This window comes from Lolium perenne, chromosome 5 (genome assembly GCF_019359855.2).
Source record: "Lolium perenne isolate Kyuss_39 chromosome 5, Kyuss_2.0, whole genome shotgun sequence".
Taxonomy (NCBI): domain Eukaryota; kingdom Viridiplantae; phylum Streptophyta; class Magnoliopsida; order Poales; family Poaceae; genus Lolium; species Lolium perenne.
In genome coordinates this window covers 56,561,900-56,633,988 of record NC_067248.2, presented here as the reverse complement: position 1 = coordinate 56,633,988, position 72,089 = coordinate 56,561,900, and the positions used below count along the sequence as shown (strand labels likewise).

Sequence of the window (72,089 nt, the reverse complement as noted above, 5' to 3'; positions counted from 1 at the left end):
TGAGTTTGTGCATGTCAATGAACTGCCGACAGTCCCTGAGCAGGTGACTCGATTTCGTTTTTCCGTCCTTAGAATCGACATACGAGTGCAGGTAACAGGGGGCGTTGATCTGCTCAGCGTAGGGCAGTTCGGGAGTCCTTTGCTGCCGCGGTTTATAATTGCCACGGTTCCCAGAGTCGTTCCGATTACCGTCCTGTCGATCGTCTCTTCTATCGTCATATCGATCGTCCTGCCGATCAGAGTACCCTGCGGCTACCAGGTTGTTGTCATCATAGTTGCGGTTCTTCCTTCTCTTGTGATGATCCCTTCGGCCACCCGAGTCGTGCTTCGGCTGGTCATCGTCTTCGTCGTCACTGCTCTGTTGTGGCCTTCGCACGTTGTCCTCACCATCAGCCCAGCTGTTGGCGATTTCCATGAACTTGGTTATGGTTTTTGGCTTTTTGCGTCCGAGTTCTTCTATGTAGCTCTCACGCCGGACGCCATCGCTGAAAGCGTCGGTTGCTCTATCGAAAGATACATCTTTGATAGCGTTTAGGAGTTTGGTGAATCTCCCGATGTATGAGCGCATCGACTCCTTCTGCTTTTGCTGGCAATTCCGTAGCTCTTCAATCCCGACGGGTCTCTTGTATGTTGCTTGGAAATTGGCAACGAAGGCGTCTACTAGATCGTCCCATGATTTAATGGAACCCTTCGGCAGCCCCCTTAGCCAGGCTCGCGCTGAATCTTTGAGGTAGAGCTGCAAGCACTGCATTGCTGCTAGCTGGTTCCCCTTATGCAGAATCACAGTCTGCAGGTAGTCGTCTATCCAAGATCTTGGCTCCTGCTGCCCATCGTATTTGGCAGCATCGGTAGGAGTGGGCTTGAACTTTTTGGGTGGCATTGCCTCGCGGATTTTGTAGCTTAGACAGTCGGCTCCCCTTCGTACTCCTGATCCTCTTTCGAAGAATCACTGTCATTCTCCTTCCTAGCGGCGCGTCATCGCCTTGCTTTGTCGATCCTGCTCTGGGTGATTTCATCCCGAGCATCTCTCGCATGATGCTTTGAGCCACTAACCTGCAGCGTGGTCTTTTCCTTTTGTGGAACTAGATTATTTCCCAGTATCGCGAGACTTTTCAGGGCGCCTCGATGAGCTTGAGCCATGGATCCTTCAGGGCGCTGGTTGATGAGGTATGCAGCGAGGTTGGCAGTTGCTCCTGCAACGGTTTTCGGCCGTGGCATGCCTGCGGTGTCCGTAGTCATAAAGGACTTGGTCAGGTTCGACGTGATTTCTCTGGCGTCATCTTCCGAAAGCATGGATAGCCTCGACCGGTGCTTGCCTACTCCTTGAGTATTTCGAGAGGCGCTCCCTTGCGAGCCTCTTCGTCGCTCGCTAGATCGATCTGCCGCAGATAGGCGCCTCTCGAGGGTGGCTTGCTCTTTCGATAGGTACTCTCGGTTTTTCTCTAGTATAGAGCGATAGGCATTGAGGGTTCCAACCGAGGTTCCTGCAGGGAGCGGTGTGTTGTTTAGTACTGCTGCCTTGGCTGCTGCCCACTCCTCGTCCGCGATGGTGTAGTCGCTATTGTGGTTGTTGGCGCTGTTTTCGAAACTGGTTCGTCTACTGGAACGAGGAGTATGATCTCCGTCTCCTCTGTGCCTTGTGTTTCCCGTGTTATTGGCGACGTAAACCTGATGGTGTGCCGTTCTTCGGATGGTTCCTTGGGCGATGCTGTCGATACTGTCCTCTCCCGATGAATACTGGGCATTGCAGATGAACGGCGTGTCACTCGACCCTAGCCCGTGCCTGGTGTCGCAGTTCAAGCAGTAGTACGAAGTTAACTCCGAAGATGTGGGATCGTCGGATCCTACCGACATGGAAGACGCCGAACGGGGAGTCGAGGGCGCGGGTGAACTCGTCGAGCCTGTCAGACCAGCCAAAAGGTCGAGTGACGATGACGCGCTCGGACTCATTGAACCGGAAACGGGCGATTCCAGCAGCCGAAGGATTCCTTCCGCGTTGACGTTGTAGTGGAAGCTGCCGAAGGTCATCTCCATGTTTCCTTGTAGATCTGAGAAGGTTGAGCGGGAAGAATCGCTGTGCGGGGTGAATTCGTAGGAACCGAATCGAATCGGGCTTCCCAGGTTTGGCGATGACGGTGTTGATGAAGTTGCTGGTGACATGACTGGATCTACCGATGACCGATCTTGTGCCGACAGGGTTCCCACAGACGGCGCCAATTGTCGAGGGTGCTCCTCGGCAATGCCCTCCGATAGGGGCTTAGGGTTGATTGAATCCTGCAAGCTGACACGAGACATCGGTTCACAGACAAGCGGGGAGAGCGATTTACCCAGGTTCGGGGCCCTCGATGAGGTAAAACCCTTACGTCCTGCCTGTCTGTTCTTGATTATGATGATAATGGGTTACAATGGGGTGCCGAATAAATCGGCTGAGATCTCGTCGAGATGGCTAAGTGCTAAAGTGACCTAGCTATGAGTTTTTGGTGGCCAAGATTGCTAAGATTGATTGTCCCTCGGCAGCCCCTCTCCTGGCCTTTATATAGGAGGCCAGGTCTCAAGAGGTCCAACCGAGTACGACTAGGTTTACAGTAATTCTAGATCTAATCTTTCCTTGTTCGGCTGCTTCTTTGCCTTGCCCGCCAAGGAATCTTCTGGTGTGCCATCCGGTTGGGCCGCCTTGCCTCCAAGTGCTTTCATGGGCCTCCAACTAGGAAATACAGGATATGGCAACATCGGTTACCCGAAGGGTAATGCCCACGTCAGCAGTTCCCAGCCATGGCGGCGGCGTGGGGGTCGGCCATTCCTGCTTTCATGGTGGTGGTCCTAGGGTTATCCTTTCGCGAAGATGAAGACATTCCGGATGCCGATCTTTCTTCATCTAGCTGGAGTGATGAGTTCCGGAAGGCTCCGACAGCAAATGAAACAGTGCATCTTTTGCCTGGAGTTCACATGATTGGGTGTATTCGGTCGCGCGCACCCATGCTTTTATTTCGACAGTTTGGTTTCGGAGGGAGCGGTGTGAATCACTGTTCTGTTTTGACATCAAGAGACTTTTGGTCCATGGTGAAGTCAGAAGCAGAGAATTTCATGAAGGCGGGATTGGTGGATTAGCTAAAGAAGGTTCAAGTCTCCGCGATGTTGAGAAACTTGCTTAGTGTTCCAGGATTCGCAACAGTGGTATGAAAGTGGGGGCGACAGCACATGTGAAGTTCAGAGTCCTACCTTTCAGGGTGAAAACCCAAGGTCTGGCCTTAACTGGTTGTGCCTGGCAATAACCTTGTTGGAGGCATTGTTTTGAGAGCGGGGACTATCTTCAGGGTGAAAATCTAAGATCTTTGATCGGGCGACGATGGCGCTGGTGCACTGTTCCTTCTTGGAGGCGTCGCTTTTGGAGAGTTTGTATTTCAGGTGTTGTCTAGGGGGTGGATGTATTACTACTAGGCTTGGGATACTATAGCGGGACTTTTCTTTCTTAGTTTTATTTTATCTTTTTTGGATGTGTGCAGTCGTACTGCCATTAGGGTGTTGCATTGTTGCAGAGGGGGTGTAATTGGCATCTTTTGATATTAATATATTTCCTTTATTGAAAAATATATTTGCAGTAGGTGGACCTGGACCGAACCAATGGTTATGGGTCGCTCGCACGATCCTCCCACCTCTCCCCCAAGAAAAACATAGGCTGAGCATCTTGCTGGCCGCCGCCAGCGGTGATGCCTGATGTCTACGCACGCTTCTATTCCTGTAGACAATGTTGGGCCTCCAAGAGCAGAGGTTTGTAGAACAGCAGCAAGTTTCCCTTAAGTGAATCACCCAAGGTTTATCGAACTCAGGGAGGTAGAGGTCAAAGATATCCCTCTCAAGCAACCCTGCAATTACGATACAAGAAGTCTCTTGTGTCCCCAACACACCTATTACACTTGTCAGATGTATAGGCGCACTAGTTCGGCGAAGAGATAGTGAAATACAAGTAATATGGATGTATATGAGCGGTAATAACAATCTGAATAAAATATGGCAGCGAGTAAACATGCAGTAGAAGAGTAAATAAACGGAGTTTCGATGCTTAGAAACAAATTCTAGGGATCATACTTTCACTAGTGGACACTCTCAACATTGCAATCATAAAGGAATATAAATAAGCACTTCACTATGCTATTCTGAATTACTCTCTGGCAAGATAACGAACACTAATTCATCATGTAGGCAAACCTTAAAGATGTATTCCCAAGTACTAATAAACACCCCACGCTGTCACTGTGAGCATTCATAGGAGGTACTAACACACCACAATTTCATAGAGACATCCAACTCAAATCATAACTCAGTGAATAAGTATTCTGTGAAATATAGCCTAAGAGACCCACACGGTGCACACACTGTCACCTTTACACACGTGGGACAAGGAGTCTCCGGAGATCACATAAGCAAAATCCACTTGAATAGCATAACGACATCTAGATTAGAAAGCTCATCATATGGATCTCAATCATGCAAAGCAACTCATGAGATCATTGTATTGAAGTACATGGGAGAGAGATTATCCACATAGCTACCGGTACAGCCCTTAGCCTCGGGGGAGAACTACTCCCTCCTCATCATAGGAGTCAGCAGCGTCGATGAAGATGGCGGTGGTGTCGATGGAGATGACTCCGGGGGCAATTCCCCGTCCCGGCGGCGTGCCGGAACAGAGACTTCTGTCCCCCGAATTGGAGTTTCGCGATAGCGGCGGCTCTGGAAGGTTTTCTGGTGTTTCGTCAATCCGTGTCGAGGGTTTAGGTCAGGACGGCTTAAATAGGCGAAGATTCGGAGCCGGAAGGGCCACGGGGCCCCCTCACAGTAGGGGGCACCCCCCTAGGCCACGCCGCCACCATGTGTGGGCCCCCCAGGGCTCCCCTCTGGTCCCACTCTGGCTCTCTGGAAGCTTCCGGGAAAAATAAGGTTCTGGGCGTTGATTTCGTCCAATTCCGAGAATATTTCCTTACTAGGATTTCTGAAACCAAAAACAGCAGAAAACAGGAACTGGCACTTCGGCATCTCGTCAATAGGTTAGTTCCGGAAAATGCGTAAATATGACATAAAGTGTGTATAAAACATGTGAGTATCATCATAAAAGTAGCATGGAACATAAGAAATTATAGATACGTTTGAGACGTATCAAGCATCCCCAAGCTTAGTTCCTACTCGCCCTCGAGTAGGTAAACGATAACAAAGATAATTTCTTAAGTGACATGCTATCATAATCTTGATCAATACTATTGTAAAGCATATGAGATGAATGCAGCGATTCGAAGCAATGGTGAAGACAATGAGTAAACAAATGAATCATATAGCAAAGACTTTTCATGAATAGTACTTTCAAGACAAGCATCAATAAGACTTGCATAAGAGTTACTCATAAAGCAATAAATTCTTAGTAGAAAGCTTTGAAACAACACAAAGAAAGATATAAGTTTCAGCAGTTGCTTTCAACTTCAACATGTTTATCTCATGGATAATTGTCAACACAAAGTAATATAACAAGTGCAATAGGTAAACATGTAAGAATCAATGCACACAGTTGATACAAGTGTTTGCTTCTAAGATAGAAGGAATGGGTAAACTGACTCAACAATAAAGTAGAAGATAGGCCCTTCGCAGAGGGAAGCATGGATTACTGTATTTGTGCTAGAGCTTTTCATTTTGAAAACAAGAAACAATTTTGTCAACGGTAGTAATAAATCATATGTGTTATGTATAAGACATCCTATAAGTTGCAAGCCTCATGCATAGTATACCAATAGTGCTCGCACCTTGTCCTAATTAGCTTGGATTAACATGGATTATCATTGCATAGCATATGTTTCAACCAAGTGTCACAAATGGGTACCTCTATGCCGCCTGTACAAAGGTCTAAGGAGAAAGTTCGCATTGGATTTCTCGCTTTTTGGTTATTCTCAACTTAGACATCTATACCGGGACAACATAGACAACAGATAATGGACTCCTCTTTAATGCATAAGCATTCAACAACAGATAATATTCTCATAAGAGATTGAGGATTAATGTCCAAACTGAAACTTCCACCATGATTCATGGCTTTAGTTAGCGGCCCAATGTTCTTCTCTAACAATATGCATACTCAAACCATTTGATCATGATAAATCACCCTTACTTCAGACAAGACGAACATGCATAGCAACTCACATGATATTCAACAAAGGTGAAATAGTTGATGGCATCCCCAGGAACATGGTTATCGCTCAACAAGCAACTTATAAGAAATAAGACACATAGCTACATATTCTTCACCACAATAGTTTTTAAGGCTATTTTCCCATGAGCTATATATTGCAAAGACAAAGAATAGAATTTTAAAGGTAGCACTCAAGTAATTTACTTTGGAATGGCAGATAAATACCATGTAGTAGGTAGGTATGGTGGACACAAATGGCATAGTTTTTGGCTCAAGGATTTGGATGCAGAGAAGAATTCCTCTCAATACAAGGCTAGGCTAGAAAGGTTGTTTGAAGCAAACTCAAGTATAAAACGGTGCAGAAAAGCTTACATAAGAACATATTGCAAGCACTATAAGACTTTACATCGTCTTCCTTATTGTTCAAACACCTTAACCAGAAAATATCTAGACTCTAGAGACCAATCATGCAAACCAAATTTTAACAAGCTTTGTGTAGTTCTTCATTAATAGGTGCAAAGTACATGATGCAAGAGCTTAAACATGATCTATTTGAGCACAACAATTGCCAAGTATCAAATATTCAAGATATTATACCAATTACCACATGCAGCATTTTCTGTTTCCAACCATATAACAATGACCGAAGCAGTTTCAACCTTCGCCATGAACATTAAAAGTAATGCTAAGAACACATGTGTTCATATGCAACAGTGGAGCGTGTCTCTCTCCCACACAAAGAATGCTAGGATCCAATTTTATTCAAACACAAACAAAAATAAAAACATACAGACGCTCCACGTAAAGCACATAAGATGTGACCGAATAAAAATATAGTTTCAATAGAAGAAACCTGATAAGTTGTTGATGAAGAAGGGGATGCCTTGGGCATCCCCAAGCTTAGACGCTTGAGTATTCTTGAAATATGAAGGGATGAACCACGGGGGCATCCCCAAGCTTAGACTTTTCACTCTTATTGATCATATATCATCCTCCTCTCTTGACCCTTGAAAACTTCCTTCACACCAAACTTCTCATAAACTTCATTAGAGGGGTTAGTACTCAAAAAAACTTTAATCCACTTTAGCCCTGTAGTGACACATTGCAAGAACTCAATAAAACATTAGCTACACCTCTCCATGTCTAGAAAGCCTCACTTAAAGTCCACAAGAGACAATGCAAAAAACGGAGACAGAATCTGTCAAAATAGAACAGCCAGTAAACACGAATTTTTAAGAGGTACTTCCGTTTCTCAAATTAGAAAACTCAAAACTAATGAAAGTTGCGTACATATCTGAGGATCACTCACGTAAATTGGCAGATTTTTCTGAGTTACCTACAAAAAATCCTACCTAAATTCGTTACAGCAAGAAATCTGTTTCTACGCAGAAATCCAAATCTAGCATCAACCTTCTATTAGAGACTTCACTTGGCACAACATTGCAATAAAATAAATATAAGGAGAGGTTGCTACAGTAGTAACAACTTCCAAAACACAACAAAACAGTAGCAAAATAAAAGCATGGGTTATCTCCCAAGAAGTGCTTTCTTTATAGCCATTAAGATGGGCTCAGCAATTTTAATGATGCACTCGCAAGAAACAAGAGTTGAAGTAAAAGAGAGCATCAAAGGAAAGTATGAAACAAATTTAAGCCTAACCCACTTCCTATGGGAAGGAATCTTGTACACAAATAAATTCATGAGGAGCAAACTGACAAGCATAGGAAGATAAAACACGAGTAACTTCAAGATTCTCAACATAGAGAGGGGAAACTTAATATTATTAAGACGCATATAACCATGTTTCTCTCTCTCATAATAACTTTCAGTAGCATCATGAACAAACTCAACAATATAACGATCACATAAAGCATTCTTATCATGAGTCTCATGCACAAAATAATTACTACTCCCAACATAAGCATAGTCATTCTTATTAATTGTAGTGGGAGCAAATTCAACAAAGTAGCTATCATTATCACCATAATCATCAAATATAGGAGGCATTGTATAATCATAATTAATTTTCTCCTCAATAGTAGGTGGATGATAGTCATCATTGTAATCATCATATATAGGAGGTAAAGTATCATCAAAGTAAATTTTCTCCTCCATGCTTGGGGGACTAAAAATATCATGCTCATCAAAACCAGCTTCCCCAAGCTTAAATTCTTCCATAGCATTAGCAATAATAGTGTTTAAAGAGTTCATGCTAATAACATTGCTACAACTATTTTGCAAACAAAGTTCCATGGGTTTTTTAATTTTCTCTTCAAACACCTCATGTCCTAACTCAAGATAAATACTATAAAGATCTCTAATATTTTTGTTGTTTTCCATTAAGCCTAACTAGTGAAAAAAAAGATGCAATTGCAGGATCTAAAGGAAATAGCTTCGAGCACTCACACACCGGCAACAATGCTAGGAAATAGCTTAGTAGTCGGAGGATGTGAATACCTTTTACCTTACCTCCCCGGCAACGGCGCCAGAAAATAGCTTGATGTCTACGCACGCTTCTATTCCTGTAGACAGTGTTGGGCCTCCAAGAGCAGAGGTTTGTAGAACAGCAGCAAGTTTTTCTTAAGTGAATCACCCAAGGTTTATCGAACTCAGGGAGGTAGAGGTCAAAGATATCCCTCTCAAGCAACCCTGCACAAGAAGTGTCTTGTGTCCCCAACACACCTAATACACTTGTTAGATGTATAGGCGCACTAGTTCGGTGAAGAGATAGTGAAATACAAGTAATATGGATGTATATGAGCGGTAATAACAATCTGAATAAAATATGGCAGCGAGTAAACATGCATTAGAAGAGTAAATAAACGGAGTTTCGATGCTTAGAAACAAGGCCTAGGGATCATACTTTCACTAGTGGACACTCTCAACATTGCAATCATAAAGGAATATAAATAAGCACTTCACTATGCTATTCTGAATTACTCTCTGGCAAGATAACGAACACTAATTCATCATGTAGGCAAACCTTAAAGATGTATTCCCAAGTACTAATAAACACCCCACGCTGTCACTGTGAGCATTCATAGGAGGTACTAACACACCACAATTTCATAGAGACATCCAACTCAAATCATAACTCAGTGAATAAGTATTCTGTGAAATATAGCCTAAGAGACCCACACGGTGCACACACTGTCACCTTTACACACGTGGGACAAGGAGTCTCCGGAGATCACATAAGTAAAATCCACTTGAATAGCATAACGACATCTAGATTACAAAGCTCATCATGTGGATCTCAATCATGCAAAGCAACTCATGAGATCATTGTATTGAAGTACATGGGAGAGAGATTAACCACATAGCTACCGGTACAGCCCTTAGCCTCGGGGGAGAACTACTCCCTCCTCATCATAGGAGTCAGCAGCGTCGATGAAGATGGAAGTGGTGTCGATGGAGATGACTCCGGGGGAAATTCCCCGTCCCGACGGCGTGCCGGAACAGAGACTTCTGTCCTCCGAATTGGAGTTTCGCGATGGCGGCGGCTCTGGAAGGTTTTCTGGTGTTTCATCAATCCGTGTCGAGGATTTAGGTCAGGACGGCTTAAATAGGCGAAGAGTCGGAGCCGAAAGGGCCACGGGGCCACCTCACAGTAGGGGGCGCCCCCCTAGGCCGCGCCGCCACCATGTTTGGGGCCCCCAGGGCTCCCCTCTGGTCCCACTCTGGCTCTCTGGAAGCTTCCGGGAAAAATAAGGTTCTGGGCGTTGATTTCATCCAATTCCGAGAATATTTCCTTACTAGGATTTCTGAAACCAAAAACAGCAGAAAACAGGAACTGGCACTTCGGCATCTCGTCAATAGGTTAGTTCCAGAAAATGCATAAATATGACATAAAGTGTGTATAAAACATGTGAGTATCATCATAAAAGTAGCATGGAACATAAGAAATTATAGATACGTTTGAGACGTATCAATGCCCCGTCCGTCGAAGGCGGCCGGTGGGGTGTGGTTGGCGCACCTTTGCTCCATCTCTTCGCGCGGAGAGGTGGTCTCGGCCGGTCACGCGCGGGCTGGCGCAGCGGCTGTTCTTGCGTGGTGACGGGATGCCCATGGTGGTGGAGTGGCGGGACATGGCGTCATCTTGGTTCGTCTTGGCTGGAGGACCGTGGCGGCTGCCTTACATCGATCGACACCCTCCCCTCCCAGTGAAGACCAGTAGTGCGGGGCTGCTGGCTTGGCTTCAAATAAAGATGGTTTGGTCCTAGGATCCCTTTCACGCCATCGCGAATATCTACTTGAGGCCTATCTTCATTGATTGGCCGGAGTGTCGAGTTCCGGAAGGCCTTGCCGGCGAACTCCAATGGACGACAAGCCGGAGATTGCCGGATCAGATGGTATTCGATAGCACGCAACCATGTTTTTTTTCTGACCGTTTGGTTTCAGAGTGAGTGATGTGAAACTCTACTGCCATCGTGGGACATGTCTTTAGTTCCATGGTGAAGTTAGTCGTGAAGAATGGCAAGAAAGTCAAAATCTGATGACTGATAATGGTGGTTCGAGTCCTAGTGATGATGAGGATTTGGTTTGGTGATTTATGACTTGGAGCAGCAACATTGGCAAGTGAGGGTGGCAACACAGGAGAAATTTCGAGGCTGAACTTACAGGGCGAAAACCTAAGGTCTAGCCTTAATTAGTTGTGTCTGGCAATGACTTTGTTGAAGGCATTATTTTGTGAGCGCGGACTTTCTCCTGCGTGAAAACCTATCATTTATGATCAGGACGATGACAACGCTTGTGCACTGTTCCCTTCTCGAAGGCGTTGCTTTTGGAGAAGATGAATTTCTTGTGCTGTCTTAGAGGTGTTTGGTTCGTTGTTACAAGGAATAGATTAGCAGGGCTTTTCTTTTCAGTAATTCTTCTTTCTTTCTTTTTAGTTATGTGCATTTGTATTGCCTTTAGGTCATTGCGTTGTTGTAGAGGCTGAATGTAATTGATATCTTCGCGATATTAATATATTCCTTTTGTTGAAAAAATATATTTGGAGTAGTTGGTAGCTACTCGCCTTCCCTCATTTCATTCGTATATATAGGCCGGCAGGGGGTAGTACATGCTCACACAATCATATACGCATAGATGGTATATATGCTGAAGCCAAGACCTAGCTAGCTAGCACATGATCTTGAGTGTTGCCGGGAGTTATAGATCGAAAGATTATTAGCATGACGAGGCGCAAGATTGTGATTAGGAGGATTGAGAACATGGGTAAGAGGCAGGCCACCTTCTGCAAGCGGCGTAGTGGCCTGCTAAAGAAAGCACAAGAGCTGGCCATCCTCTGTGATGTCCAGGTCGCCGTTATCGTCTTCTCCTCCACCGGACGCCTCTACGAGTATGCCAGCTCCACCACCACCACCACCACTTCCATGGCCATGGCTTCCATTCTTCAAAAGTATCGATCTGCACAGGAGCAGCAACAGCTGCTGAATCCAGTGTCACAACTCATGGTATGCATGCATTGAGTTTGCAACCCTAGCTTGCTAACTAATCAACCCCGATATTCTAGAACATATTCCAAAATACACGACGCCTTAGATATATAAAAAAATTGTTTCCAAGATACAACTTTGGCTGTCATTTTCCCATACAAAAAAGTAGAATAACAAAGACAAAATTCATGACAAATGTAAGGATACTACTATGATTCGACCAATCCCAACGATCTTTTTTGCATAATGTTATTTGAATTCAAGAAGTTTGTCTCACGCTTTCTAGGCAGAAGTAATACTCATTTACACCCATTTACTTATCTCATCGGCATTTACTCGATCTTGTGCATTTAGTATAGTATATAATTGTACTGCTAGCTACACCGTAGTCCGTAGGTCAGCTAATTAAGATATTCTTTTCTTATTTGGAAAATATCCATGCCAGTTTTAACCTTTTGTTATTTGACAAAAAATACATTAATTTAGACAGCAATTTTTGTAACGAAATTGTGACCATAGCAACTTAACAGTATTTTTCTACTGATAAAAACAAATTCCCTTTTTTGTTAGTTTTGGGAAGGTGAAGCACAGAAATTACAGGAAGAAATGCAGATGCTTCAAGAGCATCATCGGTATAAGTTCTTAATTTTACTTCCAAAACTATCTATCTACTAATATAAATCAGTTCGAGAAAAGACAGAAAAACATTAAAGTGACCACCCCCATTGCTTGGCTTCCAGGAAGCTTATGGGGGAGAGACTATCAAACTTAAGAGTCAAAGACTTGTGTTTGTTGGAACATCAGTTGGAGAAGATCTTACACCGTATTAAAGAGAATAAGGTAGCACAACTTCTTTCAGTCGATCTGTTCTTACTCTTAACGATTATACCTTCCCACCATAATTACTATGCTAATTAACTTTGTGTCTGCTAACTGCTGTAGGAACAACGTTTTGCCAGTCTAATTCTACAACTCAATCAAAAGGTTCGCCAATGTTTGTATCACAGGCCCATGCAAGTTCACTTAATTTCCTTCTCACATCCATAAATAAAGTGAATATATATGTAGGGATGCATCTTCCATCAAGAGAGTATTAAACTCACCGAGGAAATAAAGCTTACCCATGAGCACAACATGGAACTAAAGAACAAGGTAACTAACTGAGTTCATTCTGTACATTACATGATCTTTTGGTTTAGATTAATGGTGATGCTGGATACTGGTTTCAGCTTTCTGTGTTGAATGGCTCTACTAAGGGTGCAGCATGCTATCCTCCAAGGCAGAGGATGACAAGTACTATGGAGCTTTAATGCTTCCAATTATATGTCAAGTACTACTTAACCTGACATCCTCCTCTTGTACTAGGCGAATTAAACAGACTGGTTTGTGCATCTTAGATGCAGATGTAAGGAGTTAACTCTTATATAGTCGTATCGTATTGAAACGGTGCCTGTAATCGAAGTGTATAGCCGAATAATTAATGTGAATGTACATGTATTGATCATCTACAACTAGCCTATGATCTAAATATATATATGCTTTTCTTTAATGTTCCTGAAGAATCCGAAGTACTTTTCAAGTACTACCCAAGATGAAAAATAAATTAAAGAGGCTGTTGGCTGGAGAAGAAAATAAAGCGCGGCAAGGAGAATGAACGACTCTAGCTTTATCCATCCATCCCCAAAAGCCTGAAGGTACACCTGAGCTGATTCAGCAAGGAAGAAAAAATAAACCTAGTATTAGCGTTGGTTGCATCATTAAGGACCACTTTACTAAATTAAGTTCAAGTGGTGCCATGACCCGGAGCACCAAATCTGGAAGGAAATCATCTTTAATTTAATTAATCGAGTACTGGTTCGAATCGAGATCGAAACGCTGTCACTCACATGGGCTGCAACATTTTTGCATCGTTCTATATGCCCACTTTCCTTGGGCAACCTTAAACGTACTTTTTTAGATGAGGCAAGTGTACTCACCAATCCAACAACCTTAAACAACATGTTATTAGGAAGTTATTTACAACCTGGTCGCTACCCCGAATGGTAACGTTCCTGCAGTGCCTACGTACGTACTCCTGTAAGTACGGTTACAGACGATTATAGTATTAAAATCAGAAACAACGAATCATTTCAAAGTGTGTTGATCACGGGAGTGGTGTTTTGGAACATGAGAGCATATGCTCCCTATATTTTAAAATGCATCTTAGACATATTTTAAATTTTAAAAAAATTGAAACAAAAAATTCGCACGTACATCTTCACGTCTAAGCGCTCACAAAGTCGTTTCATAAAAAACAAACTTATCATGTGACGTGTGTAAAAAAGACAAAATTCAGTGCTAAAAACAATGTTTTTCACAAGATAAATTTTCTCTTTTTTACATAGGCTACAAAAAATATTATTTTTTCGTGAAACTTGACGCACACACATATATTATAGAGATGTACATGTATAATTTTTATTTAAAATTTTTCCACACTTCAAAATATGTTTTCTTGGTAGAGGGGGCATACGCACCCGGGAGCCGAATTGAATTTCCGGTTGATCACTTGAATTATAGAGTTTCATACACATTGTAAACTAACAAAAAGTTCTTAAGTGTGCTGATCACTTGAAATATAAAACCCATTGACATTATGTACCACCACAGGAAATATATTTCTTAAAAGGAATGTAAAAACCTGAAGCATTTGTTAGCAAAGAGACGATTTATTAACGTGGCCGAGTCGTATCAAAGAAGCCACAAGATTTATTGGTTTCTGGTGGATCTATTACTTTTCAGCCGCAAGATTTGGCATCTTAACTACCCACCATAATGTCAGAAGTACGATAGTGGCATGACAGGTCTTAGACTAGTCATAGTGGGGAGTAACTGTGGGGACCCCGGACTAGCTGTCCGAAATTCCCTGTTATGTATACAGTTCACGATCCCATGATCAGTGCATCGTGAACACATAACCGAACTGATATCAAATTTCACCATCCATTACAAAGCGGAATAAGAAAATTACAACATGGTCACACGACCGATAATTACATAATAGCCTCGAATGGCCTAACTAAACATCAGAGTAGCATCATCACTTCAGCAGCGCAGTACCCAAGTCATCTGCCATAACCCTACAGGCAACTGACTGGGAAGACGTTCCTAGCTCGCATAGACGTCGCCAACTCCTGCTTCATCCGTCGTGTTCCTCCAAGTCTGGCCAAGTAAATAGCCAGGGACAAAGCCGTGAGTACATTTGGAATTGTACTCGCAAACCATCAAGAAAGATGCTAACAGAGCTAACTAAAAGAGACAAGAGAGGAAGAATAGTTTCTCTTGTGGATATAGCATGCACAAGAGCGTCAGTTTCTCTTGTGGACATAGCGTGTGAAAGAGAATCAGTTTCTCTTGTGGATATAGCATGCCGGCATCGCAAGTGATGCGGACACTAAAGTGGTACTATGGCATGTCTATATCTTTATTGAAGAAGATACTTCAAAAGGTAGCTATGACATATCTATATCTTTATTGAAGAAGAGTTAGCATACCGCCATCTCAGGTGATGGGGATACTAGGGAAGTCCTATGACATCTCTATATCTTTGTTAAAGAAGAGTTCCTCTACATGAAACATTAGGAAAGATTTCCCCACTTGGTCTTATTTTCCCACGACCATCTCCATATGGTCGACACACGCCCTTTTTCCGTACCCTTCCGGTACATCCAACACAACACTTTCTTTGCAAAGCATTTATCAAAACAAAACTCAAGCCCCGGTAAAGGTAGACCTTTGCAACCCGTCCATGACCGCGGACGCGGCTATTCGAATAGATTTAACTCTGCAGAGTTTGCGCACTTTCCCCACAAGAACTGATAAATCCGCCGGGATCATCCCCGGATCGTCATACGAAAGTATGCGAGACTCGAATAATCAGTCATAGTCTTTCGCCCATCTCCCTTGGCACAAGTCCTTCCCTGCGGGCTTACCCCTTCCCGGCACCCCGGCAGCATACCTCCTTTTGAGCGTATCTCCGGCGCCACGACGGAAGACCCTCAGTAATCGTCCGGCTATCAGTTAAGACAGTGTATTGCCTCCTCCAGAGCGCAACCCGGCGTCGGAGGTCATCTTGACCCTCCCTAGAGAGTTGTGAAGGGTGCTTATGCCAATTTCAACAGACTACGGACTAAGCCCGTGCCCACTTTGGATAATGTGGTTGCGCGAATAAAAGTTGGGCTGGTGTACACATATACGCAGTGCCACTTTTTAGAAACCATCTGTTTTTCCCACAACACCCTGGTGTTCCACGAACAGCCATAAACCACTTTCCCAAACATCCTTATCAAGATCCTTTGTTTTTCTTAAACCATACACTTGGGCTAACACACCCAAGGTTTTCATAAACATTTACAACAAGGTAAACCTTGAGGGGTTCCCATCCTAAAATTTCATGAGTAGGAGCTACTAAATAACATGGCCGAGATGTAGATCATCATCTCAAGAGGGAATAGGTGGGTGACATAAAAAGGGGTTCTTACTTGCTTAAGGTAAGCATGTAAGATGATAACATAGGGGGTGGATCAAACTTTCAGATTTGTGGTGCTACTATTCTACTAGAGTGGGGTGGTTGTGATACCCAACCATTTTCAAGGGAGTACGCGGCATACTTCTCTCAATTTGAGAAACACACCAAGCATCATGACTTTGATACCTAATTAATTAACAAGGTAGGGGTGTGGTGCAATAATAATTATGGATGGTATATGCTCGGGTTGAGCACTTATGAAGACTCAAGGTAATAGCATGGCCGTGACACCATGCACCTCTCCCATGTGTGAACCAAGATGAAAAACCACCACAAGGAACTATTCCTATTACAACCATACATATATCACAAAAAGAGATCACCACATAAAGAGAGACAAGATGCGTAGGGATATCAACAAATGGCATCCAACACCACATCATTCAGAGTTCAAAGATGGCTTGCCTTGGCTTATTTGTCCCTGGACTTCTTCAACTTCATCAATATAAGAATCCCGTCAATATAAATAAAATCCTCGTCCGATTCCACTTCTTCTTCTTCTCCGGAATTGTTCGCATCTATCGCCGGAAAATATAAAAGGAACACAATCAATCACATTGCACCAACAAAACAAACATACAACAATCAACAACTAACCAATCAAATAAGGGCCACTATACAAAGGACTTATAGATACCACAAAACAACTTTAAGAGAACCCATTTTATTTACCTAGTAAAGGTATGAGAGTATCACAACTTAGCAATTGCCTCTCTCGGTTATCACCATGGTATAAACCAAACATCCCCTGGTAGATAACATCATAAAGAGGACAAGAGCATTAGTTTGACATCAGATGCATTCACAAAACATTTTCAAACATTTTTGGAAAAGTAGAAATCAGTTTTCCTAATTTAATTTGCTCACTTAACACTACACAAGATTAGGAAGCAAGCAAGATACCACACCATTTGAAAACTCAAGCAAAACAATAGAACTTGTTTAAGTTGCAAAGGTTTTGTTTTTCAATCATAAAACAAAGGTTGCCCATTTCTAATAAAAAGAGTTGGCCAAGGGTTTTAAATAAACCGAAAAGTTTTGCTTCAACAACTCATGCAGCACACACATGTTATTTTCGGTAACCAATAAGCATGAACAGAGACTAACAGTATTTTTCCTAGAAGGCCAGTACTAATACAAGACTAACCCAATTGGATTCACTCAAAAATATTAAACCTACAATTTTAGGAATTTCTTTGAATCTGACTGTACAGAAAACAAGATCTGTAAGCCATAAATCGTAGAAAAATCCTAAAAATATGAGGTCACTGGCATTTGAAAGATATTTAAACAGAGATTGACACACAATTGGATTTGGGTTCAAATTGTTTCTGAAACTCTCACAAATGGATTTACAAATTTACTGCATGTCTGTACCAATTTCTTTCTCTCTGGAGTTACACAACAGATAAATGTTTGAAACTTGTTTGAGATGATTAAGAAAACATTCAGCAATCCTACAGAATTGGAATCACTCAATTAGGTACAAAATTGGATTTTTGATGAATTAAAAGCTAACAGCCATGTCTGCAGAACACACAGAACAAGTTTAATTCACCACAAATCGTACATAAATCATAAAAATATGAGGTCAGCTGCATCTGAAAGGTATTGAATAGGTGGTTCTTACCCAGTTGGTTTCATTCAAAAATTTGTCCCCAAGCTCCTGGTTTAATTCGACAAAGTCAGATCTGACCAGATCTTGATCTGTGAACCATTTCAGTTTCAGGAGGTCAATCGAAGTGAAACCACCGCCAAAATGAAGGTACTGAAGAGGGCTTTCACCCACAGTTGAGTTTGCTCAAAAAGGTTTTGTAAAACGGGAGAAATCTAACAAACAGTGACTCTGCATGTTTTCAGGACTTTATTTACCATGCAAAATCCGTAACGAATTTGAGGATGAGACCAACGCCAAGTTGTAGATCATTTCAATACCTATCTGTAGAACTTTGAATCACTCGATTTGGATCTGCACACAAGATTTGGCGGATTTTACAAGTTCGTACCAGAATCTGAAACAGCAAGATACAGAAATTACAGCAAGATTTTGGACGAACTTTGCTCAAGAGTTTCAGATCTGAGGATAGCTCAACCTTCTCCATGCTTGGACCAACATGCACCTGCATCAAGATCCAATATGGTGAGAGGAGAAAGGAGAAATAGGGCTGGATTCATCAAAGATTAGGGGAGAAGAGAGTGAGAGGGAAGCTCTCATGGTGAGGGGAAGCTTGAGGGAGGAGGGGAGCTTCATCAAGGTGGATTTCCATGGCCATGGCCGGCCATGGAGCTTGGGAGGAGCAGCAGCTCGTGGGTAAGAGGTATGAGAGGAGTGTGAGGGAGTGGAGGAAGGAGTGGGGAGTGAAAAATGAGAGCAAAGAGAGGAGGGGGTGGCCGGCTATGAGGTTTTATAGAGGGAGAGGAGTTGGCTGCCTCTTTCTTGATTGGTGGAGGTGGGTGGCTGCTCATTTAGTGATTGGGCTAGGTGGGAGGCAAGGCTTGAGAGAGAAGGAAATGAGGAGGCATGGCTGGCCGAATATGTCATGCATACACCATTTGGCCGGCTCCATTCTTGTCAATAAAAAAAAATGAACAATGTGAGAGATATAGAGATGGAGGAAGATTGTGATGGTAAAATATACCATGATGGTATTTGTTGCATGATGGCCTTGTGCCAAGAAGATAATGGTGATGGTGGTTGAGACAATGGTAGAGCAAGAATAAGAGAGATGGTGAGTGAAATAACCATATACCCACAATGATGAATATGGTGACATAAATTATGAATTCAAGAGGTCAAGGTGATGATGGAAAAGAATATAAGTTGCTCTACAAATAAGAGGTCAATTGTGAGTGGTTTGAAAGTATCAAATGATCATCCATTTGATCAAGAATTGGAGGATGGGGGAAAATACAATGTGGTAGATCAGAGATGTGCAAAGGTTGCTATTTGAAATAGAGCTTGTTTGAAAAGTATTTGAAACACCCCAATTGTCTAGGGACAATTGGGAATGAACTCAAGTGGAATGAGATTTGAAGATGTTGAGAGAAAACTAGTTGGAGCATAGGAGTTCAAAATATTCTATTTACTTTCTCAAGTAAAGTAGAGTTTTTCTCAACTTTAAAGTAAACAAGAAATGGTATAGGTACCATAAACAAGCTTCTTGTTAAAAACAAAGCAAAATAGAGAGTAATGTTTTAGAAATCAGTGCTTGGTGGAATTGGGATGAAAAACAAAACCCATTTCAGTTCTTTGTTTTCCTTGAAGAAATATCTTGAAAAGATTTAATAAAACTAGCAGTAGTTTTGTGATCAAAACTAGAGAAGGAAAACAATAGGTTTTTTTTTGAGAGAGAAAACTAATTTAGGGAGAAGTGTTCTCAAGGGTAGATGGTGGCTACAAAATGTACCCATCATTCTCACTCTTGGTTTTGTGAAGATTAAACTTGAATAAAGACAAGAGGTAAATTGAAGGAAGTGATCTAGAGTTGAATCATTGGATAGGGTATAAGATCAAGTTGAATATATGTGATGCAAGGGTAGAATGAGACATGCAGGATGTGGAAATTGCAGAGGGAGATGCACAGATGAGATCCATGCATTGAGATCACCAAGTTGTGAATTAAGGATGATTGAGCTATCTTGTACTACAAAGAGAAAATCAAGATGGCACACTCAGGTTGTCATCAGGAGAGAGGTTTGATGTAGTAAGAAGGAAAACAATTTTTCCTAAGCCACACATGTGTTTTATTTGGTGAGTTGCTTGTTTAATCACTAGGGGTGTTGTTCTATGAGATAGCCCAGGACATAACTCAACAAGCAAAACAAGAAAATACATCTACCAACAGATCAAGGCAATTCATCATAACAGACAGATCAAGGAAATTCATCTTAATTAGTCTAAAGAAAAAGTTTTTGTTCCCCCTAATTTTTGCATTAAGGACAAATAAACAAGGTTGCAAAAGTGGGGCGTTACAGATCTTCCACCCTTAAAATAATCTCGTCCCGAGATTACTGAGCGCAGAACTAGAGGGGTTGTAATGCTTAACGAAAGTTAGACTCCATCCTTCTGTAGATGCACCATTGTAGAGAAGGTCGTTGCTTCATCTTCTAGCAGACATGATGGATTCCTGCCGATGGCGAGCTTCATGAAGAGGTTGACTACTCCCTGCAGATGTTAGACTTGTAGCTTCTTATCAATCCTAGCGGAAACCACGACTTTGGAAAAGTTAGTGCACTCCATTGGTGCCTTAGCAGGGTTGAAAACTTTTTAGAGTTAGCTTGAATTTAGTGGAAGACGAAGTCTTCCACCCTTAGGATTGTTCAGCGGGATTCCTGAAAATTAGAGCTTCAGCCATGGGTCTTGTCAGGCGCTTTTGGGGAGAAGTCATTGATCTCTCGTCTTGAGTCGAACATCTTCTGTGGGCGTTGTGTAGTCCACGGCTTCGAGGGGAGCTAGTGCAATCCCACGTTTCCATCGTTGTTTTAGAAATATTTAAAATTTTAGGGTCAGCTCCAATTTTTAGTGGAAGACAAAGTCTTCCACCCTTAAGATTTTTCATCGGGTTCTAGGAAAAACTCTGAGCTTCTGCCTTGTGGTTCTATCGGGCTTCTGAAGAAGTCATCGGTCTTCCTTGCTCAGCTGTAGAACCTTCGGGGGCGACGTGCAGACCACCACTTCAAGAGGCACTTGCGGTGTTAACTGAGCCATAGGACACGTGGTGAGTTAGTTAGTCGAGGAAACTCCTGGTTGGTATCCACATGAAGCAGCAACAAAGGTCGTCGGAGGCAATCTTCAGCTTGACGGTCAGTGCTGACTTATGCCAGTTGAGAAGTTAGTGGGTAAACTTCACTTAATCTTGAGTCTTGAGGTATCTTCAGGAGCTTCACTTGGTAAGGACCAGATGAACAAGGTGATGTAGCTTGGCTTTGACGCTATTGTTCACTCAACGGGTTAGAAGGTGTGTTAGGGGGGTATTTTGAAGAAGATATCCTAGAGGTTAGCACGACTATACTCCAAGGTTAGACCAAGTTAGTAAGGCTTCTCGCAGAGGTGCAGTCACTCTTGAAGGTAGGAGCTTCTGCTTTCTTGGCGTAGTGGAGATGCTTCAGATGACCTTGAAAGTAGTCGGCGTAGGTAGGGGTCTGAGTTAGTTTCCCTGATGGTTGAAAAACAACTGCTAACGGGTTTAGAGTTAGAGTCTTTCGTTAATCTACCCAACTAACTAGCAGTTAACAATACACTGGCGAGGCAAACTTTAATCCTATCATGGCATGCGACACCCATACAATCATAACCAGAGACAAAATACCACTAACAGGGGCTATTGGTATTTTTCCTAGATGCACAGAAACAAAACAAGATCAACACAATTGGAATCATTCAAAAATATTTATTTTTCAATTTTTGAGACTCAAAATACTAACCAGAAACAGTGATCAAGTTTTATTTATTAAAAATCGCACAAAAATCCTAAAAATACAAGGTCGGTGGCATCTGAAAGATAATTTCATGCTGGTTCTAGTGCAATTGGGATCACATCAATCGGAGCTACCAAACTATTTTTATTAGCAAAACAGTACGCTGGCAGATTTCCATTTTTAATTTCTGTTTTACAATTTTCAAACAATTAAAAAGGGCGGGAACGTCTAAATAGCAAGACATACATGCACACAACAAACAGATACAAACAATCTAGGCAGCACATTAGGGAACTACAAGCAATCATCAAACCAGACATGGTACTCTAAGTACCCAGAAATTCCTAATGCGCGGGTTTATCTCAATCAAAGCGATTGAGTTTGTCCTATCCATCCTATAGGTTTGGGGGCTGGTCACATATGTTGATGTCTTCACATTGTCGGCATCAGCTTCAAGTTGGATCCTTGTAGCAATTGGTAGTGAAGGGGCCGGGTGTTGAGTCATTGATGTTGAGGCGGAGGAGAAAACTGTGTAGAACTTCTTGTCTCGACATCCCGGAAACATGAGGTCTTCGAAGAGGTAGCTGTTGAGGTGCTCCCGAAGTCGGCAACTTCTGGTGGCTGGCCTAAAAATTACTAGTCAAGAAACTGAGGACTTGATCCCTGACGACTGCAAAAAGTGCAAGTCCACGGAGGAACAAGGTCAGCTCCTTAACAGACTTTGGTGATAACCAAAGACATGATCTTATTATTCTTTTATCTGCACACTAAGTCGGCCTCCAATCTTGAACAGCTGCTGTTGGACATACCCGAGTCTTCCCGAGGGATTGATCCATCTTGGAGTTAGAGTCTCCGGTCTGAGTTGGGGACATCGTCCAATATGTAGTTTTGAAATGGATGAGACAATAGAGTAAGAATTTTCGAACATTTATAAAGCAGAGAGATAAGAATTTAGAAGCTTTGATTAAATAAGAGGAGTAGAAGCTATGCTTCCTACTAAAGAAATAATGTGTTTCGTAAATAGTTTTTCCCAATTACTTGTTTTCCTAACTAACGTCCATGCTAACTAAGGTCTCCTACAGTCAGGATAGCTCTGATACCAGCTCTGTGGGGACCCCGGACTAGCTGTCCGAAATTCCCTGTTATGTATACAGTTCACGATCCCATGATCAGTGCATCGTGAACACATAACCGAACTGATATCAAATTTCACCATCCATTACAAAGCGGAATAAGAAAATTACAACATGGTCACACGACCGATAATTACATAATAGCCTCGAATGGCCTAACTAAACATCAGAGTAGCATCATCACTTCAGCAGCGCAGTACCCAAGTCATCTGCCATAACCCTACAGGCAACTGACTGGGAAGACGTTCCTAGCTCGCATAGACGTCGCCAACTCCTGCTTCATCCGTCGTGTTCCTCCAAGTCTGGCCAAGTAAATAGCCAGGGACAAAGCCGTGAGTACATTTGGAATTGTACTCGCAAACCATCAAGAAAGATGCTAACAGAGCTAACTAAAAGAGACAAGAGAGGAAGAATAGTTTCTCTTGTGGATATAGCATGCACAAGAGCGTCAGTTTCTCTTGTGGACATAGCGTGTGAAAGAGAATCAGTTTCTCTTGTGGATATAGCATGCCGGCATCGCAAGTGATGCGGACACTAAAGTGGTACTATGGCATGTCTATATCTTTATTGAAGAAGATACTTCAAAAGGTAGCTATGACATATCTATATCTTTATTGAAGAAGAGTTAGCATACCGCCATCTCAGGTGATGGGGATACTAGGGAAGTCCTATGACATCTCTATATCTTTGTTAAAGAAGAGTTCCTCTACATGAAACATTAGGAAAGATTTCCCCACTTGGTCTTATTTTCCCACGACCATCTCCATATGGTCGACACACGCCCTTTTTCCGTACCCTTCCGGTACATCCAACACAACACTTTCTTTGCAAAGCATTTATCAAAACAAAACTCAAGCCCCGGTAAAGGTAGACCTTTGCAACCCGTCCATGACCGCGGACGCGGCTATTCGAATAGATTTAACTCTGCAGAGTTTGCGCACTTTCCCCACAAGAACTGATAAATCCGCCGGGATCATCCCCGGATCGTCATACGAAAGTATGCGAGACTCGAATAATCAGTCATAGTCTTTCGCCCATCTCCCTTGGCACAAGTCCTTCCCTGCGGGCTTACCCCTTCCCGGCACCCCGGCAAAGATACCTCCTTTTGAGCGTATCTCCGGCGCCACGACGGAAGACCCTCAGTAATCGTCCGGCTATCAGTTAAGACAGTGTATTGCCTCCTCCAGAGCGCAACCCGGCGTCGGAGGTCATCTTGACCCTCCCTAGAGAGTTGTGAAGGGTGCTTATGCCAATTTCAACAGACTACGGACTAAGCCCGTGCCCACTTTGGATAATGTGGTTGCGCGAATAAAAGTTGGGCTGGTGTACACATATACGCAGTGCCACTTTTTAGAAACCATCTGTTTTTCCCACAACACCCTGGTGTTCCACGAACAGCCATAAACCACTTTCCCAAACATCCTTATCAAGATCCTTTGTTTTTCTTAAACCATACACTTGGGCTAACACACCCAAGGTTTTCATAAACATTTACAACAAGGTAAACCTTGAGGGGTTCCCATCCTAAAATTTCATGAGTAGGAGCTACTAAATAACATGGCCGAGATGTAGATCATCATCTCAAGAGGGAATAGGTGGGTGACATAAAAAGGGTTCTTACTTGCTTAAGGTAAGCATGTAAGATGATAACATAGGGGGTGGATCAAACTTTCAGATTTGTGGTGCTACTATTCTACTAGAGTGGGGTGGTTGTGATACCCAACCATTTTCAAGGGAGTACGCGGCATACTTCTCTCAATTTGAGAAACACACCAAGCATCATGACTTTGATACCTAATTAATTAACAAGGTAGGGGTGTGGTGCAATAATAATTATGGATGGTATATGCTCGGGTTGAGCACTTATGAAGACTCAAGGTAATAGCATGGCCGTGACACCATGCACCTCTCCCATGTGTGAACCAAGATGAAAAACCACCACAAGGAACTATTCCTATTACAACCATACATAGATCACAAAAAGAGATCACCACATAAAGAGAGACAAGATGCGTAGGGATATCAACAAATGGCATCCAACACCACATCATTCAGAGTTCAAAGATGGCTTGCCTTGGCTTATTTGTCCCTGGACTTCTTCAACTTCATCAATATAAGAATCCCGTCAATATAAATAAAATCCTCGTCCGATTCCACTTCTTCTTCTTCTCCGGAATTGTTCGCATCTATCGCCGGAAAATATAAAAGGAACACAATCAATCACATTGCACCAACAAAACAAACATACAACAATCAACAACTAACCAATCAAATAAGGGCCACTATACAAAGGACTTATAGATACCACAAAACAACTTTAAGAGAACCCATTTTATTTACCTAGTAAAGGTATGAGAGTATCACAACTTAGCAATTGCCTCTCTCGGTTATCACCATGGTATAAACCAAACATCCCCTGGTAGATAACATCATAAAGAGGACAAGAGCATTAGTTTGACATCAGATGCATTCACAAAACATTTTCAAACATTTTTGGAAAAGTAGAAATCAGTTTTCCTAATTTAATTTGCTCACTTAACACTACACAAGATTAGGAAGCAAGCAAGATACCACACCATTTGAAAACTCAAGCAAAACAATAGAACTTGTTTAAGTTGCAAAGGTTTTGTTTTTCAATCATAAAACAAAGGTTGCCCATTTCTAATAAAAAGAGTTGGCCAAGGGTTTTAAATAAACCGAAAAGTTTTGCTTCAACAACTCATGCAGCACACACATGTTATTTTCGGTAACCAATAAGCATGAACAGAGACTAACAGTATTTTTCCTAGAAGGCCAGTACTAATACAAGACTAACCCAATTGGATTCACTCAAAAATATTAAACCTACAATTTTAGGAATTTCTTTGAATCTGACTGTACAGAAAACAAGATCTGTAAGCCATAAATCGTAGAAAAATCCTAAAAATATGAGGTCACTGGCATTTGAAAGATATTTAAACAGAGATTGACACACAATTGGATTTGGGTTCAAATTGTTTCTGAAACTCTCACAAATGGATTTACAAATTTACTGCATGTCTGTACCAATTTCTTTCTCTCTGGAGTTACACAACAGATAAATGTTTGAAACTTGTTTGAGATGATTAAGAAAACATTCAGCAATCCTACAGAATTGGAATCACTCAATTAGGTACAAAATTGGATTTTTGATGAATTAAAAGCTAACAGCCATGTCTGCAGAACACACAGAACAAGTTTAATTCACCACAAATCGTACATAAATCATAAAAATATGAGGTCAGCTGCATCTGAAAGGTATTGAATAGGTGGTTCTTACCCAGTTGGTTTCATTCAAAAATTTGTCCCCAAGCTCCTGGTTTAATTCGACAAAGTCAGATCTGACCAGATCTTGATCTGTGAACCATTTCAGTTTCAGGAGGTCAATCGAAGTGAAACCACCGCCAAAATGAAGGTACTGAAGAGGGCTTTCACCCACAGTTGAGTTTGCTCAAAAAGGTTTTGTAAAACGGGAGAAATCTAACAAACAGTGACTCTGCATGTTTTCAGGACTTTATTTACCATGCAAAATCCGTAACGAATTTGAGGATGAGACCAACGCCAAGTTGTAGATCATTTCAATACCTATCTGTAGAACTTTGAATCACTCGATTTGGATCTGCACACAAGATTTGGCGGATTTTACAAGTTCGTACCAGAATCTGAAACAGCAAGATACAGAAATTACAGCAAGATTTTGGACGAACTTTGCTCAAGAGTTTCAGATCTGAGGATAGCTCAACCTTCTCCATGCTTGGACCAACATGCACCTGCATCAAGATCCAATATGGTGAGAGGAGAAAGGAGAAATAGGGCTGGATTCATCAAAGATTAGGGGAGAAGAGAGTGAGAGGGAAGCTCTCATGGTGAGGGGAAGCTTGAGGGAGGAGGGGAGCTTCATCAAGGTGGATTTCCATGGCCATGGCCGGCCATGGAGCTTGGGAGGAGCAGCAGCTCGTGGGTAAGAGGTATGAGAGGAGTGTGAGGGAGTGGAGGAAGGAGTGGGGAGTGAAAAATGAGAGCAAAGAGAGGAGGGGGTGGCCGGCTATGAGGTTTTATAGAGGGAGAGGAGTTGGCTGCCTCTTTCTTGATTGGTGGAGGTGGGTGGCTGCTCATTTAGTGATTGGGCTAGGTGGGAGGCAAGGCTTGAGAGAGAAGGAAATGAGGAGGCATGGCTGGCCGAATATGTCATGCATACACCATTTGGCCGGCTCCATTCTTGTCAATAAAAAAAAATGAACAATGTGAGAGATATAGAGATGGAGGAAGATTGTGATGGTAAAATATACCATGATGGTATTTGTTGCATGATGGCCTTGTGCCAAGAAGATAATGGTGATGGTGGTTGAGACAATGGTAGAGCAAGAATAAGAGAGATGGTGAGTGAAATAACCATATACCCACAATGATGAATATGGTGACATAAATTATGAATTCAAGAGGTCAAGGTGATGATGGAAAAGAATATAAGTTGCTCTACAAATAAGAGGTCAATTGTGAGTGGTTTGAAAGTATCAAATGATCATCCATTTGATCAAGAATTGGAGGATGGGGGAAAATACAATGTGGTAGATCAGAGATGTGCAAAGGTTGCTATTTGAAATAGAGCTTGTTTGAAAAGTATTTGAAACACCCCAATTGTCTAGGGACAATTGGGAATGAACTCAAGTGGAATGAGATTTGAAGATGTTGAGAGAAAACTAGTTGGAGCATAGGAGTTCAAAATATTCTATTTACTTTCTCAAGTAAAGTAGAGTTTTTCTCAACTTTAAAGTAAACAAGAAATGGTATAGGTACCATAAACAAGCTTCTTGTTAAAAACAAAGCAAAATAGAGAGTAATGTTTTAGAAATCAGTGCTTGGTGGAATTGGGATGAAAAACAAAACCCATTTCAGTTCTTTGTTTTCCTTGAAGAAATATCTTGAAAAGATTTAATAAAACTAGCAGTAGTTTTGTGATCAAAACTAGAGAAGGAAAACAATAGGTTTTTTTTTGAGAGAGAAAACTAATTTAGGGAGAAGTGTTCTCAAGGGTAGATGGTGGCTACAAAATGTACCCATCATTCTCACTCTTGGTTTTGTGAAGATTAAACTTGAATAAAGACAAGAGGTAAATTGAAGGAAGTGATCTAGAGTTGAATCATTGGATAGGGTATAAGATCAAGTTGAATATATGTGATGCAAGGGTAGAATGAGACATGCAGGATGTGGAAATTGCAGAGGGAGATGCACAGATGAGATCCATGCATTGAGATCACCAAGTTGTGAATTAAGGATGATTGAGCTATCTTGTACTACAAAGAGAAAATCAAGATGGCACACTCAGGTTGTCATCAGGAGAGAGGTTTGATGTAGTAAGAAGGAAAACAATTTTTCCTAAGCCACACATGTGTTTTATTTGGTGAGTTGCTTGTTTAATCACTAGGGGTGTTGTTCTATGAGATAGCCCAGGACATAACTCAACAAGCAAAACAAGAAAATACATCTACCAACAGATCAAGGCAATTCATCATAACAGACAGATCAAGGAAATTCATCTTAATTAGTCTAAAGAAAAAGTTTTTGTTCCCCCTAATTTTTGCATTAAGGACAAATAAACAAGGTTGCAAAAGTGGGGCGTTACAGTAACATAGAGTAGTAACATGCACCATGTTACTATCCTATGTTACTACCTCCATAGTGGATAGTTACTTATATGTGGTATCATACATGTTAGTATTTATTAGATTGTAGACTCATCTTGTCTTGAGAAGTGTGATGTTATGGTAACATAGCTAGTTACCACCTCAATCTCTTTCTTCATTTATTAGCATGCCATGTCATCAAAATGCATTGGGGTGTGTGATGTTACTAGCTATGTTACTCCCACTATGAGCAGTCTTACACAAATTCTCATTGAAAAAAACAGTGCAGTTTGTTGCCTTTATTATCACCCCAATACTTCAATTATACCATGTTGAGATATCATTGGACAACTCTACAAAGATATCATACATATTATTACATAGTTCCGACGAAAATCTACTACCCACATGTTACATATATATGATACATGTTGATGTACAATTGGAGAGCTGGATATGAGCACATAATTAATTTTTTTTCACTACCAACATGTTACATATATGGTAACGTGTCGAGATACAGTTGGCCAGTGACTCTACCAAGACATGATTGGATGGCTCTACCAGGATATCTGGATATGAGCATACCGTTCTAAATAAATTTCAAAACCTTAACCCTGGTTCTCCCTCCATCCTGGTTTATAGGTCATGCGCGTCTCTCTTGGTCGTAAATTTAGCCATCATAATAAAAGTAATATATTATAAAACATATATCATTATAAAGTTCATATTATGTTGGTAAAATTAACGATGTATGGATACGTGTGTTCTCTATAAACCGAGATGAAGTGAGTATCCATGTTACACCATTTGTTAGTAAAACAGGTTAAATGTTAGGTAGCTACCGCAATTATTGTTAGCTTGTTAACCAGGTGTAATATAAAGAAGTTGCTGACCACATATTATACGGAAGGTTAGCAACTTTTTATGAGATAGGAAGGTTAACTAGAGACTTGTCTGAAGTCAATACGCTATCCTCGTACTGCAGACTAGACTATAAGGAAATTAGTATATTATACATGGATGTCCTTGTTGCAAACGTCATGAACATAATATGTAGCAGGGCCATTAATTAACCTGGAGTACTATGATTAAAATTGGTATTTTAGTTATTTTATCGTAGCTTGTGTCGTCATCAGCACATGGGCACGATCTGGCCTTTAGTTTGCAAACCAAAACAAATAAAATATACAATGCAGTACAGTACAAAAAATAGCTGGATTGGCAAGGGGAAAGCTCTTCTAGCTAAATTAGACTTGTTGTCACCTACAGGAGGGAAGAAGCCATTAGCAGCCTAGCGTTCTATCAAACTCCATTCCGATTCTTATGTTTCCTTGATTCGGCTGGACGGCAAGAGGATATATAGAGCGGTCAATAGATCGAAGGTCTGGAGAAGAAGAATAAGAAGATGGGGAGAGGGAAGATTGCAATCGAGAGGATCGAGAATGCAACGAACCGTCAGGTGACCTTTTCCAAGAGGCGTGGCGGGCTGATGAAGAAGGCCCGGGAGCTCGCTATCCTGTGCGATGCCGATCTCGCACTCATCGTCTTCTCCAGCACAAGTCGCCTCTACGACTATGCAAGCTCGAGGTTTATTAGTTAACTTCAGCTCTTCCTTCTGTGCCTTCTAATTAATTAATTAGCACTTTCTCAGTTGATTAGGTTGATTGCTATTAGCACTCTTAACTTCTTAAGTAATGTAAAATCAGATATTCGTGTGATTTGTTATTATCAGCGGCATGAAGGCAATACTAGAGCGCTACCATGAGGCAAAAGAGGAGCACACTAGGGTTTTGAATCCAACATCAGAGGCAAAGGTATGTATACATTCAGAGTAGCATGCATAGGCTGGGGCTGCACCGAAAATATAAATTCACAGTAGCTGGCTAGCTTAATTTCTACACCAGACCTATCGACCAGAGAAGGAAGATGCATATTTCCAAGCTACGTATGTGTACATGCTGTCACTAATTATAGTTGTGTACAATTCGCAAAAAAAAAAAAGTGTACTAAAAGTCTAAAATGCTAATCATTAAGTTGCAAGTTAAGTGTCCGCATTTTTGCTAATTACTTGGTTGGACTCTATGAGAAGGATGATCGAGTGAGCTCTCATGGAACTTTGGTAGCATAATTACCAAGCAAGAGCCAGGAAATCATGGGCTGCCAATTTTTGGCATAAGACTACACAACTGATGATAGAAGCCTCATAGCATTAATTGAAATTACTTGGTTGGACTCTATGAGAAGGATGATCGAGTGAGCTCTCATGGAACTTTGGTAACATAATTACCAAGCAAGAGCCAGGAAATCATGGGCTGCCAATTTTTGGCATAAGACTACACAACTGATGATAGAAGCCTCATAGCATTAATTGAAATGAAATTTGCCAAAAGAAATTAGGATATAGTAGAATGGATATAGTGTAGAAATATATTATATTTTAGTGTGTTATCTATGAAAAATTGTGCTCGTGCGCATATAAAAAATGTAATGAATAAAATTATCAAGACAAAGTGTGACAAAAAGGTACGATCTAGTACAATGGAGATAACTGTTTTATGATTAACTTGAAGAGAATATCTCTTAGCTCTTATTTCTCTCTCTTCTACGCCACCAAACATCATATGTGGTATTTTAAAATAGCACAGTTTGTCTTAATGATCTCCTAATGTGGTGAGTGGTAATTATTATCCTATTTCAGTTTCTTTTTATTGTGCAGTTATGGCAGAGGGAGGTTGTAAACTTGAGGCGGCAAGTGCAAAACTTACAACACAGTAATAGGTAAATATTTTATATTCTTCAGTATTTTCTCCATTAAGGTTTGTATGACCCTTTCTAGTTTTGAGACTGACCTTTACCATTAAATTGAAATAACAAAATATATGTTATTTACCAAAAAATAATATACTATCGACAACTTATTTCAAATAAGAATTCGGTGGTGTACTTTTTTTTGCAACATATAACACATGTTTCATTAGTTAAATTCACGGTCAAAATTAACATCAAATTCGTGAAGGATTTACAAACCTGGACCGAGGGAGTATTACTTGCGCGTAGAATTAAAATGCTAATTGGTATAGCTATCGAAAACAATTCTTGTTTCGTCTTTTTCATATGCAAATTAATTGGAGGAGAAGAGTCTATGATGATGCATGTCAAGATCTCTCGCTTGGGATGTGATTGGTTGCTTGTGCCAATTTTTATTCACTCCTAGGGGCTAGGCCCTAGGGTGGCATGGCCATTGAGAAATGGCATCTCGTCCATGTTGTCCATTTTATTTGTCTTCCCACACTGACACTGGTTGCATGGGTTCGGCAACTATTCCCATTTGTTGGTATGTTGCACACATGCCTTTTGGACTTGGCTGCAAATGGAAGGTGCTTAGTTACCCACATGAGGTTGCATGTGGTTAACTGGTTCATTGCATGCCACATCCGATCATACACAACAATTAGAAAAATATGAACTTCACAACCACCACAAACATGATTATGATGACGAAGTGTTTGAGCATACACTGTCAAACTTGTTGTGTTCCTTCGGCTGCGTGTTGGTTGTTGTTCTCATCATCCAAGAACTTGGAGTAATCCTCCTCTGCATCCTGTCTAGTTTCATCCCCTTTGTATCCATTGTTGGAGAAATCGTCCACTTGATCTTGGCACCTGCGTCAGGACCGTCAGTCCTCGATGCATCCCTAACAGTTTATCTAACAAGACTCAAGAATGACATGTAGTGTACACCATCACAATATCATCATAACAAGCATCCTTGAAATTTTAACAAGCATCAAAAGTTTAAACCAAATCAGAAATTAACATGAGCATGCATGATCATTAGAAAAACATGACCACAAGTTCATCTTACAACTATGGTGTTAACCTACCACCACAAGAAAAGTGGACTCCATCTCCACAAGTTCACCATCAGATTAAAGATTTATTAGTATATACCAACTCATCAAAGTATACAGATTACTGAAAGTTTGCAAGACCTAGCTACCACCAAAATATACATCATCAACATCATCATCATCATCACCATCACTATCACCGTGCATCACCACCCCTAACCCCGCAAGGAACCCTAGACCTATAGATTATAGTAGTGCTTAGCCAGGTGGGTTCTAAGCCAGAGGGTTCTACGTTGCTCATGCATGCTATAAGACAAGGTCTTATTGGCTCCCTCTTTCATTAGACGATGCCAGAGTATAATCGTCGACAAGTGCATTTGAATATAAAGACATACGACAAAAGAGGTCAACCAACAAGACCAAGTTAAATGCGCAAACAATGCGCAAGATAAGTTCACAACACACAACTTATAGATCATTTAAAACTAAACCTACGCAAGTTCATCATACAAATTAACCAACAACATCGTCACTTTCGACTTGACCTCGGCGAGAACAGGCGGAGACCATCAAACGTCATGAAGTCCAGGTGGTCGCTGATGCGTGTAGTTGACACGTCCGTTGGGAACCCCAAGAGGAAGGTGTGATGCGCACAGCGGCAAGTTTCCCTCAGTTAGAAACCAAGGTTTAATCGAACCAGTAGGAGTCAAGAAGCACGTTGAAGGTTGATGGCGGCGGGATGTAGTGCGGCGCAACACCAGAGATTCCAGCGCCAACGTGGAACCTGCACAACACAACCAAAGTACTTTGCCCCAACGAAACAGTGAGGTTGTCAATCTCACCGGCTTGCTGTAACAAAGGATTAACCGTATTGTGTGGAAGATGATTGTTTGCAGAGAAAATAGTAAAACAAGTATTGCAGCAGATTTGTATTTCAGTATTAAAGAATGGACCGGGGTCCACAGTTCACTAGAGGTGTCTCTCCCATAAGATAAAAGCATGTTGGGTGAACAAATTACAGTCGGGCAATTGACAAATAGAGAGGGCATAACAATGCACATACATGACATGATAAGTATAGTGAGATTTAATTGGGCATTACGACAAAGTACATAGACCGCCATCCAACTGCATCTATGCCTAAAAAGTCCACCTTCAGGTTATCGTCCGAACCCCCTCCAGTATTAAGTTGCAAAGCAACAGACAATTGCATTAAGTATGGTGCGTAATGTAATCAACAACTACATCCTCGGACATAGCGCCAATGTTTTATCCCTAGTGGCAACAACACAACACAACCTTAGAACTTTCTCACATCGTCCTGGTGTCAATGCAGGCATGAACCCACTATCGAGCATAAATACTCCCTCTTGGAGTTAAAAGTAAAAACTTGGCCAGAGCCTCTACTAGTAACGGAGAGCATGCAAGATCATAAACAACACATATGTAATAACTTGATAATTAACATGACATGGTACTCTCTATCCATCGGATCCCGACAAACACAACATAGAGTATTACAGATAGATGATCTTGATCATGTTAGGCAGCTCACAAGATCCAACAATGAAGCACAATGAGGAGAAGACAACCACCTAGCTACTGCTATGGACCCATAGTCCAGGGGTGAACTACTCACTCATCAATCCGGAGGTGACCATGGCGGTGTAGAGTCCTCCGGGAGATGAATCCCTTCTCCGGCAGGGTGCCGGAGGAGATCTCCAGAATCCCCCGAGATGGGATCGGCGGCGGCGGCGTCTCAGTAAGGTTTTCCGTATCGTGGTTTTTCGCATCAGGGGTTTCGCGACGGAGGCTTTAAGTAGGCGGAAGGGCAGAGTCGGGGGCCAGACGAGGGGGCCACACCATAGGGCGGCGCGGGCCCCCCCTAGGCCGCGCCGCCTTGTGGTGTCGCCACCTCGTGGCCCCACTTCGTATGTTCTTCGGTCTTCTGGAAGCTCCGTGGAAAAATAGGCCCCTGGGTCTTCGTTTCGTCCAATTCCGAGAATATTTCGTTACTAGGATTTCTGAAACCAAAAACAGCAGAAAACAGGAACTGGCACTTCGGCATCTTGTTAATAGGTTAGTTCCAGAAAATGCACGAATATGACATAAAGTGTGCATAAAATATGTAGGTATCATCAATAATATGGCATAGAACATAAGAAATTATCGATACGTCGGAGACGTATCAAGCATCCCCAAGCTTAGTTCTGCTCGTCCCGAGCAGGTAAAACGATAACAAAGATAATTTCTTAAGTGATATGCCATCATAACCTTGATCATACTATTTGTAAACATATGTAGTGGATGCAGCGATCAAAACAATGGTAATGATATGAGTAAAGAAGTGAATCATAAAGCAAAGACTTTTCATGAATAGTACTTCAAGACAAGTATTAATAAGTCTTGCATAAGAGTTTACTCATAAAGCAATAAATCAAAGTAAAGGCATTGAAGCAACACAAAGGAAGATTAAGTTTCAGCGGTTGCTTTCAACTTGTAACATGTATATCTCATGGATAATTGTCAACATAGAGTAATATAACAAGTACAATATGAAAATATGTAAGAATCAATGCACAGTTCACACAAGTGTTTGCTTCTTGAGGTGGAGAGAGATAGGTGAACTGACTCAACATAAAAGTAAAAGAATGGTCCTTCAAAGAGGAAAGCATCGATTGCTATATTTGTGCTAGAGCTTTTATTTTGAAAACATGAAACAATTTTGTCAACGGTAGTAATAAAGCATATGAGTTATGTAAATTATATCTTACAAGTTGCAAGCCTCATGCATAGTATACTAATAGTGCCCGCACCTTGTCCTAATTAGCTTGGACTACCGGATCTTTGCAATGCACATGTTTTGACCAAGTGTCACAATGGGGTACCTCCATGCCGCCTGTACAAAGGTCTAAGGAGAAAGCTCGCATTTTGGATTTCTCGCTTTTGATTATTCTCAACTTAGACATCCATACCGGGACAACATGGACAACAGATAATGGACTCCTCTTTAATGCATAAGCATGTGGCAACAATTATTATTCTCATATGAGATTGAGGATATATGTCCAAACTGAAACTTCCACCATGGATCATGACTTTAGTTAGCGGCCCAATGTTCTTCTCTAACAATATGCATGCTCCAACCATAAAGGTGGTAGATCTCTCTTACTTCAGACAAGACGGACATGCATAGCAACTCACATGATATTCAACAAAGAATAGTTGATGGCGTCCCCAGAAACATGGTTATCGCACAACAAGCAACTTAGTAAGAGATAAAGTGCATAAGTACATATTCAATACCACAATAGTTTTTAAGCTATTTGTCCCATGAGCTATATATTGCAAAGGTGAATGATGGAATTTTAAAGGTAGCACTCAAGCAATTTACTTTGGAATGGCGGATAAATACCATGTAGTAGGTAGGTATGGTGGACACAAATGGCATAGTGGTTGGCTCAAGTATTTGGGATGCATGAGAAGTATTCCCTCTCGATACAAGGTTTAGGCTAGCAAGGTTATTTGAAACAAACACAAGGATGAACGGTACAGAAAAACTCACATAAAAGACATATGGTAAACATTATAAGACTCCATACCGTCTTCCTTGTTGTTCAAAACTCAATACTAGATGTTATCTAGACTCTAGAGAAACCAAATATGCAAACCAAATTAGCAAGCTCTAAGTATTTCTTCATTAATGGGTGCAAAGTATATGATGCAAGAGCTTAAACATGAGCACAACAATTGCCAAGTATCAAATTATCCAAGACATTTTAGAATTACTACATGTAGCATTTTCCAATTCCAACCATATAACAATTTAACGAAGAAGAAACTTCGCCATGAATACTATGAGTAGAGCCTAAGGACATATTTGTCCATATGCTACAGCGGAGCGTGTCTCTCTCCCATAAAGTGAATGCTAGGATCCATTTTATTCAAACAAAACAAAAAACAAAAACAAACCGACGCTCCAAGCAAAGTACATAAGATGTGACGGAATAAAAATATAGTTTCAGGGGAGGAACCTGATAATGTTGTCGATGAAGAAGGGGATGCCTTGGGCATCCCCAAGCTTAGACGCTTGAGTCTTCTTATAATATGCAGGGGTGAACCACCGGGGCATCCCCAAGCTTAGAGCTTTCACTCTCCTTGATCATGTTGCATCATACTCCTCTCTTGATCCTTGAAAACTTCCTCCACACCAAACTCGAAACAACTCATTAGAGGGTTAGTGCATAATAAAAATTCACATGTTCAGAGGTGACACAATCATTCTTAACACTTCTGGACATTGCATAAAGCTACTGGACATTAATGGATCAAAGAAATTCATCCAACATAGCAAAAGAGGCAATGCGAAATAAAAGACAGAATCTGTCAAAACAGAACAGTCCGTAAAGATGGATTTTATTAGGCCACCAGACTTGCTCAAACGAAAATGCTCAAATTGAATGAAAGTTGCGTACATATCTGAGGATCATGCTCGTAAATTGGCTTAATTTTCTGAGCTACCTACAGGGAGATAGACCCAGATTCGTGACAGCAAAGAAATCTGGAACTGCGCAGTAATCCAAATCTAGTACTTACTTTTCTTTCAAAGACTTTACTTGGCACAACAAAACATAAAACTAAGATAAGGAGAGGTTGCTACAGTAGTAAACAACTTCCAAGACTCAAATATAAAACAAAAATACTGTAGTAAAAACATGGGTTGTCTCCCATAAGCGCTTTTCTTTAACGCCTTTCAGCTAGGCGCAGAAAGTGTATCTCAAGTATTATCAAGAGATGGTGTGTCAAACTTACCTTGGGCTTTACCCTTACCTTTCTTATTGTTTTTCTTTCCCTTTGGTTTAGGAAATATATGATTTCCCCCTGGTATAGAGGTGAATTTCAGAGTGCCTTCTCCCACATCAATGACTGCTCCCAATAGTTTCAACAGGGATCTCCCGAGTATGATTTTTCCTGTTCCAATAACAAGATAATCAATGGATATTGTTCTTCCAAGAATGGTTGTATGCACACCTGCGGCTATTCCCTTAGGAATTATAATAGAGTTATCAATGAGAGTTATTTCTTCTCCTCCTTCATCGACTCCCCAAAGTTTCAAAGATTTATAAATGCTTTCAGGCATAAGGCAAAATTCATACATAATATCACAGTAGGCATGAAGAGTTCGATCACCGATAACAATTTTAACATTAGGATCCCACAATGAAAGCTTAGAGTTCACTAAAACTTGTTCAAGACGATTACGAACGTGGCAATAGTTATCATCCAAGCGAGATGTACTTATCTCGAGATTGTTTAATCTATTATATATGCTAGTGAGGGCTGAATCGAAGTTATTAGCTGAATCATGTGATGCAACCAACTTCTTTATGGCATTAAAAGCTTGATCCCCATTGCAATGAAGGAAATCTCCTCCCACTAAAGTATCCAAAGCATATCTATAGCGAACCATAAGACCAAAATAAAAATTACTAAGGAGCAAACTTAGAGTCATTTGAGGTTCAGTTTTACGATAAGAAGTAAAAATTCTAGACCAAGCATCCTTAAAACTCTCCTCATCCCCTTGCTTAAAAGTGAAGACTAATTCTTCAGGTGAAGAAGTAACAAGTTCAGAGCTAGACATGGTAACAAGAGTAACTAAAAAATTTTGTATTTTTAATATAGAGTGCAAGACAGTAAATAAAGCAAACTAGATAAAGTAAATGCAAGTAAACTAATTTTTTTGTGTTTTTGATATAGCAAACAAGACAATAAATAAAGTAAAACTAGCAACTAATTTTTTTTGTGTTTTGATATAATGCAGCTAACAAAGTAGTAAATAAAATAAAGCAAGACAAAAACAAAGTAAAGAGATTGAGAAGTGGAGACTCCCCTTGCAGCGTGTCTTGATCTCCCCGGCAACGGCGCCAGAAATTTGCTTGATGCGTGTAGTTGACACGTCCGTTGGGAACCCCAAGAGGAAAGTGTGATGCGCACAGCGACAAGTTTCCCTCAGTTAGAAACCAAGGTTTAATCGAACCAGTAGGAGTCAAGAAGCACGTTGAAGGTTGATGGCGGCGGGATGTAGTGCGGCGCAACACCAGAGATTCCGGCGCCAACGTGGAACCTGCACAACACAACCAAAGTACTTTGCCCCAACGAAACAGTGAGGTTGTCAATCTCACCGGCTTGCTGTAACAAAGGATTAACCGTATTGTGTGGAAGATGATTGTTTGCAGAGAAAACAGTAAAACAAGTATTGCAGTAGATTTGTATTTCAGTATTAAAGAATGGACCGGGGTCCACAGTTCACTAGAGGTGTCTCTCCCATAAGATAAAAGCATGTTGGGTGAACAAATTACAGTCGGGCAATTGACAAATAGAGAGGGCATAACAATGCACATACATGACATGATAAGTATAGTGAGATTTAATTGGGCATTACGACAAAGTACATAGACCGCCATCCAACTGCATCTATGCCTAAAAAGTCCACCTTCAGGTTATCGTCCGAACCCCCTCCAGTATTAAGTTGCAAAGCAACAGACAATTGCATTAAGTATGGTGCGTAATGTAATCAACAACTACATCCTCGGACATAGCGCCAATGTTTTATCCCTAGTGGCAACAACACAACACAACCTTAGAACTTTCTGTCACTGTCCCAGGTGTCAATGCAGGCATGAACCCACTATCGAGCATAAATACTCCCTCTTGGAGTTAAAAGTAAAAACTTGGCCAGAGCCTCTACTAGTAACGGAGAGCATGCAAGATCATAAACAACACATATGTAATAACTTGATAATTAACATGACATGGTATTCTCTATCCATCGGATCCCGACAAACACAACATAGAGTATTACAGATAGATGATCTTGATCATGTTAGGCAGCTCACAAGATCCAACAATGAAGCACAATGAGGAGAAGACAACCACCTAGCTACTGCTATGGACCCATAGTCCAGGGGTGAACTACTCACTCATCACTCCGGAGGCGACCATGGCGGTGTAGAGTCCTCCGGGAGATGAATCCCCTCTCCGGCAGGGTGCCGGAGGAGATCTCCAGAATCCCCCGAGATGGGATCGGCGGCGGCGGCGTCTCAGTAAGGTTTTCCGTATTGTGGTTTTTCGCATCAGGGGTTTCGCGACGGAGGCTTTAAGTAGGCGGAAGGGCAGAGTCGGGGGCCAGACGAGGGGGCCACACCATAGGGCGGCGCGGGCCCCCCCTAGGCCGCGCCGCCTTGTGGTGTCGCCACCTCGTGGCCCCACTTCATATGTTCTTCGGTCTTCTGGAAGCTTCGTGGAAAAATAGGCCCCTGGGTCTTCGTTTCGTCCAATACCGAGAATATTTCGTTACTAGGATTTCTGAAACCAAAAACAGCAGAAAACAGGAACTGGCACTTCGGCATCTTGTTAATAGGTTAGTTCCAGAAAATGCACGAATATGACATAAAGTGTGCATAAAACATGTAGGTATCATCAATAATATGGCATAGAACATAAGAAATTATCGATACGTCGGAGACGTATCAGTCGCCCTGAAGATGACATCGCTCTTCTATCTACCTCTGACTTGGTTTTACAGGGCCATAGTAGAAAAACCCCTCTGAACCGCAGACAACATTCCTAATGAGTTTCCCAAGCTTATGTTGAATGCGATACAACTCAAATCTGGAATCTTCCTCACACAGTTGGCAAAGTCCTTGACCCATGTTGTTAGACTAGATGAATCCACAAGTAGCCGATGATCCCGTGCAAACTTCCGCATGTGATGGGTTGCGTAGAATGCCTCTGTCGTGCTCTCTGTTGGTTGCTTCACGTAGGGAAACTCTTGTCTATGGCCGAATACACGCCTGCCATTGATGACTACTTATCTTTTCAAGCCGCTACCGTTCAAGTAGTAGCGGTTGAGAGAATCATCCAGAATGTTCCTGATGTTGGTGTAGTTTTTTGGTTTCACGCTCCCCGAGTCAAAATACACGACGTGCGGGTGATTGAGGCGTAAAACAATGAGGGTGCAATATTTGTTTGTATGTCAAACAGACCATTATATCCTCAAATCAAACATAATGAAAGAAATATATACGGAAGCATCTTGTCGCGCTGGCGAGTGACTTACTCGGGAAAATAAGGAAGGAAAAACAGTTTTTGTCCTTATTCGCCAAGAAGAGACTCTCGATGTAATGCATCACATTGAGTCTGTTCTCATAGGTGACCAAGTAGCTCTCATACAGGTAGTAGGGGTCCGCTATCTCCAAGGTCGGGGATAGCTCTTGCTCTTTTCTGACATGGTAGGTCTCAGTGAGCGCAAATAGGCAGAGGAAGTTTCGGTGATGTCTATTCATTTGAAACATGGAGAATATGTCTTCAAATCTTAGGAAGATCACGTCCGTGGGGTGTTTATCAACAAAGCCCAGGACCTCAAGAACTTTGACGACAAAAAGCGAGTACGTTAGAGATGCCATACAAATAAGACGCCTTTCTTCTGCTAGAATAATGTCATGCAGACTCTTCATATCACCGAGTAGCGTTAGGTACTTTTCCCATGATAACATAGGTTCACCCTCCACATGATATTGCCGCTCTTGCATGGAGATCTTGCCCAGAACCCGGGTTGTTTGGCAAGAGACATAATCCTTTTTCTTAGGTCTTTTATGTCCCTTCTTCTTTAAACCAGAAGAATCTGACACCACATGTGTTGCAACCTCGGCCGGATCTGATGCCACATGTGTTGCGGGTTCGACAGGATCTGACACTACTAGAAAATAGCTAATCAGTGGCGCACCTATATTAGCTATTAGTGGCGCATCTAGGTGCGCCAGTGCTATCACACCACTACTAACTGTTAGTAGTGGTGTACTAGTGGTGCGCCATTGCTATCTGGCTTAGCAGTGGTGCACCAAGTAGTGCGCCACTACTAGCTTCGTGGTGTGCCACTGCTAAACGCGTGAGGTGCGCCACTGGACAAAAACAAGGTGCACCACTGCTAAAATTTGAAATTTCTAGATCTAGATCTAGATCTGGCACATTTTCTTCGAATTTTTTTTAGCTCATTGTTTTTTCTCGTCTTTGTTGCCCGAATTATTTTTCCAATGTTCATTCTCATTTTTCATAGCCTAGCCGCCGGTGAGGATGGATCAGAGAGGTAGGAGAGGTGAGGATGGATGATGGATGAGAGAGGTAGGAGAGGTGAGGATGGAGGAGAGGAGGAAGGCCGGAGGTAATGGAGGCTGGAGGATCGTCGGGGAGGAGGAGGGAGGTCGAACGGTCGTCGGAGAGTAGGGTCACCAAAGGTCACCGGAGTGGATGGAGAAGTAGAAGGAAAGGATGAAACGAGAGGAGGAGGAGATGAGAGGAGAGGAGTGTAGGAGGAGAGGAGGAGGAGAGGAGAAGGAGAGCAGGAGAATGTGTGGAGGAGGAGGGAGTAGGAGGGGGTAAGTGGCTGGCCCGTCCGATTCAAATTTCTTGGGTGGGAAGCTTAGCAGTGGCGCACCAAGGCATGGGTGCGTCACTGCTATTTTTTTCCTTTTTTTTTGGAATTTCTGCCTTGGTGCGCTACTGCTATTTTTTTTTTCTTTTTTTGAAACTTCGGCCCAAAATCTAAAACCTGAAAAAAGTCCTATTTCTGTTTTAAATTTGACGAATCCAGTTTTTATCTAAAAAATAATTTTGTGTAGATACATTTTCATATAAAAATAATTTTCATCGGAGGTCATATGCAACTAGAAATCCAGTTGTACCGAAACATGACACCATTTTGCAAAAAAAGTTGAAATTCATGTTTGTTAATTCTCATTAAAACTAGATGACATAATACATGGGCATCTGGAAGGATTTTATTGTTTGAAATTTCTATCTATTTATTTTAATTTTTTCAAAACCGAAAAGGCGATCCGGGGGGGTGGGGGGGTGGGGATTTTGGCCAGGAGTTACCAGTAGCGCACCACATGTAGGTGCGCCACTGCTACCTCAAATAGCAGTGGCGCACATATATGTGGTGCACCACTGGTAACTCCTAGCCATTCTATACCCACAACCCACACTTACCAGTGGCGCACCCCTTCTTGGTGCGCCACTGCTATCTCACATAGCATTGGCGCACCAAAAAGGGGTGCACCACTGGTAAGTGTGGGGAGGGGTGGCTTTGGCAGATCCTTAGTGGTGGCGCACAAAAAAAGGGTGCGCCACTAGTATTTTTCTATCAGTGGAGCACCACTATTTGGTGTGTAACTAGCAGTGGCGCACCAAAAAAGGTGTGCGCCACCGGTAGTTTTCTATGGCTAGCCCTTTCTCTAGTAGTGTGACACCACATTTCCTTGGCTTGGCCCCTGGTACCTGGGATGTGGCCCTTGTTGAATTCCGGCGATCCAATCTTCGATCGACCGGATCAAGATAGGAAGGTGGTCGTTGACCTATTTTCCACTTGGTTTTCAACAATGGTGGCCATGTTTGCTTTAAGGGTCGCCAATTCTTGCTTAACTTCATGATGTTCTTCTCGTAGGGTGTGGCCCGTGTCTACATTTTCTTCTTCGCCTCCACTCCAACCGCTTGAATATGACCCGGCGACAACGTCATTGTCTTTTTCGAAAAACGAAATGGCTAGCTAACACTAATAAAAATTGAAACTATTAGTAATAAAGAAAATTACGGTAAAATTCGGCATGACCTTTGCTAAGAAAGGATATACGGAGTGCGAGAAATTTGGTTGAAATGAAAATTAATCAATGTTCCGACAAAACATTAGCAACTCATATTCTTGTAAAACAATGCTCAAGAATCGTTAATCGTTAACTTATCGGTCATCCTCAAAATGGAGATTAATTGCTTATCGGCCGACTAATCAAGTTTATGGGTCGGCCATATAATGGCTTATTTTTTTGTAAATCCTAATTTTCGGCACTACAATTTGAATAATATGCTATGTAAAAAAATATTGCAGCATTGAACATAAGTTTTGCCTTGATTCCTTGCACTTGAATCAATAAAAATAGAAAATCTGAGCTAATGCATAGCTGTCAGACCGAATTTCTATGACATTTCAATGAAAATCAGCCGAAATATTAACCATCAGATTAAAAAATCGGCCGAAATATTGGTGCCACTTAGCTGATATGCCAAAATCTTATCGGTTACCACATGATTCACAATAAATCAGACGATAAATCGGTATCTCAAACGATTTTTGAACAATGTTGTACAGCAAGACATTTTTGCCATACTACCATACACCACATATCCATGTAACTAATCAAGCATTTACTGTAATCAACAACTAATATCCCTACAAATTAATTAGATAAGCAACTCATATCCTTGTAATCAACGCAGCTAATGAACCATATAGTGTAATCGGCATTTCATGGAGCAAGTGCAGGGCGCGGTTTCATACCGAGGTGGGGGCAGGGGAGGGGGTCATGTGGGGTGGGGGAGTAGCAGGCGAGCTCGACTGCAGGGAGAAAGGAGGCGTGACGTGGCCGGCGACCGTTTTGAAGGTGAAGGCGAGGCGCAGAGTGGCGGGATCAGAGGCGCGGAGTGGTCGGAGGCGTCGAGGTCGAGCGCTCCGCCGTCCAGAGAGATTGGCGAAACTGTGGTAGGAGAAATTGACTCGGCGCGTCGACTGAACTTTTGGTTAAGTCCAAATAATGGTAGCCGACGGCGATAAGGTACGCTGCCAGTATTTGGTGCACCCTCGGTCAGAAACTATTGGCAGCGGTTGGCGTCGATGACACATGGCCAAGAAGAGTGTATTAGCCGCGTGCCATGATGGCCGCACGTGGTGGATAAGTTCTGTGCCCAGGCGCAGCCGGACCCACATAATAGTCGCGTGCCGAGGGCAGCGACACGCTTCTAGTAAGCACATACTGGTTGCATGCTCCTTTCTGGCACACACCAATTATGAGCAGTCGCGTGCACCTAATAAGGTGTGCTGCCAATAAGCCTGCCCCTATGCCTTTTTCCTACTAGTGGAAGCTGCACTAAGGGACTCACTTGAGCCCACGACAAACTTTCGTGCGGGCAGACCGAGAGAGATGGTATGCATCTCATAGTAGTTCATGATTGGCTTGCTGAGGAACTTTGCATCATTGGGATGATATTTAGATTGGACGACAATGTGTTAGTTGCGCATGATAGTTTTTGACGACCAAGTGAAACAAGGATGCAAGATAGTGCGCTAACCATGTTGTATCCCTGATGATAGTGCTCCAAGAGAATGGTTAAGGTGACCTCACAACATGCATTGAGCGTCGAGGTATTTGAACTTTCTCACCTAGAGCCACCTATCCCTGCACTTCCCGAGGTCACCTCAGATCCAGAGTGCTCAAACATATTATTCTCAATGGCAGTCCAGTGGTCCTCCATGAAGCTTGTGTCAGTCCAGACATTGGTCCTGATGGGCCCGCACATCTTCTCTAGGAAAAAAGTGGACATGAAGGGAAGACATTTCATGGTCCCATTCGATTGCTCCTTCTCCGCCTTTCCAATCCTTGTAGCCACCTTTTAAGCTACGGTCTTCACCATGATACGGGCCTTCGTGATCGGTCCAAGCGGCATGAATGGAGGGGCCACTACATTTTTGGTATTGAGTTCAGAATCATCCACAACCAAAAGGGATTTGCGAATCACAAATGCTGACCACAGTCAGGCTAAAGTAGTCAAATGGAGTGCTACATTGATCATGCATGACATGCTAATGTCAAAACATGAAAATCTAACCGAACAAAATATGCACAAACAAGAGCTACCACATCCAGTACAGAAGCTCAAGCTAGACAGTGGGTCAACATAACTAGATCATACTTCAAGCACACACATATTTCAACAACCTACCATACTACAACACACATATCTACCCTACTAGTGATAGATTTCGACAACGTACCATACTATAAGAACACACATATACCCAAAACAAGTAGTAGACATGCACAACCTAGGTAGATTTACCATACCAAGATCACATATCTACCCAATCCAAGATGGAGGTGTGGTTACTTACAACCATCGTGGAGGTGGACCACAAAGAGGACAACTCAAGGAAGAGGAGGTAGTAAAGTTGCCGTCGCTGCCCAATGATGATTGTGCTGCTTACATGCACTTCGACAAGAAAATGGAGCTTGATGGAGGGAGATGGTGGTTCTGGAATGGGATGTGAGAGTGGAGGGTATAAATAGGTGGAGGATTTTAGCGGGTGAGGACCGAATTTCCCCTCTTCTTTTTCGATGAAGGGCATGAGGTCTCGTTATTTGAACGGTCTCGAAAGCACGTACAGCCTGCACTCCCCTTTTACATGGAGGGAAGCCACGAGGGTGGTTCCACGAAAACAACCGAATCAATAGTTCCTAGCGGGCCGGGCCTAGAGGTGCTTTAAGCATTGTGTGGGCCACAGTGCAGAGGTTGTGCATGCATCAAATTAGCCCATATTTGGCTCCCCAAGGCATGGTCTAGCATCATGCGGGCTACGAATGCCCTTGAAGACTAGGCCAATGAAACCCATATTTCCAGTAGCACTTGTTGTTGCAATGAATGAATACGTAGATTCATCAAAGGACAAGACAAGTTCAAAAAATGCATGTGTTTCTACCAGATCGAAACCGAGGTGACTCAAAACCCGCAGGCAACATTGTGGTATTGGCGGGGTTCATCCTCCAAAGGAGGTAGGTTAGGCTCATTTTTTTGTTCGAAATGGGGAAGAAGCTCCGGCCTCTACATCAAAATATGCATACCCTCTATTTCTTTTTTTAAAAGTCTCCAAATCTTCATAGAATAGCTTATTACATCAAGTATCACTAAAGGTGCTACATGGATCAATCATCTAAAATAAAGGAAATAAAAATATGTGTTATTGGATCAACATGTGAGCCTATGAGCAGCCGTGAGCCACACCAGCTGAATAGATCACGTGCAACCGTTTTCAATCGATTGCACCTAAAATCTATGTCCTCGCGCTGCTCCTTCGGCCAGAGAAATAACCACGTGCATTGAGTATTAAGTGAGATAACATGAATCACGATATGCGCAAATACCAACCCTAATATGTCCCTTGACTCTTTTATATTGTCTATGCAACCAGCTACCAAAAGATTAATAATGTTTCTTGGTGTGTATATTCAAAAGGACATATGGACAATACACAATATAATTGTGGCAAGCACACAGTCAATGAAAAAAGTTTGATTGTTTCATTTTTGTCACAATTTTTTTTTTATTACCTTGCCAATTTCTTTTGAAAAATCATCCTTCCTTAATACAACTTTCTATGCAAGAACAACAAAAAGATTCTTATCATAGTTATACGAAACTATTTTATGCTGCTACCCTCTTCTTAAACAAGTTTTACTTTAGCTCGCTGCGCCCACTTTGTTTCTCCGTCCCTTCGAAGTTGCATAACTTCTCATTTGCCTCCCTCATCCTCTTTGTTCGAGGTGCAAAGAGGAGATATTTCAGCTTTTCTATCTAAGTGTTCATTTTCTTTTTTACACATACTAATTTGGTTGCGAGCCCACCCTCTAAAGAAATTATGGAGCTGTCAGATTTTATTCGGCCAAATCTTCATTGGTGAGTTACACTAAAATCACCCCAACCGACATCGGGAGTGTAGTATCATCACATATCCGTACAAGCTCTGCAAGAAAACCAGCTTTCTGTGCATCTCGAGTAGCACTATATACCGCAACCATACACCATTCAAAACCATCAGATTTATTTTGAATGTTAAATTTAACACATCTATCTCCTCCAGTGATATCTTTAATGTTCACTGTGGATGAATTCACTCCTACTACAACGCCTCCCGACCTTCCAATAGGTAGGAAACAATACCACACAAAATCTAACACCTCGACAGATGCTTTGAGAACGGAGTCAGGAAATTTCATATCCCTTTCTCTAAGATATATTTTTTCTTGATAATGGACGCTTTATTACTCAAAAATTTTAAGCATTACACCCAGCCTCTGCATAAATAGGATGCAAACATCCGTTTTAATTCAAAAGGTACCAAAATAAAAGGCATTCAAAATGAAACCAAGTTTAAAGCAAAGTAGTCTCTATAGAGGGTCAATCCGTAGATTATGCTGTCATCCATGTAGGGTAAAAGTATCCCTCACCACATCCTCAATCGTGTAGACACCTCCATAAATAAGTTGCGGGTTCTTCACACGTTGTAGAGGTGACCATAAACGGAGCACATATGTACATCGGTAGATAACCTTCATAAGAGAAACATTTTGATCATTAAAAACCTTGTCATTTCTACATAGCCATAGCGGCCAAATAACGGAAATCGCTCCAACCCTAATAAGTAGCTTGAACCTAGGATCTACACCATTTAGCCAATTGCCGAATATATTCGCAACGCATCATGGTGGATATAAGGTAAAACCTATCTGGATGGCTAACCATATAGATCTAGCAAATTTACAATTGAAGAATAAGTGTTTTATAGTCTCGTCATGATGATAAAAGACACACTTTTTGCTTGCTTGCCAATTACGTTTTACAAGGTTGTCTTTGGTGAGATTACCCCTTGACGAAGATACCACGCAAAAAACTTTGTTTTAAGCGGGATCTTCATCTTCCAAATTTTCGAATTATTATCAACTGGTATATCAGGTTGGATTAAAGCCTTATACATAGAATTCATAGAGAATTTGCCACTCTCATAGATTCCAACGAAATTCATCAGATTCCTACTAAACCGAATCCAGGCGTTGTAACAAAACATTCCAAGATGTTTGTCTGGGTCCAATGAGACTTCTTCTGAACGACACATTTGGTGGGTATGGTTTCTTCTCTAAGATATATATAGCGGAGAAATCTAATTTATGCTCCCTTATAGTCTTATGAACAAAAGGATGTTTTTCCCTTTCGCGAAACCGTCACTATTCCATATGCCCCCTTTCATTGAGACTTACTTTTTCATAGGCAGGGAATCCGTTTGTTCCACCACACCATCTTCTTGTTTAGCATTCGGACATGATTGGAGCAACAATAGTAGCTTTGTGTCCTGCTTCCGGCGCGAGCGCGGGTTACCATAGCGGGATCCCTCGGAAAGTAGGAGCGGGGGTGGCCATGCGAGCGGCTTAACGGCCAGAATGTGTGGCTCTCGGCAGGGCTTCCTCTTGGCGTGTGGTATGTTGTGGAACCTGTCATGGGATGCAGTACGGTGTTTGGCAGCGGGAGGACTGGATGCCACCAGATCTGGCTGCCAGCGTGATGGTTTCTAGAGTCATCGTCTCTCTGTGTGGTGCGGTTCCTACTTCCCAGTGGTGGTTTCTAGAGTCAGCACAACTCCAGATCGGCGACGAGGTATATGGTGGTTTCCACATGAAGTTGGCATAGTTGTCGCGCTAGAGGTGCTCCCTATCAAATTGAATCTTCCTAGTCGCTGGCAAGTGTGGCCGCTGCTGTTTCAAGGGGGGTGATAACGATAACACCGCACAACCTTGGCCATGGTTCGGTTTTGAGTTTTGACGGAGTGTGTAGAGTATGTGTTGGTATCCAAGCTGGCACATGTCTTGTTCGATGACAGTTGCTTGGGTTGGTTGTAACGGTTTTTTTGCTGGGCTTTACGCTAATTTGTCCGCCAATTCTCTTCTTCTTGGTTAATAAAATAGCAATTTCCCAGCTTCTAAAAAATGTAAGTATCTAGTAGCTAGTTACATTGTTAATCCATGTGTTTTCTGATGAAAATACAGCCAACTATTGGGAGAGGAACTATCTGGCTCAAATGTTCGGGATCTGCAGTTTCTCCAGAACCAACTTGAGATTAGTTTGCATTCTGTAAGAAAGAGGAAGGTGCACCATCCTTTCCCCTTCTTCTTTAATTTATTTACTTACGCTGCAATTATATATGCATGATACAATCTTTAATGGTAGCTGATTTCTGTAGGAGCAACTTCTGGCCGTGGAGATCCAAGAACTCAACCAAAAGGTTCACTACATCTTCTTCCTCTTCTTCCTTTTGCTAGTACTGTTGTTGGTGTTGAGATAGCTCAGGTGTCTATTCTGGGATAAATCAACGCCATTAACGACTTATTATGTTATGGTGAGATGATTTTTTTTTTCATGTAGGGGTTTCATATTGAGAAGGAAAACATAGAACTTTGCACCAAGCTGAGAATTGCTCATGAACACAAGATGGAACTACAGAAGAAGGTAAGAAATGTCTTAGAATACCAAGTACTGAATGCAATGTAATATCAGTACTGGTCACGGATGCATGCCCGCGCGCTTCACTCCTTTTTGAAAAAAGGCAGTAGGACCTTCCTTGCCATTTATGCTAAAAGAATGCAAGCTAATACATTAATTCTAGTTTGCCTGTCAAGAAGTGTCCAAGCATTATGCAGAAAATCATGTTGTCAGGTACTCTATCTGGTCGTAGAACTATATCATTTTCGACATCGACACGATTCTTAAGGTGAAACTTTCATCATCAGTTCAGACAATAATAGTATTTTTTCAAAATGAAATAATTATACCTAACTAAAATATATTTGTAATTGATCTAGTAATACTAATTTATTTTAATCAATTTTGTTGACAGAATCACAACATCCAAAGAACTTAAGTATGTGTAATAGTCAAAATCATAAATCTTTCAAAGCTCTAGTATTGACAAAGTAGCAAATGCAATATTCATGACTCATATGTAGTGCGAAATAATATATGTACGTGCTCACGCAACAGTTCTATTCCAGTAAAATATTAATACCAGCTTAATTCAGTACGTTATATTTGGTTACAAGCATGGAAGAGAACTGGTGCTTGACAAGTGAACTTATTTGTGATAATTACTTAGATTTCTGGAGGACTCAGATCGAGTGAGCAGCAGACTGGCGCAAGCAGCTCAAAAATGAGAGTACGTGAACCAAGTATTGACCTTGAGTTGTGCCAGCAGGAGCAGGATGACGAATAACACATAATATCTCGTCAACATCAGTAAGTAATTCCTGTCTAATAAATGGGAGTGGTATTTTGGAGCATGGGAGCGCTCCCTTCATTTTGAAATGCGTGTTACACATGTTTTGAAATTTTAAAAAAAACTGAAACAAAAAATCGTACGTACATCTTCACGTGCTACGCGCTGACAAAGTAGTTTCTGGAAAAATCGATTTGTCACGTAACGTGTGTAAAATAGACAAAATTCATGGCTGAGACTAAGACTGTTCACAAAATAAATTTTCTCTTTTTTATATAGACCAGAACAAATATTTTTTTCATGAAACTTGGCGAACTCACATATATTATGTAGATGTAGATGTAGATTTTTTTTGTAATTTTTTAAACATTTCTAATTATAGTTTTTTAGTAGAGGGAGCATATGCACCCGGGAGCCGAATTAAATTTCCTCAGTGGCATCTCAAACAAGTTATAAATTATTGCACGTACTATTTGTTAACTACAATTTATTGAATTACATAAAACAACTTTGGTTTATTTTCAGTGCCTGGACGATGTCGCAGCTCATCAATCTTTGTGCATACACCTTGTACGGTGCACGAGGAGTCAAGAAACATGTATGCATATCGTGCATATTAAGATGAAACTAAACTGAAGAAGAACATGCTAGAACCCTATATATTTTTGTGGTGTCAAAGACACATATACAGCTGCAAATGTATTTATGTGGATCTAACTCGATCTTGCATGGAGAAGAGAGAAGATCATATAGACATATAGATTATTAATGAATGTGTATGCTTTTGTTTTTTTGTGTAATCGCAAAGATCGATCATTGTAGATATATAGCAAAAATGCCCGCGCGTTGCGGCGGACAGATTTTTATTGAATATTATTTTACTGAAATGCAACTACCATTAAAATGTTCTAGAATGTATTTTTGTTAATATTTAGGTGTCTAACGCTATCCATAAATCTCAATCACCTAAATTCTATACTTGAGAATATGTTTTTGTCAAGTGTCGTCAACTAAATTGCTTTTGGTATTATGTGTATAACACAAATGCATGTGCGTTGCTACGAACGAATAAATTTAAACCTAGATATGCAAATAATAAATTGATCTATTAAAGTTGGACATAACATGAAGTCACACAAAAATTAAAGCATTTAGTTGAAAGTACATATATTCTAATTTGAGAGAGCATATGCATCCGGGAGCCAAATTGAGTTTCCGGTTGAAAAAAGGAAAGTATGATTGTGCACTAAAGAAAAGATGTCTTAACCTGTGCTTCACCATAGGTAGTAGCTGTAGCAATCAGGACATTATCAAACATATCATATTTCTTCCAAACTTCAATAGCTCGCGATCCACCATATTTCTAGATCGATTCACATCTGCAAAAGAAAAGATCGGCATCAATCTAAGTAGAGTTCTATATATAGCTGATTTAGAGGTTTCAGTTGTACTGAGTTCAAGCATCAGAGATGCACATTGTCTGCGCGTTCATCTTCAATGGAGCCTGCATCAAAATTTAATTTCACGAACCAGAGATGCAAGAAATAAAGACCATGATGGTTCGCAAATAGTTGTACTGCCCCCATTTCTGAATGACATGCACAGATGAAGCACATACTGTCAGCCAGCACCATTATTGTGTTGTTTTGCACAGGCATAGAGTAGCCCGCGGGAGCAACGAGTTCCAGCCCATCCTTGCATATGGGTACCCAAGGATCGCGAGGCTGCAGCCAGCGACGGCGTGGCAAGGCCACCGGACCCGCGGCAGATTCAGCATTTTTCGATGGAGGATCTCCCGGAGTCTTTGTTGCCTACATGGAGTGCACCAAAAGGATTCAGTTATTGTCCCATGACGAGTCCATGAACCAAACCGTCGTTGTCTTGGACATGGAAAAAAATAGCGCGCTATTTCGACGCTAATAGCACGCTATAGCGTTTCTGGACATGCCACGCTACATCATTTCGGCGCTATAGCGTGCTATAATGCGCTATTAGCGCGCTATAGCACGCTAATAGCGTATTTTTCGGGCGACGCTATTTTGTTATAGCGCGCTATTTTTTTCCTTGGTCTTGGATGTAGAAGCCCTTACCTGCCAGACCAGTATGAATACTAAAGGCACCATCTGAACTAATCTTCATAAGACATAAGGTGGCCTGACCTTGGGCTGCCAACGAAGCCACGGCCTTCTCGCTAATTCATTGACGCAAACCCCCATTGGCGTGCAGCATGAAGATGACGTAGACGAAGGCGCCTGTCTGCTTCATGACCTCCGGTGGGCGCCAGCCATGGCTACCGACTGCCCCGTTCCTGATGTTCCCCCCGAATTCACCAACGCCCCATGTTTTCTCTGTAGTGACAAACCTCTCTCTCTCCGATCAGATCGAGAACTGGGGGTGGACGAGCTCGAGGCCAGCTCCAAGGGCTTAGCCCAGTGGTTAGGGTCGCAGTGGCGCATCCTAACGACCAGGGTTCGATTCCTGTTAGGGACGAATTCTGGAATTGTCACGCCAAGTCCGGCTTCTACTATATCAATAGTGTTTCTAGTTCCTCCTAGACACTGTTTCTTTTTTTTTTTTTTTTTTTTTTTTGAGATTGAATTGGACTAGGAAGCATCGGCACGGCGGCACGCCGTGCCCGTAGGTTTATCATGTGTAGATTAATAAAAAGTTGTAATATTTGTTTCTTTAAAAGAAAAGGCGATGGAATATATTTTTGTGTTGAAATAGCTATGGAAGAAGGTAGTAGTATTCTCGTGAGGTTATCGTGAGCCGATTAACATAATGTATTAATATCTTTTTTGAATAGAAGATGCGACAAATGGTAACATATTTTATTTCTCGCAGCTACAATAGCATAACCATGAAGGTACTATAGGAAAAGGGAACTACAAATGGAGAGTTACCACCGGCAAATTATTCCTAAAGATTGTTGTCCATACACATTTGAAAATTACCGATGAAGATTGCTGCATGTGCACGTTTGAAAATTACTGGTAAGAAAATACCACAGCTGAAGAATTACACACCGTTGAAAACCGTTGTTAACTAATTACCATATGGGAAATTACTATTTGGGACCGATGATTTGCATGGAATAACTACCGACACATCGACGAAGGAATAATATCAAATAATCGCCGCTGAGGTCAAAATTTTGTGTGCAGAAATAACCATCAAAGAAATCAACAAATAACCTTCGAACTTACCATGGTAAAACTACGACCGAAAAAATATGTCAGAGAATAAAGAAAAGGGAAAAATTAAATTACTGCTAGAGAAATACTAACCGTAGAGGAGATACCTTGGGGTAACTATCGGTGGAACATTACAACCAGGAAGCTATCTCAAAAATTTACCGTCGAGAAGTAAAAGGAGAGAGACCAAAAAAATGTTCGAAGAAGTACCGTTGTAGAATTTCTCATAACTACCAGTAAAAAGTTACAGGCGAAAAGTTATCTCTAGAAGCTAGCATCAGACAATAAAAGGAGAGACATGTAAAAAAACATATATTTTTTTAAATGAAGGGCGACACAGTGGCCGCTGATTGGTAGAAAATGATGGCTCTACAATGCCCATGCAGTGGAGCTGTGTATTTTTCATTGCGTGTAATAACATGGGAAATTTACAGCCTAACGGAAAATTATGCACCCTTGAAGAGTGAAAGTATGGAAACGCGTCGAGAAACTATTGCTAGAAAATTTATGTCTAAGAGAAAGTTGAGCCATAAAATTGGGCAATCTCAAAGACTCATGGTTGGGTAACTACCGCTAGAAATAAAGAGCCCGGAAATTTGTGACAAAAAATAACCATTGAGTAATTAAAAAAGAGTTGGAAAAAATACTATCATAGATGTACGCTAACTACTATTGGAAACTTACGTCCGAAATGTCTATCGAATGAACTTGTGTTAAATATTACGGCCGAAAAGTTGTGCCGGAAGATTACCTTCAAGTAATTTTTTTTTAAAAAAAGAGCTAAAAAATATGCCATCAATAATTTTTTTTTTGAAACCCAAGACTGTGAGGCAACAGCCCCACAGCATTTTATTACTCTCAATTAAAGAAAGTTATGTACAGAAACCAAAAACAAAAGAAAAACTATGTACATCAAGGAAAAAAGGCTCTAAGGTAGAGACCTAATCCAGTCTAACAGTCTATCCTTATGCTTCTGTTTTATCCTATATTGCAACAAAGAGATATCATGAATAAACTTCCCCTTCCACTTAATGAAAGAGTGAACCTCAGCACTGAAGATCTTCCCATTTCTGAGTAACCAAATATTCCAACAAGCCAAGATGACTACTTCCATGAAAAAGGCTTAGCAAAATTCTTCCTTGCTCCATTCAAAACCTGTTGCATGTCATCAGTACCCACCCACTCAATCTGTAAATAGTTCCAAATTCTCCTGCTGAAATTACACTCAAAGAACAAGTGGATACGATCTTCATAACTTCTACCTGGGCAAAGCACACAATGTTCATCATCACTGACATGCCAGTGCCTTCTCTTCAGCAAGTCTCTTGTGTTTAGTCTATCTGATATCAGCAGCCAAGCAAACACCTTATGCTTCATGATACAACATGATTTCCAAAGCCATTTATATACACTAGGCACCTGTATGTGATCATGAATGTGCTTATAGAATTTAGCCGAAGCATAATGCTCTCCCCAAATATACACCCACTGATCATTGTCTTGTGTCAAAGGATTATCCTGTAAAATTTGCTTGACCTCCCCCAATTTCTGGTAAGCTTGAACAGACAGAGGCCAATAGAACATTGATTCCAAATCCTCCTCATGATACATATCCACCAAAGATGCATTTGGCAAGAGTGCATAAGAAAATAGCCTGGGGTATCTTTGGCAGAAAGGTAAAGATGAACCATTAACTCATTCATGGCAAAGGTGATACCTTAATGCCATCAATAAATTATTCCCATAAAGGTGTGTCCAGAAATTCCCACCAAAAAGTTTTAGAAGAAGGGACTTAAAAACACTGGCGTAGGTAAATGTTTGTTTGAGAGGTATACATAGGTAGCTACAGCTAGAAAATTGCAGATGAAAAGTTGTTGTGTCTAAATCTATGATTCAAAAATCTCAAAAGAGAAAAAAAAAAAGAAAAAAAACACATTGTACCATATGCCACGAGTTAGAGATTGATTGGAAGAAAGTGGGCATCTACAGTGCTTGAAAGTGGAGCACTATTCAAAAATCTCAAAAGAGAAAAAAAAAAGAAAAAAAAAACACATTGTACCATATGCCACGTGTTAGAGATTGATTGGAAGAAAGTGGGCATCTACAGTGCTTGAAAGTGGAGCACTATTCAAAAATCTCAAAAGAGAAAAAAAAAGAAAAAAAACACATTGTACCATATGCCACATGTTAGAGATTGATTGGAAAAAAGTGGGCATCTACAGTGCTTGAAAGTGGAGCACTCTCCTTCAAGCAAAAGGGTTCAACTTTAATATATAGTCTCATAACTACCAGTAAAAAGTTACAGGCGAAAAGTTATCTCTAGAAGCTAGCATCAGACAATAAAAGGAGAGACATGTAAAAAAACATATATTTTTTTAAATGAAGGGCGACACAGTGGCCGCTGATTGGTAGAAAATGATGGCTCTCCAATGCCCATGCAGTGGAGCTGTGTATTTTTCATTGCGTGTAATAACATGGGAAATTTACAGCCTAACGGAAAATTATGCACCCTTGAAGAGTGAAAGTATGGAAACGCGTTGAGAAACTATTGCTAGAAAATTTATGTCTAAGAGAAAGTTGAGCCATAAAATTGGGCAATCTCAAAGACTCATGGTTGGGTAACTACCTCTAGAAATAAAGAGCCCGGAAATTTGTGACAGAAAATGACCATTGAGTAATTAAAAAAGAGTTGGAAAAAATACTATCGTAGATGTACGCTAACTACTATTGGAAACTTACGTCCGAAATGTCTATCGAATGAACTTGTGTTAAATATTACGGCCGAAAAGCTGTGCCGAAAGATTACCTTCAAGTAATTTTTTTTAAAAAAGAGCTAAAAAATATGCCATCAATAAATTATTCCCATAAAGGTGTGTCCAGAAATTCCCACAAAAAAGTTATAGAAGAAGGGACTTAAAAACACTGACGTAGGTAATTGTTTGTTTGAGAGGTATACATAGGTATCTACAGCTAGAAAATTGCAGATGAAAAGTTGTTGTGTCTAAACCTATGATTCAAAAATCTCAAAAGAGAAAAAAAAAAGAAAAAAAAACACATTGTACCATATGTCACGTGTTAGAGATTGATTGGAAGAAAGTGGGCATCTACAGTGCTTCAAAGTGGAACACTATTCAAAAATCTCAAAAGAGAAAAAAAAAAGAAAAAAAAACACATTATACCGTATGCGATGTGTTAGAGATTGATTGGAAGAAAGTGGGCATCTAGAGTGCTTGAAAGTGGAGCACTATTCAAAAATCTCAAAAGAGAAAAAAAAGAAAAAAAAACACATTGTACTATATGCCACGTGTTAGAGATTGATTGGAAGAAAGTGGGCATCTACGGTGTGAAAGTGGAGCACTCTCCTTCAAGCAAAAGGGTTCAACTTTAATATATGGTATTATTATTCCTACTCCTCCTAGGTATAGCTGGTTGCTAAGCTGACGTGACACGTTTTTTTTATGGCATCAGGTAAGACGTCGTAGAAAGACTTGACGCATTGTGACGCTGAGACGGACGAAGACGCATAAAGCATAAACAACGGATGAAAACGTAATCATATGGACCGAACCAAGGAAATATTAGAGCATCTCCAGCCGCGTCCTCCAAAGCGTTCCCCAAACCGCACCGGATTGAGCGTTTGGGGGACGTGTTTCGTTCGTGCCGTCTTTGGGGGACGTTGTTCCCCAGTCGCGTCCCCCAAACAAAAATTCGGAAATTTTTAACTTAACGAGATTCGACTAAGATTCGTTCAAACTTACATAGATTCGAACGAAATTTGACTTAATTTAAACTAAACCTAATCTAGAACCACTTGCGGCGGCCGGAGGCGTCGTAGTACTGCTGGAAGTTGTACATGTCGTCGGTGACGACCTCCTGCTTGACGCGCTCGCCGACGGGCTCGTCCTTCACGGCGCCGCTTGGTCCTGCCTCGCCGTCGTCGGTGAGGTCCACCAGCGGCTTGCCGGAGTCGCGGATGGACAAGGCGATCGCCGCGTCGAGGTCGCCCCTCCAGGCGTCCTTGTCGTTCATGGACGCCAAGAACGCCGCCCGCAGATGATACGTCCCAAACGTATCTATAATTTCTTATGTTCCATGCTACTTTTATGATGATACTCACATGTTTTATACACATTATATGTCATATTTATGCATTTTCCGGCACTAACCTATTGACGAGATGCCGAAGAGCCAGTTGCTGTTTTCTGCTGTTTTTGGTTTCAGAAATCCTAGTAAGGAAATATTCTCGGAATTGGACGAAATCAACGCCCAGGGTCCTATTTTTTCACGAAGCTTCCAGAAGACCGGAGGACTTACGAGGTGGGGCCACGAGGTGGCCAGACACCAGGGCGGCGCGGCCTGGGCCTTGGCCGCGCCGGCCTGTTGTGTGGGGCCCCCGTGGCGTCTCTTGACCTGCCCTTCCGCCTACTTAAAGCCTCCGTCGCGAAACCCCCAGTACCGAGAGCCACGATACGGAAAACCTTCCAGAGACGCCGCCGCCAATCCCATCTCGGGGGATTCAGGAGATCGCCTCCGGCACCCTGCCGGAGAGGGGAATCATCTCCCGGAGGTCTCTTCATCGCCATGATCGCCTCCGGATCGATGTGTGAGTAGTTCACCCCTGGACTATGGGTGCATAGCAGTAGCTAGATGGTCGTCTTCTCCCCATTGTGTTATCATGTTAGATCTTGTGAGCTGCCTATTGATACGTCTCCGACGTATCGAAAATTTCTTATGTTCCATGCCACATTATTGATGATATCTACATGTTTTATGCACACTTTATGTCATATTCGTGCATTTTCTGGAACTAACCTATTAACAAGATGCCGAAGAGCCAGTTGCTGTTTTCTGCTGTTTTTGGTTTCAGAAATCCTAGTAACGAAATATTCTCGGAATTGGACGAAATCAACGCCCAGGGTCCTATTTTGCCACGAAGCTTCCAGAAGACCGAAGAGGAGTCGAAGTGGGGCCACGAGGCGCCGCCACCATATGGCGGCGCGGCCCAGGCCCTGGCCGCGCCGACCTATGGTGTGGGGCCCTCGTGTGGCCCCCCGCGTTGCCCTTCCGCCTACTTAAAGCCTCCGTCGCGAAACCCCCAGTACCGAGAGCCACGATACGGAAAACCTTACAGAGACGCCGCCGCCGCCAATCCCATCTCGGGGGATTCTGGAGATCTCCTCCGGCACCCTGCCGGAGAGGGGATTCATCTCCCGGAGGACTCTTCACCGCCATGGTCGCCTCCGGAGTGATGAGTGAGTAGTTCACCCCTGGACTATGGGTCCATAGCAGTAGCTAGATGGTTGTCTTCTCCTCATTGTGCTTCATTGTTGGATCTTGTGAGCTGCCTAACATGATCAAGATCATCTATCTGTAATACTATATGTTGTGTTTGTCGGGATCCGATGGATAGAGAATACTATGTTATGTTAATTATCAAGTTATTACCTATGTGTTGTTTATGATCTTGCATGCTCTCCGTTATTAGTAGAGGCTCTGGCCAAGTTTTTGCTCTTAACTCCAAGAGGGAGTATTTATGCTCGATAGTGGGTTCATGCCTCCATTGATATCTGGGACAGTGACAGAAAGTTCTAAGGTTGTGGATTGCTGTTGCCACTAGGGATAAAACATTGATGCTATGTCTAAGGATGTAGTTGTTGATTACATTACGCACCATACTTAATGCAATTGTCTGTTGTTAGCAACTTAATACTGGAAGGGGTTCGGATGATAACCTGAAGGTGGACTTTTTAGGCATAGATGCAGCTGGATGGCGGTCTATGTACTTTGTCGTAATGCCCAATTAAATCTCACTATACTTATCATGACATGTATGTGCATTGTTATGCTCTCTCTATTTGTCAATTGTCCGACTGTAATTTGTTCACCCAACATGCTTTTATCTTATGGGAGAGACACCTCTAGTGAACTGTGGACCCCGGTCCATTCTTTTATACTGAAATACAAATCTGCTGCAATACTTGTTTTACTGTTTTCTTGCAAATAATCATCTTCCACACAATACGGTTAATCCTTTGTTACAGCAAGCCGGTGAGATTGACAACCTCACTGTTTCGTTGGGGCAAAGTACTTTGGTTGTGTTGTGCAGGTTCCACGTTGGCGCCGGAATCTCTGGTGTTGCGCCGCACTACATCCCGCCGCCATCAACCTTCAACGTGCTTCTTGACTCCTACTGGTTCGATTAAACCTTGGTTTCTAACTGAGGGAAACTTGCCGCTATGCGCATCACACCTTCCTCTTGGGGTTCCCAACGGACGTGTCAGCTACACGCATCTCCTATCATGATCAAGATCATCTATTTGTAATCCTTCATGTTGTGTTTGTTGGGATCCGATGAATATTGAATACTATGTCAAGTTGATTATCAATCTATCATATATGTTATTTATGTTCTTGCATGCTCTCCGTTGCTAGTAGAGGTTCTGGCCAAGTTGATACTTGTGACTCCAAGAGGGAGTATTTATGCTCGATAGTGGGTTCATGCCTCCATTAAATCTGGGACAGTGACAGAAAGTTCTAAGGTTGTGGATGTGTTGTTGCCACTAGGGATAAAACATCGATGCTTTGTCTAAGGATATTTGTGTTGATTACATTACGCACCATACTTAATGCAATTGTCTGTTGTTTACAACTTAATACTAGAGGGGGTTCGGATGATAACCTGAAAGTGGACTTTTTAGGCATAGATGCATGCTGGATAGCGGTCTATGTACTTTGTCGTAATGCCCTGATTAAATCTCATAGTACTCATCATGATATATGTATGTGCATTGTTATGCCTTCTTTATTTGTCAATTGCCCAACTGTAATTTGTTCACCCAGCATCTGCTATCTTATGGGAGAGACACCACTAGTGATCTGTGGACCCCGGTCCTATTCTTTACATCTGAAATACAAACTGCTGCAATTGTTTTTTACTGTTCTTCGCAAACAACCATCATCATCCACACTATACATCTAATCCTTTGTTTACAGCAAGCCGGTGAGATTGACAACCTCGCTGTTACGTTGGGGCAAAGTTCTGTGATTGTGTTGTGCAGGTTCCACGTTGGCGCCGGAATCCCTGGTGTTGCGCCGCACTACACTCCTCCGCCATCAACCTTCAACGTGGTTCTTGACTCCTACTGGTTCGATAAACCTTGGTTTCTTACTGAGGGAAACTTGCTGCTGTACGCATCGCACCTTCCACTTGGGGTTCTGATGTCTACGTTCCCCCTCCTTTCCTGTAGACAGTGTTGGGCCCCCAAGAGCAGAGGTTTGTAGAACAGCAGCAAGTTTTCCCTTAAGTGGATCACCCAAGGTTTATCGAACTCAGGGAGGAAGAGGTCAAAGATATCCCTCTCATGCAACCCTGCAACCACAAAGCAAGAAGTCTCTTGTGTCCCCAACACACCTAATAGGTGCACTAGTTCGGTGAAGAGATAGTGAAATACAGGTGGTATGAATAAGTAGTAGCAACGGTGCCAGAAAATAGCTTGCTGGCGTGTAGTTGATGGTGGTAGTATTGCAGCAGTAGTAACGCAGTAAAACAGTAAACAAGCAGTAGTAACTCAGCAGTATTTAGGAACAAGGCCTAGGGATTACACTTTCACTAGTGGACACTCTCAACATTGATCACATAACAGAATAGATAAATGCATACTCTACACTCTTGTTGGATGATGAACACATTGCGTAGGATTACACGAACCCTCAATGCCGGAGTTAACAAGCTCCACAATAATGCTCATATTTTAGTAACCTTTAGTGTAAGATAGATCAACAGACTAAACCAAGTACTAGCATAGCATGCACACCGTAACCTTCATGCATATGTAGGAGGAATAGATCACATCAATATTATCATAGCAATAGTTAACTTCACAATCTACAGAGATCATGATCATAGCATAAACCAAGTACTAACACGGTGCACACACTGTCGCCTTTACACACGTGCAGGAGGAATAGAACTACTTTAATAACATCACTAGAGTAGCACATAGATGAATTGTGATACAAAACTCATATGAATCTCAATCATGTAAAGCAGCTCATGAGATTATTGTATTGAGGTACATGGGAGAGAGATGAACCACATAGCTACCGGTACAGCCCCGAGCCTCGATGGAGAACTACTCCCTCCTCATGGGAGCAGCAGCGGTGATGAAGATGGCGGTGGAGATGGCAGCGGTGTCGATGGAGAAGCCTTCCGGGGCACTTCCCCGCTCCGGCAGGGTGCCGGAACAGAGACTCCTGTCCCCCAGATCTTGGCTTCGCGATGGCGGCGGCTCTGGAAGGTTTTCCGTATCGTGGTTTTTCGCATCAGGGTTTTCGATCCAGGGGCTTTATATAGGCGAAGAGGCGGCGCAGGAGGGTCGAAGGGGTGGCCACACCATAGGGCGGCGCGGCCAGGGCCTGGGCCGCGCCGGCCTATGGTCTGGGTGGCCTGTGGCCCCCCTCTGGTCCTTCTCGGGTGTTCTGGATGCTTCCGGTGAAAATAGGGACCTGGGTCTTGATTTCGTCCGATTCCGAGAATATTTCGTTACTAGGATTTCTGAAACCAAAAACAGCAGAAAACAGCAACTGGCACTTCGGCATCTTGTTAATAGGTTAGTTCCAGAAAATGCACGAATATGACATAAAGTGTGCATAAAACATGTAGGTATCATCAATAATATGGCATGGAACATAAGAAATTATCGATACGTCGGAGACGTATCAAGCATCCCCAAGCTTAGTTCTGCTCGTCCCGAGCAGGTAAAACGATAACAAAGATAATTTCTGAAGTGACATGCCATCATAAACTTGATCATATTGTAAACATATGTAATGAATGCAGCGATCAAAACAATGGTAATGACATGAGTAAACAACTGAATCATAAAGCAATGACTTTTCATGAATATCACTTTCAAGACAGGCATCAATAAGTCTTGCATAAGAGTTAACTCATAAAGCAATAATTTTAAGTAAAGATATTGAAGCAACACAATGGAAGATAAAGTTTCAGCAATTGCTTTCAACTTGTAACATGTATATCTCAATGATAGTTTGTCAACATAGAGTAATATAACAAGTGCAATATGCAAGTATGTAGGAATCAATGCACAGTTCACACAAGTGTTTACTTCTTGAGGTGGAGAGAGATAGGTGAACTGACTCAACATAAAAGTAAAAGAATGGTCCTTCAAAGAGGAAAGCATCGATTGCTATATTTGTGCTAGAGCTTTTATTTTGAAAACATGAAACAATTTTGTCAACGGTAGTAATAAAGCATATGAGTTATGTACATTATATCTTACAAGTTGTAGGTCTCATGCATAGTATACTAATAGTGCCCGCACCTTGTCCTAATTAGCTTGGACTACCGGATCTTTGCAATGCACATGTTTTAACCAAGTGTCACAATGGGGTACCTCCATGCCGCCTGTACAAAGGTCTAAGGAGAAAGCTCGCATTTTGGATTTCTCGCTTTTGATTATTCTCAACTTAGACATCCATACCGGGACAACATGGACAACAGATAATGGACTCCTCTTTAATGCATAAGCATGTGACAACAATTATTATTCTCATATGAGATGGAGGATATGTGTCCAAAACTGAAACTTCCACCATGAATCATGGCTTTAGTTAGCGGCCCAAAGTTCTTCTCTAACAATATGCATGCTCCAACCATGAAGGTGGTAGATCTCTCTTACTTTAGACAAGACGGACATGCATAGCAACTCACATGATGTTCAACAAAGAATAGTTGATGGCGTCCCCAGAAACATGGTTATCGCACAACAAGCAACTTAATAAGAGATAAAGTGCATAAGTACATATTCAATACCACAATAGTTTTTAAGCTATTTGTCCCATGAGCTATATATTGCAAAGGTGAATGATGGAATTTTAAAGGTAGCACTCAAGCAATTTACTTTGGAATGGCGGAGAAATACCATGTAGTAGGTAGGTATGGTGGACACAAATGGCATAGTGGTGGCTCAAGTATTTGGGATGCATGAGAAGTATTCCCTCTCGATACAAGGTTTAGGCTAGCAAGGTTATTTCAAACAAACACAAGGATGAACCGGTGCAGCAAAACTCACATAAAAGACATATTGTAAACATTATAAGACTCTACACCGTCTTCCTTGTTGTTCAAAACTCAATACTAGATATTATCTAGACTCTAGAGAAACCAAATATGCAAACCAAATTAGCAAGCTCTAAGTATTTCTTCATTAATGGGTGCAAAGTATATGATGCAAGAGCTTAAACATGAGCACAACAATTGCCAAGTATCAAATTATCCAAGACATTTTAGAGTTACTACATGTAGCATTTTCCAATTCCAACCATATAACAATTTAACGAAGAGGAAACTTCGCCATGAATATTATGAGCTAAGAACACATGTGTTCATATGAACCAGCGGAGCGTGTCTCTCTCCCACACAAGCATGATGTAATCCAATTTATTCAAACACAAACAAAAATAGAAACAAACAAACAGACGCTCCAAGTAAAGTACATAAGATGTGACGGAATAAAAATATAGTTTCAGGGGAGGAACCTGATAATGTTGTCGATGAAGAAGGGGATGCCTTGGGCATCCCCAAGCTTAGACGCTTGAGTCTTCTTGAAATATGCAGGGGTGAACCACCGGGGCATCCCCAAGCTTAGAGTTTTTCACTCTCCTTGATCATAGTATATCATCCTCCTCTCTTGACCCTTGAAAACTTCTTCCACACCAAACTTTAAGCAAACTCATTAGAGGGTTAGTGCATAATCAAAAACTCACATGTTCAGAGGTGACACAATCATTCTTAACACTTATGGACATTGCTCAAAGCTACTGGAAGGTAATGGAACAAAGAAATCCACCCAACACAGCGAAAGAAGCAATGCGAAATAAAAGGCAGAATCTGTCAAAAACAGAACAGTCCGTAAAGACGAATTTTAAAATGGCACCAGACTTGCTCAAATGGAAAAACTCAAAACTAATGAAAGTTGCGTACATATCTGAGGATCACTCACGAAAATTGGCATAATTTTCTGAGTTACCTAAAGAGAATTAGACCCAGATTCGTGACAGACATCAATGCTGTTTCTGCGCAGCAATCCAAATCTAGCATCAACTTTACCATAGAGACTTTACTTGGCACAAAAACATGATAAGGAGAGGTTGCTACAGTAGTAAACAACTTCCAAGACACAAATATAAAACAAAGTACTGTAGCAAAATAACACATGGGTTATCTCCCAAGAAGTTCTTTCTTTATAGCCGTTAAGATGGGCTCAGCAGTTTTAATGATGCACTCGCAAGAAATAGTATTTGAAGAAAAAGAGAGCATCAAGAGGCAAATTCAAAACAAATTTAAGTCTAACATGCTTCCTATGAAAAGGAATCTTGTAAATAAACAAATTCATGAAGCATGATGCAACAAGCATAGAAAGATAAAACATGTGTAACTTCAAAAATTTCAGCATATAGGGAGGCATTTTAGTAACATGAAAATTTCTACAACCATATTTTCCTCTCTCATAATAACTTTCAGTAGTATCATGAGTAAACTCAACAATATAACTATCACATAAAGCATTCTTATCATGAGTCTCATGCATAAAATTATTACTACTCCCAACATAAGCATAGTTATTCTTATTAATTGTAGTAGGAGCAAATTCAAAAAAGTAGCTATCATTATTATTCTCATAATCAAATATAGGAGGCATATTGTAATCATAATCAAATTTATCCTCCATAACAGGTGGTACTAAAAGACCAATATCATTATAATCATCATAAATAGGAGGCAAAGTATCATCAAAGTAAATTTTCTCCTCAATGCTTGGGGGACTAAAAATATCATGCTCATCAAAGCCAGCTTCCCCAAGCTTAGAATTTTCCATATCATTAGCAACAATGGTGTTAAAAGCGTTCATACTAATATGTTCCATAGGTTTTTTAATTTTCGCATCAAACCATCCATGTCTTAAATCAGGAAATAGAATAAGAAGCTCATTGTTGTCCATTATGCCTAACTAGTGTAAACAAGAAACAAAAAGATGCAATTGCAGGATCTAAAGGAAATAGCTTCGAGCACACACACAACGGCGCCAGAAAAGTACTTTACCTGAGACCGGAGTATGAATGCCTTTTACCTTTCCTCCCCGGCAACGGCGCCAGAAAAGTGCTTGATGTCTACGTTCCCCCTCCTTTCCTGTAGACAGTGTTGGGCCCCCAAGAGCAGAGGTTTGTAGAACAGCAGCAAGTTTTCCCTTAAGTGGATCACCCAAGGTTTATCGAACTCAGGGAGGAAGAGGTCAAAGATATCCCTCTCATGCAACCCTGCAACCACAAAGCAAGAAGTCTCTTGTGTCCCCAACACACCTAATAGGTGCACTAGTTCGGCGAAGAGATAGTGAAATACAGGTGGTATGAATAAGTAGTAGCAACGGTGCCAGAAAATAGCTTGCTGGCGTGTAGTTGATGGTGGTAGTATTGCAGCAGTAGTAACGCAGTAAAACAGTAAACAAGCAGTAGTAACTCAGCAGTATTTAGGAACAAGGCCTAGGGATTACACTTTCACTAGTGGACACTCTCAACATTGATCACATAACAGAATAGATAAATGCATACTCTACACTCTTGTTGGATGATGAACACATTGCGTAGGATTACACGAACCCTCAATGCCGGAGTTAACAAGCTCCACAATAATGCTCATATTTTAGTAACCTTTAGTGTAAGATAGATCAACAGACTAAACCAAGTACTAGCATAGCATGCACACCGTAACCTTCATGCATATGTAGGAGGAATAGATCACATCAATATTATCATAGCAATAGTTAACTTCACAATCTACAGAGATCATGATCATAGCATAAACCAAGTACTAACACGGTGCACACACTGTCGCCTTTACACATGTGCAGGAGGAATAGAACTACTTTAATAACATCACTAGAGTAGCACATAGATGAATTGTGATACAAAACTCATATGAATCTCAATCATGTAAAGCAGCTCATGAGATTATTGTATTGAGGTACATGGGAGAGAGATGAACCACATAGCTACCGGTACAGCCCCGAGCCTCGATGGAGAACTACTCCCTCCTCATGGGAGCAGCAGCGGTGATGAAGATGGCGGTGGAGATGGCAGCGGTGTCGATGGAGAAGCCTTCCGGGGGCACTTCCCCGCTCCGGCAGGGTGCCGGAACAGAGACTCCTGTCCCCCAGATCTTGGCTTCGCGATGGCGGCGGCTCTGGAAGGTTTTCCGTATCGTGGTTTTTCGCATCAGGGTTTTCGATCCAGGGGCTTTATATAGGCGAAGAGGCGGCGCAGGAGGGTCGAAGGGGTGGCCACACCATAGGGCGGCGCGGCCAGGGCCTGGGCCGCGCCGGCCTATGGTCTGGGTGGCCTGTGGCCCCCCTCTGGTCCTTCTCGGGTGTTCTGGATGCTTCCGGTGAAAATAGGGACCTGGGTCTTGATTTCGTCCGATTCCGAGAATATTTCGTTACTAGGATTTCTGAAACCAAAAACAGCAGAACAAAGAATCGGCACTTCGGCATCTTGTTAATAGGTTAGTTCCAGAAAATGCACGAATATGACATAAAGTGTGCATAAAACATGTAGGTATCATCAATAATATGGCATGGAACATAAGAAATTATCGATACGTCGGAGACGTATCAGGTTCCCAACGGGCGTGTGCTTTACGCGTCATCAGCAGACCTGGGCAGTCCTCGGGGTCGTCGCTGCTGGCGATGAGCCGCTGCTGCCGCTCATACTCCGCCAGCAGCGCCGCCTGCGACGCTTCCTCCGGCTCCTCCTTCACCTCCGGCTTCGGGATGAGGAGGGCGCCGCCGCGCCTCCCTTGCTGCCGCTGGCTGCCGCTACCGCTGCCGCCACGCCTCGTGTTGACGGGCGTCGCCGGCTCCTCCTTCACCTCCCGTTTGGGAACGGTGTACGGCGCCGACCGGTAAGACGAGGACGGCGTCGATCGCGCCGGTCCTGAGGAAGAAGAGTGCGAGGAGGACGAGTACGTCGTCCTCCTCGGCTGCCATTGAGGAGACAGCGGCGGCGACGACGGCATCTCCAGCCTTGGAGCGCCGTTGCGGATGCCGCGGATGACGTTCTCGAGGGTGCGCCCCGGAACGCCCCAGAACAGGGCGCGGCCGTCCTTGTTCCAGCTATTGGGGCCGCCGACGAGCCCCTCCATGCTGTGCATCTCGATGTCGTACTTCGCCTTGAAGTACGTCGTCCACCAGGCATCGTTGTTGTCGACCGCCCACGTCGGATCCAACCGCTCCTGGCCGGTGAGTTGAGCCCGACGGGCCTTGACGGCGTCCCACCATTGGTCCGTGCGCGGCTTCGGCGGCGGCGGAACGCCAATGCCGTTCACGGCCATCTTCCAGCCGCCGCTGCTTGGCAGCCGCATGTCCGGCGGGACTGGATACCGGGCGTGGTACAGCGCCCACGCCTCCGGCACGGTGAGGCTGCGCGGCTGAAGCCGTTTGCCGCGGCGATCTTGCGGGAGGACGAGCTCGATATTTTTGGAGAGACGAGGAGAAGATCTGGGATGGGGGAGGCGGCGGCGACGAGAAGGTTTGTGAGCGGTGAGAAACTGCAGGGCGTCTTTAAACAGCGGCGGCAGCGGGTGGTTGCACGCAATAACGCCGGCGCGGACGGCCACGCGGCCATGCACGGCGAGACGCGTCCCTGCGTCGCCTGGGAAAACAGGGACGCCATTAACATCGCTTGACCAAAGGTAGGCGACGGGGTTTTAGGCTTCCGAGCCGCTGACGCATCGGGCCCGCGTCGGTTCGCCTCGCTTTTCGTTGTGTCTGGCGTGCCCAGTGCGTCCCCTGTGGGACGGGGACGGACTCGGGGCGCCGGACACCGTATGGGAGCGCGCCGGACAAAAATGGGCTTTGGAGGACGCGGCTGGAACGGTTTTTTTGTCCGGCGCGCCCCAAATCCCTTTGGGGGACGCTTTGGGGGACGCGGCTGGAGATGCTCTTAGCTCCTTTATTATTAACTAGCAGCATGCCCGCGCTTTGCTGCGAAATAATCTAGAACGTTGATTTGTAGTATGTAGCAAACATGCTCTTATGTTGCCAAATGTATCTATACTTCCTCTTTCTAAAAATGAAATACGTATATAGTTTTTTGTCAAAGTTAAACTATTCAAAATTTAAAAACTATATAGGAAAATGTGTCCAACATCTATAGTCTCAAACCAATACTATTATAAACTTCTTGAAATATACTTTCATATTGTGTTTGTTTGATGTTGTAGATGTTTATGTTAACTTCAATTTTATGACTTTGACTAAAAATTATATGCATCCTATTTTGGCGCGGCGGCACCGATACGTGGGTACCATAAAAAATTATATATTAATTAATAATAGATTGATGGCTTGCCGCATGTATGCTCATATATCTATTTTTTTAGAACATCTATATATCCTCTTAGATGTTGCCGTGGTGCACGAATACAACCGGAAGTCAAGTAAGGTGATATAGTTCAGCTAGAAGAACTTTTCATATGACCAGAACAACATAATGATGATGTCATGATGACGTGTCATGTAGAAGTACATATGCTATACGATGGCATGCAACATCGGCTTAAGGGCCGACGCCCACCACAAGACCTAGCCGAAAAACTCCTTCCATCCTCGATTCCGACGAGATCGATCCCGGCTAAACTCGCCGACCAATATGTTTTTGTAGCATCCTGAGGCGCCACTCCGTCGTTCATGTTAGAAGTAGGATAGCTTTGGTACTAAGCTAATTAGGCAGTTATTAAGATTAGCTTAGGTCCTAAGCTAAGTAGTCAGTTAGTTTTGTCCAAACGCTGTAATACCGAAGAGGTGCCTTTGTAACCGCCTTATTGGCGTCTGTTCGGTGGGTATATATACCCCCAACAATCATCAATAAAACATCACTTGATTCTCTCAATCATTAGTTCCTAAACACGTTATCAGCACTTTTCTCTTCCGAGAGCACCCAGGCCACAGAACCGTCGGACAGAAGAAAGGAAGAATGAAGGACAGGCGGCGGCGATGGACGCGGCCATCGGCCCGCATCCTCGCAGGGCGGCGGCGCCCGCGACCAACCGCTTGTCTTTCACCAGCGTGGTTCCCTGGCGCTGCATCTCCGGGGTACGTCACATTGGCATATGCTGTGGCGGATGCAGGCGCCATCGCCCGTGATTCTCATCTGCGCCTCACGCCCAGCGCGCGGATCGGCCGCTCCTTCTCCTGGCGACAGAGGCGCTCGCGGCAGCGCCCTCCGGCGTGCCGCCCAGACGCACAGCCGCCTAAGGCGGTGGGACGGCGGCCTACGGCCGGCATGCCCAGTAGCGCCCTCCGGCGCGGACACACAGCCGCTTAAGGCGGTGCGACGGCGGCCTACGGCCGGCATAGGCAGCAGCGCCGGAGCGGCGCTCGTCCCGACAGCAGCCCCAGGCTCCAGCGATGCTCGTGCCTCAGAACCCACGCCGTCGGTGTCCTGGTTATCTAAAACAGAAACGAATCCACCCATTCGTACCACGCAGAAGATAGAGATTATGAACCTTATCTATTTGGTTCTTTCTCATCTTAGTCCTACGTATTTTTGTATTTACGCATACATTCCTGTAGCTTCTTGTTCAGCGGTGTCACGGCGTTTTGGCTATTCAAACCTTGCCGTTAATCTCTCCTTACTTGCTGAATTTTATATCTAGGCCATAAGTTCTCAAGACTTATTGTTTCAGCACTTTAACCTACCAGTATCATTATTTAGTATATTGTAAGCCGTTGGCTTTAGAGAAAATATACATGCTGAAACTCTCGTGTCATCCTAGATTGCATAAAGAATAGTTATGTACTGCCATTTTACAACATGTAAAGTCACCATATGATGACTTTGGATCTTCGCTTAATGCAAGAGGTAATGGCATCGAGTGCTAAAATTGCAGATTTTCCTTTTGCGGAGAGATGTACTTATTTGTGATTTTGGACAATAAATAATCTCCAAAGTGTTCTCTCCAATATATTAATGTTAAGGTATAATCTGGTGACTATGTTGCCTATTACCGAGAGATCTACCCCATAAATATGGAGGTTACCTTGGCTGTGTTAACTTACTATTTGAGATCAACACACGCACATATATGGCATAGAAGCATCAGCTTAATATTCAAATTGTTCCACTAGAGCATTTTTTTTGCCAAATATATTTTACTATCATAGTAAAACAAATTCATGCACCATCATTTCATGCTTCTATTCCATTGGTGCTACATAAAATTACGGAGCCTATATCATGAAATACTATTGTAGTGTCTTATATCTATCAAGACAAGATCCATCATACATGACACTAATTGAGTTTTCTCACAAAACTACTATAGGTTCTCCATTATATGGTGATAATTATATTCACCATAAATAACCAATGTGAAAATACATATCTATGCTTTGGCAATTAATTTAACATCTCCCATCACTTTGGGTAAGAACTCCAAAGCATTGATAGAAGTATTATTTAATATCTCAATATTGAATGTCTACTCCATGGTCATTAAGGAATTACCTCGACCATAAATATGCTCAACCGAAGCATTTTCATAAACTTATTTACTATCATAATAAATGAGTTGCATGATCATCTCATGCGGGGCTAGAATCTCCATCAAAGGAATTCACTTAACTCAATTAGATGAGAGAAATTGGATAAATATATATTCCTCTTTAAATCTCCACCAACAAGATATTTGTTGTATAAACACAATGCCAATAGGTTCTCATTCACTTTTGAGGATTTCTAATCCATTGTAGTTATTCATTTCTGTTGTCTATAAAATCAGCTCCAAGTTTATATTTTGTGATTACGTAGTTTCAAATATAAGCCTGATTCAAATACCTCAATGAACTTTACATCCTACTTTGATGGTAATGTAAAAACATTATCGTCTTTATTTCAGGCTATATGATGTCTTCTTATATAGAATCATTAGATACACCCTACGGGTGATATATAGCACTACCTGAAATTCAACTATTACTCATAATACTAAGAATCTCAATGGTATTGAAAAGAACTACAAGAAATCAATGTAAAGTGGAGGTAAAATGACAAGCAGAAACATAGTGGATCTATCAAAGGGATAAGATAACTCTCAAGTTTATCAAAGATGTTATTGTATGAATCATTACATATATGAAATCCCAATTCCCAAGCTTTTTGGTAGGGTTATTCCACAATTTGATCATCTACGAGTTAAACGGGGTAATTTTGAAGCTCACTTCAAGAAACACCGTACTATAATCTTGTTAGGGATTGTACTTATAATCTTCATCATGAAGAAAACATAAGCCTAGTCCGGTTGGAGATACACTCCTTTGCAATAATAGTTTTCTTGGAATGAAATTCCCAAGACATTTTGGAGACCTTGTTTAGTCTCATACCTATCCCCATAAGCCCATATTTATGCTACCATATGTGGTATGTTGTCCATTAATATCATGTTTCTCATACATGACATTTGAATGTATGAACTAAATTCATACTAAACTTTGTTGTGTAGAAACTAATATTTTGGATCTTCATGAATTTAAGATTTGTCATAATCGCCTTGGTCACCCATTATAGGGGTAATGCGGAAAAACAAATTAGTGAAAATTTCATTGTTCACAACTTAAAAGTTGCAAAATTCTCAAATCATCAGATGTTATGAGCACCTAATGTGTCATGAGAATTTT

The 72,089-nt window shown here is 42.0% G+C and overlaps 2 protein-coding genes and 3 long non-coding RNA genes across 5 annotated transcripts; 2 read left to right on the top strand and 3 right to left on the bottom strand.

Moving 5' to 3' along the window:
• Positions 1-11,346: 11,346 nt before the first annotated feature.
• Positions 11,347-12,920, top strand: LOC127303343 (MADS-box transcription factor 23-like). The gene is made up of 6 exons (XM_051334085.1): positions 11,347-11,628; positions 12,181-12,242; positions 12,351-12,450; positions 12,553-12,594; positions 12,679-12,762; positions 12,810-12,920. Exons 1-6 carry the CDS (start codon positions 11,347-11,349, stop codon positions 12,918-12,920), a joined length of 681 nt encoding a protein of 226 aa, XP_051190045.1.
• Positions 12,921-16,587: 3,667 nt separating this feature from the next.
• LOC139829859 (uncharacterized) lies at positions 16,588-18,574 on the bottom strand. The gene is made up of 5 exons (XR_011745939.1): positions 18,271-18,574; positions 18,050-18,189; positions 17,808-17,884; positions 16,850-16,925; positions 16,588-16,695 (listed from the first exon to the last, which is right to left on the bottom strand). It is a non-coding gene; the product is annotated as an uncharacterized lncRNA (long non-coding RNA).
• A 6,232-nt stretch (positions 18,575-24,806) lies between these two features.
• On the bottom strand, positions 24,807-26,793 carry LOC127304649 (uncharacterized). Its single transcript, XR_011745938.1, has 5 exons — positions 26,490-26,793; positions 26,269-26,408; positions 26,027-26,103; positions 25,069-25,144; positions 24,807-24,914 (listed from the first exon to the last, which is right to left on the bottom strand). It is a non-coding gene; the product is annotated as an uncharacterized lncRNA (long non-coding RNA).
• Positions 26,794-29,778: 2,985 nt separating this feature from the next.
• On the top strand, positions 29,779-50,140 carry LOC127299223 (MADS-box transcription factor 23). Its single transcript, XM_071820774.1, has 7 exons — positions 29,779-29,960; positions 30,106-30,187; positions 48,385-48,554; positions 48,921-49,020; positions 49,115-49,156; positions 49,297-49,380; positions 50,024-50,140. The coding sequence occupies exons 1-7, from the start codon at positions 29,779-29,781 to the stop codon at positions 50,138-50,140; spliced, it is 777 nt and encodes a 258-aa protein (XP_071676875.1).
• A 19,166-nt stretch (positions 50,141-69,306) lies between these two features.
• On the bottom strand, positions 69,307-69,864 carry LOC139831252 (uncharacterized). The gene is made up of 2 exons (XR_011745937.1): positions 69,735-69,864; positions 69,307-69,664 (listed from the first exon to the last, which is right to left on the bottom strand). It is a non-coding gene; the product is annotated as an uncharacterized lncRNA (long non-coding RNA).
• Between the last annotated feature and the right edge of the window lie 2,225 nt (positions 69,865-72,089).

Coding starts and splice junctions, on each gene's coding strand:
- LOC127303343 (XM_051334085.1), top strand. CDS start 11,347: ATGACGAGGCGCAAGATTGTGATTAGGAGGATTGAGAACATGGGTAAG. Junction 12,451..12,552: donor ACCGTATTAAAGAGAATAAG/GTAGCACAACTT, acceptor TAACTGCTGTAG/GAACAACGTTTTGCCAGTCT. Junction 12,595..12,678: donor TTCTACAACTCAATCAAAAG/GTTCGCCAATGT, acceptor ATATATATGTAG/GGATGCATCTTCCATCAAGA.
- LOC127299223 (XM_071820774.1), top strand. CDS start 29,779: ATGGGGAGAGGGAAGATTGCAATCGAGAGGATCGAGAATGCAACGAAC. Junction 29,961..30,105: donor TACGACTATGCAAGCTCGAG/GTTTATTAGTTA, acceptor TGTTATTATCAG/CGGCATGAAGGCAATACTAG. Junction 30,188..48,384: donor ATCCAACATCAGAGGCAAAG/GTATGTATACAT, acceptor CATGGGATGCAG/TACGGTGTTTGGCAGCGGGA.